Source organism: Molossus molossus, unplaced genomic scaffold (assembly GCF_014108415.1).
Source record: "Molossus molossus isolate mMolMol1 unplaced genomic scaffold, mMolMol1.p scaffold_m16_p_8, whole genome shotgun sequence".
In the NCBI taxonomy this organism is placed as follows: domain Eukaryota; kingdom Metazoa; phylum Chordata; class Mammalia; order Chiroptera; family Molossidae; genus Molossus; species Molossus molossus.
In genome coordinates, this window is record NW_023425402.1 from 1,508,798 (window position 1) to 1,579,151 (window position 70,354).

Genomic DNA, 70,354 nt, shown 5'->3' on the forward strand with positions numbered 1-70,354 from the left:
TATGGGGAAGTGGCCAGGCTCCATGGCTTTGTTTTTCTGACTTGCAATAGCAACCATCAGACAGCCAAGGCCCACCTCTGTGCTCCATCTTCACCCTGGTCACTGAATGCAGCCACAATACATATTGAGCACCCAGGTAGGAATACTCACTGTACCAGCTCCTCAAAGCTGCAGGTAGAAATAGGGTCCTTTCATGAAGTCTCAAGAAAAGCATTTTGGGGACCCATGTGTGGAAAAATGAGATGTAGTGGTAAGATTTATTGGAATAGAAATAAAGACTTCCCCCTGGTTCCCAGTGTCTCATCTTCATCCATCCCACTGTGAAAGTCCAGCCTTATCTTCATCAAGCCCAGAATAAAGGCCAGTGTCCAGAATTCTGTAATGTTGGCTCAGTCCATGTCAAAACTTAGTCCAGTTCAGTCCCTGGCCCCACCTGGCCCTGGATGCACTGCAGCCAGTGCTGCATTGATGCACCCAGTACCCAGGCTTACTCTTGGAGCCCACACTTGAGACCCATGCTTGGGGCCCACCCATGGAACCCACACTTAGAGCCCACATGGCTGCTGGGCCCCATGAAGTGGCTAGGCACACATGGCTGCTATGGAGAGAAAGTGCACAATCATGTGAACACACTAACAAATGGGAAAATGCATGTTACCGGGCCTGAGACCTCTGTTAAGCTTGGATTATATTATCTTGGGTTTGGAAAGGACCAGGCACTCTTTCAAATTAACCATTCATTTTCCCAATCTTTCATGGGCTGGCACTGGGTTCTCCCCTAACCAATCCACTTCCTAGATCTTCTGGGGTTCTGTGTCCCTTATCCAATCTGATTCTTTTCCCAGGCTAGATACTCCCCCTTATGGTTGCCATCTTGGTTTTTCCTGGGGGTACCCCCAGCAGAAGAATTCTCCCCCTTTTCCCCTGCTCTCTCTCACTCACCCACATTCAGATGTTTCAATGCATGAATCTCTCAGGTGTGTTTGTGTGTTGAGGGGCAATCCTTTGTTGAATTATAGCTGTTCAACTGCTGTTCAACTTATTGTAACTTCAAAGGGAGAGAGACAAAGAGAAACATCGATTTGTTGTTCCACTTATTTATGCATTCGTTGATTGATTTTTTTTTTTTTTTATCCTCACCCGAGGACTTTTTTCCATTTTTTGTTCAGATAGTGGGAGGGAAAGAGAGAAAAAGAAACATTGACGTGAAAGGGACACATCAAGTGGTTGCCACGCGCGATCCAACCAGGCCGGGGACAAACTGCAACCACGGTACATGCCCTTAGCAGGAACCAAACCCCGGTCTCTCTGGACCGCAGGCCGATGCTCTAACCGCTGAGCCAAACCAGCCAGGGCCATTGATTGCTTCTTGTATGTGCCCTAATCAGAGATTAAACCTGCAGCCTTGGCCCTCTAACAATATGAGCTACCTGGCCAGGGCTCCTTTTTCTTGATAGGTCTGGTTAAAGGTTTATTCGTTTGTTTATATTTTCAAAGAACCAACTCTTGGTTTCATTGATCTTTGGTATTTTTTTAGACTCTGTTTCACTATTTCAGCTCTAATGTTGTTGTTTTTTTCTTCTACTCACTTTGGGTTTTGTTCATTGTTCTTTATCTAGTCCCTTTAGGTGTGAGGTTAGATTGTTTATTTCAGGATTTTCTTGTTTCTTGAGGTAGGCCAGTATTATTATGAATTTCCCTCTTAGGACTGCTTTCACTGTGTCCCATAGATTTTGTTTGGGTCATTGTGTTATTTTCATTTATCTAAAAATATTTTTTATTTCTCCCTGAATTTTGTTAATTCATTGTTTAGTAGTGTGTTGTTTAGCCTTAATGTGTTTCTGTGTTTTTCAGTTGTTTTTTTTTTCTGGTAATTGATTTCATACCATTGTGGTCAGAGAATATGCTTGATATGATTTCAATCTTCTTAAATTTATTGAGATTTGTTTTATGTCCTAACATGTGGTCTATCCTAGGAAATGTTTCATGTGCACTTAAAAACATTGTTATTCTGTTGCTTTGGGGTGAAATACTCTGAAGATATAAGGCCTCTTTTTCCTTCTTGATTTTCTGTCTGGAAAATCTATCCAATGATGTCAATGAGGTGTTAAAATCCCCTACTATGACTATATTACTGTTGATCTCTTCCTTATGTCAATCCTGATTTGCTTTATATATTTAGGTGCTCCTGTGTTACATGCTTAAATGTTTACAAGGGTTATATCTTATTGAATTGATCCCTTTATCATTATGAAATGTTCTTCTTTGTCTCTTATTATAGCTTTTGTTTTAAAGTCTATTTTGTCTGATATAAATAATGCTACCCCAGTTGTTGTTTTTTTATCATTTCCATTTATTTGCACAGAGTATCTTTTTCTGGCCCTCTACTTTTATTTATTTATTTTTTCATGTGATATGGATTTGGCATCTTTATTAGTTTGCTAGGGCTGCCATAACAGAATACAATAGGCCAGGTGGCTTAAACAGCACAAATTTGTTTTCTCACAGTTCTAGAGGCTAAAAGTCTATGATCAGCAGGATTGGTTTCATTCTATAGCTTAAATTCTTGGCTTATAGGTGACCATCTCAGAGGGCTTCAGACTCATGAAGATCCTTTACATCAATTCAGGATGTTCTCAAATCATTTCTTGACTGCTTTCCCCAAATTTGGAAATCATTAATTTATAAATAAGAAATTAAAGTATTGTCAAGATAACTTTATCTGATAATTGAGCCCTCTTTTTTTATTTTTTTATTTTATTTTTTATTATTATTTTTTATCCTCACCCGAGGAAATTTTTCCATTTTTTGTTCAGATAGAGCGGGAGGGAGAGAGAGAGAGAGAGAGAGAGGAACATCGATGTGAAAGGCAGAACAGAAACATTCTCATAGATACAGAGAACATTTTGTTGCTTGCCAGATGGGAGGGGAGTTAGGGGAATGGGTGAAAAAGGTGAAGGGATTAAGAAATACAAATTGGTTGTTAGACTGACAAACCTCAAAGGGAAAGGGGGTGGGGGTAGGAAGAAATAAACCAAAGAACCTATATGTATATATGCATAACCAATGGACACAGACAACAGTGTGAGGAAAGGCAGGAGGAGGTCAATAGGAGAAAAATGAGAAACATCTATAGTACATTCAACAATAAAGATAAGTTTTAAAAAGGGAGGGGGACTGAATAACTGATTATTTTTAAAAATGGATAAGAGAGCCCCAGTGGTAAGCAAATGCAACAAATACTAGAACTATAGAGAGCAAATGGACGTTCCTGAGGTATGAAAGAGAGCAAAGGAAGCCCTCGGCCAAATGAAGGCTAGGTAGGGAGTAGTAGCCCAGAAAACCGCTACAGTAAATGCCCAGAAAGAAGCCTCCTCTTGGGCTTTCTCCGGGACAAACGTGTTGTCAGAGCCTTTGTTCCTTTGGTGAGCCCTTCCCTGGGGTGGCAGACAGCCCCCATATCCGGGACTCCAGCAACCTGGCTCACACTGGTAGCCCCGCCCTGGTGACTCCCTGAGGCCCCGCCCCGCCCCACCCAACTTTCAGGCCCACCCAAGCTGTTGGCACTTGCTTAACCATAGGATTGGCCTGACTTGGAACCTGCCTCAGGTTTTCCTAAATTTTTTTCAAACGAGCAGCATCTGGTCTCAGCTAGACCCATACCGCTCGTTAAGTAATAAACAGAAACAAACACAGGGAGGCAGCCAAAATGAGGAGACAAAGAAACAGGTCCCAAATAAAAGAACAGAACAAAACCCCAATAAAAGAACTAAGCGAAAGGGAGATAAGCAACCTAACAGATGCTGAGTTCAAAATACTGCTTATAAGGATGCTCAATGAATTCAGTGAGGGCCTCAAGAGCATAAAAAAGGACCAGTCAGAAATGATCGATGCACAGTTAGAAACGAAGGAGGCTTTAACTGAAATAAAGAATAATTTACACAGCTTCAATAATAGAGTACATAAATCCAAGGAGCAAACCATCGATTTGGAATATAAGGAAGCAAAAAATGCCCAATCAGAACAGCAAAAAGAAAAAAGAATCCAAAAAAATGAGGATAGTGTAAGGAGCCTTTGGGACAACTTCAAGCGTGCCAACATTCGCATCTTGGGGGTGCCGGAAGGAGAAGAGAGAGAACAAGAAATCGAAAACCTGTTTGAAACAATAATGGCAGAAAACTTTCCTAACTTGGTGAAGGAAACAGACATACAAGTCCAGGAAGCACAGAGAGTCCCAAACAAGATGAACCCCAAGAGGCCCACACCAAGACACATCATCATCAAAATGCAAAAGGTTCAAGACAAAGAGAGAATCTTAAAAGCAGCAAGAGAAAGGCAGCTAGTTACCTACAAGGGAGTTTCCATTAGGCTGTCAGCTGATTTCTCAAAAGAAACTTTGCAGGCCAGAAGGGAGTGGCAAGAAATATTCAGAGTGATGGAAAGCAAGAACCTACAACCAAGATTACTCTATCCTGCAAAGCTGACATTTAGAATCGATGGCCATATAAAGAGTTTCCCAGACAAGAAAAAGCTAAAGGAGTTCATCACCACCAAACTGTTATTATGTGAAATGATGAAGGGTCTTTTTGAAGAAAAAGATAAAATATATGAACAAACAAAATGGCAATGAAAACATATCTATCAACAATGGAATCTACAAACAAAATGAACAGGCAGAACAGAAACATTCTCATAGATACAGAGAACATTTTGTTGGTTGCCAGATGGGAGGGGGTTTGGGGAAATGGGTGAAAAAGGTGAAGGGATTAAGAAGTACAAATTGGTTGCTAAACTGACAAACCTCAAAGGGAAAGGGGCTGGGGGGGCGGTGGGAAGAAATAAACCAAAGAACTTATATGCATAACCAATGGACACAGACAATAGTGTAAGAAAAGGCAGGAGGGAGGCGGGAGTGGGGAGGAGGAGGTCAATGGGGGAAAAAATGTGGAACATCTGTCATACATTCTACATTCAACAATAAAGATTTTAAAATATATATATATATATATATAAAAAAAAAAGAAGAAGCCTCCTCTTCACCCTTCTACATGCGCCTGCATCCCCTGCCCCTCCACTCCTGTTCCTTCTTTGGGTGACTCCCCCCTTCACCTTCTCCCAAGAGGCCGATGTGGTCCAGGGTGGAATAGTGCAGCCCAGTCTCCCCAAGCCCCCAGGTCACAAATACCCCACCCAGGCTCACGCTCTGCCCCAGTGGCAATTTCTGGATCCCCTGTGCCCTTTCACGCTGATGTACTTTCCTTCCATGCCTTCAGCATCCAGGCGTCTGCGGTTCCCAGCTCTCTGTCCTGGGAAGGTCCCAGTTAACCACTCCCACCCACAGAGTGGATCGAAGCTGATCAAGGTCCATTGCAGTCACAATGTTTATGTTTTCCCATTTAAAATTCATTTATTATCAATGTATGGAAAATAATACATGAATTAAAAACAATATGCTCAAGACACAGATCTACTTACACAGAGCACATTTTATTTATTTATTTATTTATTTATTTATTTATTTAATCCTCATCCGATGACATTTTTCCATTTTTTGTTCAGATAGAGTGGGAGGGAGAGAGAGAGATTTATTTATTTATTTATTTTATCCTCACCCAAGGACATTTTTCCATTTTTTGTTCAGATAGAGTGAGAGGGAGAGAGAGAGAGAGAGAAACATTGACGTGTCCAGAGCCGGGGACAAACTGCAACCAAGGTACGAGCCCTTAGCGGGAACCGAACCCGGGTCTCTCTGGACCGCAGGCCAACGCTCTAACCACTGAGCCAAACCGGCCAAGGCCACAGAGCATATTTTAAAAAAGATATACTGCCACTGTGATGATTCTGTGAAAGTAAATAATTCGATGACAAATGGAACCACGCTCTCCCAGCCTGGTGTGAGCCTCCTCAGAGCACCAAGAGTCAATCTGGGAGTGTTGAGACATAGCACAATGCACATTTTCTGTATTATTGAAAATAAAAATAACCAAATAGCCCTGGCCGGTTTGGCTCAGCGGTTGGAGCATCGGCCTGCGGACCAGAGAGTCCCAGGTTCGGTTCCCACTAAGGGCATGTATCAAAAAATAAATGTATGTGGCATGATAGCTTTAAAAAAATAAATTAAATTAAATAACCAAATAAAAATTTACTACTATATTTTCAAGAACACTACCTAGCCATGATGTTTGCTGAGTGATATTTAGCAAAAATGCTGTAAGAAACTGTAAAATCAGCGGTGGATGTTCCATTGAAAAGTGTATATCTGGAATGCAGTCACCAAAACATGCTATGTGATATACAAATACAGCTGCTACGCACACACCGGGAACCACTTGCTGCTGCTGCTGACACCTTCGTAGAGGCCATGCTGAGGAGCTGCGTTCGTGCTGAAAGAGCAAACAAACTGGAGATCTGCAGCAGAAACCTGCTTATCGTAACCAGTGTGATATTTGTTTGCAACTTTTTTTTCAGTAACTACAGGAGAGAACTGCTTAATGGAAACAACCACCTTGAGTTAAAAAGCATTTCTTCTGTTCTGCCCCTTTGGCTCAGGTGGTTGGAGTGACATCCTGTGCACAGGGAGGTCATGGGTTTGATTCCCAGTCAGGACACACACCCAGGTTTCAAGTTCAATCTCTCATCAGGGTGCCTTCAGGTGGAAATCGATTGATGTCTTCTCTCTCTCCCTCTCTCTCTCAATCCCTTCCTACCTCTCTAAAAATCAATTAACACTTAACCTTCAAATATATTGGGCTCATTTTAAGCAATATGTCAAAACTCAAAATGCAGCAGACATTTTAATAATTTAAGAGCCGTTGCCCTGGCCAGAAGCACCAGAGACATACGGGGAAGAACTGTATATTTCGGCCTTGGGGCGAGAGCTGGGGTGGGGGGCAGCTTTCTCCTGGACAGAGGTGCTGGTGGAGGCAGTTGTTCCTTTGGTGAGCCCTTCCCCAACAGGATAGGCAGGCACCATATCTGGGACTCCAGCAACCTGGCTCACACTGGTAGGCCCGCCCTGGTGATTCCCTGAGGCCCTGCCCCACCCACCTTTCAGGCCCACCCAAGCTGTTTCCAATGGATTGGCCTGTCTTAGATCCTGCTTCATATTTTCCTAAATTCTCTCAAACAAGCAGCACCTGGTCTCAGTGAGCCCCATACCTCTTGTTAAGTAGCCCCAGGCCTGGCACTAGAAGCAGCCAGCCTTGGTTCACAACTTGGTTTTTCCAAGCCCAGCCCAGAAGCAGCCATCAGCAGTTCACTTTGTAGCTTATGCCGGGTGGCCCTGGGTAGAACACAGGCAGAGGCTGACCTTGACCCAGAGCCAGCACACCCAGTGGGCAGCTTCAGACCACATGGGAGCACCACCACCCAACCACCTCCACAAGTGACACACTCAAAGAGTGGACTCAGTGGGTACCAGAGCCCTGCTGAAGTAAGACTTGCTCTGTGTGGTAAGCCCCTGCACAGCTGATTCTTCAAGGGAGTCAGAGGTCAGTGGTCAGTGGGCACAGCCAGTCCTTGCAGCTGATCAGTCCGAATAAATCCCTCCCATTGATGTGCCAACAGCAATCAAGAATCAATTACAACAGAAGGGTGGACAATCTACACTAGGGGTGCACTTCGAGGGCCCAGCTAGGGTGATCAGAGAGGTTGTGCCACTGGTCCCTACAAGACACCTACAACAACAGGCCACCCTACAAAGCCTAGGAGACATAGCAACTCTACCTAATACATAGAAATAATCACAGGGAAGCAGCCAAAATGAGGAGACAAAGAAACATGTCCCAAATAAAAGAAAAGAACAAAACTTCAGGAAAAGAACTAAACAAAATGAAGATAAGCAATCAATCAGATGCAGAGTTCAAAACACTGGTTATAAGGATTCTCAAGGAACTTAGTGAGACCTTCAAGGAACTTAAGGAGAACTCCAAGAAACTTAGTGAGAACATCAACAATATAAAAAAGGACCAGTCAGAAATGAAGGATGCACTAACTGAAATAAAGAATAATTTACAGGGAATCAATAGTAGAGTATGTGAAGCCAAGAAGCAAACCATTGAATTGGAATATAAGGAAGCAAAAACACCCAATCAGAACAGAAAAAAAAAAATCCAAAAATATGAGGACAGGGTAAGGAGCCTCTGGGACAACTTCAAGCATGCCAATATTCCTATCATGGGCTGCCAGAAGGAGAAGAGAGTGAGCAAGAAATTGAAAACCCACTTGAAAAAATAATGACAGAAAACTTCCTTAACTTGGTGAAGAAAACAGACATACAAGTCCAGGTAGCACATAAAGTCCCAAACAAGATGAACCCAAAGAGGTCCACACCAAGACACATCATCATCAAAATGCCAAAGGTTAAAGACAAAGAGAGAATCTTAAAAGCAGCAAGAGAAAAGCAGTCCGTTACCTACAAAGGAGCTCCTGTAAGACAGCCGGCTTCTCAAAAGAAACTTTGCAGGCCAGAAAGGAGTGGCAAGAGATATTCTAGGTGATGAAAAGCAACGATCTATAACCAAACTACTCTATCCTGCAAAGCTATCATTTAGAATCAATGGACATATAAAGAGTTTCCCAGACAAGAAAGAGCTAAAGGAGTTTATCACAACCAAACCAGTATTATATGAAATGTTGAAGGGTCTTCTTGAAGGAGAAAAAGAACAAAAATGGCCCTGGCCAGTTTGGCTCAGCGGTTAGAGCGTCGGCCTGCGGTCCTGAGAGACCCAGGTTCGGTTCCCACTAAGGGTATGTACCTCGGTTGCAGTTTGTCCCCGGCCCTGGTTGGGTTGTGCGGGTGGCAGCCACTCGATGTGTTCCTTTCACATTGATGTTTCTCTCTCTCTCTGTTCCTCTCTCTCCCTCCCACTCTACCTGAACAAAAAATGGAAAAATGTCCTCGGGTGAGGATAAAATAAAAAAGAAAAAGAACAAAAATGTGAACAATAAAATGGCAATAAATATATATCTATCAACAATTGAATCTACAAACAAAATGAGCAAGCAGAACAGAAACAGACTCATAGATACAGAGAACTTTTTGTTGCTTGACAGATGGGTGGGGGTGGGTGGTGGGTGAAAAAGATGAAGGGATTAAGAAGTACAAAGTGGTTGTTAGACTGATGTACCTCAAAGGGAAGGTGGGGAGGGAGGGCCTGAAGAGATAAACCAAAGAACTTATGTGCTTATTTGCATAACCAATGAACACAAACAACAGTGTAGGAAAGGCAGGAGTGGGGCTGGATTGTGGAGGAGGGAGTCAGTGGAGGAAAAAAGCGGAGACATCTGTGATACATTCAACAATAAAGATAAATTTTGTTTGGGGTTTTAAAATTTTTTTTATTGATTGATTTTAGAGAGAGAAGAAGGGAGAGGGAGAGAGAGATAGAAACATTGATGAGACAGAACATCGATTGGCCACCTCCTGCATGCCCCCACTGGGGATCAGGCCCACAACCTAGGTATGTACCTTGACTGGGAATCAAATCAGCGACCTCTTGGTGCATGGGTCAACACCCAACCACTGAGCCACACCAGCCAGGCTAAAAGTAAGTTTTTTTTTAAAATACATTTTTTTTCAAGAAGAAAAGCTGGTAGCATATTGAGTACTAAGTAACCCCAACTCCTGCTCTCAGAACTTGCTAGTTTGCTTCCAATTTTAAGAGCCCAATTGTGTGGTAAGCTGACACATTGCTGCTGAATCTGACTTCCAAAATTTGTAGGTGCTGTGGGTTTGCTCCATCCAACAGGAATCTCAGCATTTGCTGAGCAATTTGTTCCCGTGGTGCCTGATGAGGGACTTGTGCACTTTGACCAACTACTGATAGTTGGGTAGCAGAGCCTCAGTGTCCCAGTTCATTCCCCAGGCCCCACCCCCAGCAAGGAGTAAACTTTGAGATGAACCTAGGAGCTCCTGTGGCTAGGGGCAGCAAACTTCACCGACCCTGAAACAAAACCTGTGCTGCTCCTCAAAGTGTGCCAGGGTTGAGAGCATGCTAGAACCCTGTGAAGGTGCCACAAGGGCAGGATTCTTCCCTCAGTACCTACTCTGTGGCTTTTCAGTGATGCATTGCAAGTTAACCTTTATTCTTTCCACCCACGTCATTCATTTGGTGCAGTAAAAACTGCTGGTGTCTGGGAACATTGCTACGAGGGCCCCTTATCCTGAGCTCTAGGGTCCGGCTGTGGGGTCAGGAGTGGGTGATGAGCCTCTAGGTTCTATATGGGACAGCTGCACCCCAGCAGTCAGGGCACAGGAAGGAAGCAGATTGGTCAGCCCCAATCTGCCCTTGTGAAGGCCTTCCTCTTAGTTCCAGATGGTCAGTCGGTGTTTAGGTCTCTTAAAACAACTGTCCATATGGGAAGCACTCAAGAGTTGTTCAAATTTCTGTCATAATCATAATTTTTTCGTCTTTTTTTGTGTTTGTGTGTCATTGCTATTTTCCTGACATGTTTTTGTACTTGCCTCGTTATGTCTAGATTACTAAGCATGTGACTGACTGGTGATTGGATTTCTCTGTCTCAGACTGCCTGTCTTACTACTGTCGACCAGTGGTTGTTGACACCAGTTCAATGCCAACAGGAATCCCCAGTTTGGGGTTCAATGAAGGATACTTTATTCAGTGCAAAACAGTTCAATGTCACATAGCACAGCAGTGTTGTGAGGCAGCCCCGGGGCCAAGCCCCTCTCCAGCTCTGCTCTATACTGGTGTGCTCCACTCCAGAGAGACACGTTTCATCTCAGCCAGGGACACTTAGTCTTAGGTGGAAGGGAAAGAGGCTCAGAAAGCTGGAGAGGAGCTGACTTGGATGGACAGAAGTCCCTCTCCTGTCCCTGATTGGTCTGCCCTCAAGCAAATGAAAACTCCAAATCCTCACAGCTTGATTGGTCCAAGGCACTGTCCTGATTGATCAGAATAGTCACTCTTGTTTGAAGGCGCTGCACAGCTTCAGTTGGATAGGGAAGCCTCAATCCTATTGGTTGAAATAGGAGTCCGGGAAGTGCTTTATAAGGGTTGCTCAGATGTCAAAACACAGTGTAGGTGGGCAGTTCAGTGCCTATGTTTCAAGTAAAGTGTATTTTTCCTGAGAAGTCCCTGTGCAGAAATGACTGCTAGGCTCTGTTGTTGTTGCTTTTTCAATTTGAGCCCAGTGAGCCTCATTCTTAGTTATGTGCCTTCTTTCTCAGGGTTTACACTACACAAGGCTTAGGGAGCATTCCCTGAACAGAGGAATTCCCATCATCTCAAGATTGAACATGAATTTCTCTTGAACCCAAATTTTTGTTTACAGAAGCTGGGTGTGCTTTCCAAGGCCATCTAACCCCAGGGTTGATTTTCCTCCAACCAGCGTGAAGTTCATTTGAGGAGTTGCTGATGTTGTAACACACTCCCAGAGGTGTGTTTTTGCTCAAGTGAATGACCCTGAAGTTCTCGGGTTGGGATGAGGCTATAAGGAGGGTGAATTCCATAGCGGCTCTAGGAATCCTGATCTTCTAACATTCCCCCAGTAAAAATCACCAGGAGCTGGGAAGCGTTTTCAGACATTTTTCTTGGGCAGCTGGGCATGTCTAGTAAGACACAGCAAATTCCTTTCTTCTTCGGGGCTTCTCTGCGTCTTGAGTCTTGAGCCTGGCAGAGCCTGTGCCCAACAGCACAGTGGCAGGGCGGGCAGTCCCTCTCTCAGCTGGTGGCCCCGCCTGGGGGCGCTGCGGCAGGGGGCGGGCGGCCTCGAGCGGCTGGATGGGCCTCCCGCAGAGCCCCTTGATTTGTGCAGCGCAGTCCGGAGTGGGGTGGGGACACGATACGAACGCCGGGTGATGCAGGCAATGAGCCCTGACCATTGGAACCGCAGACGCCAGGGGTCACCCCTGCGTCTTGCTGTCCGGCTGCTGAGCCGCTGGCTCCCCTTTCCTCCCGCTTCTCCACTCCCGGGCCTCCCGCTATGCTTCCCACCGGGAGTGCCCCCGGTCTCGCCCAGTGGTCCAGGCCTGCTTCACGGAGCCCCCATCCCGCCACGCTGGGTGGGCGTGGGACCGTGGGTCTCGGGGTTCTCTGCTGCCCCGCCGTCTTCCCCTCGCTTCCCTGAGCTGAGGGGGGGCGCACCTGGACGCGGCCCGTGCGGCTATGTGGCCCAGAAGAGCGGGGGTGGCACCGAAGGGACAGTGTTCACGAGGTTTGGGACAGTTGCAATTCTCGGGAGGAGGATTTTTCCTCAACAGGAGGGATAAAACAGTCAAACCAAAGAAAAGGGGAGAAGAAAGGACAATGGGCTCCGGTGCTTTAAAAACAGAAAGTTTATGACCAGATACCGTGGGAAAGCTGTCCCCCCGCACCAGAAAGGTGACGGATCGGATTCCCAGTCGGCGCACATGCCCAGGCTGCATGGATCCCAGCTTGGGGTGTGCAGGGGGAACCGATTAATGTTTCTCTCACGTCGATGTCTCTCCCTTCCTCTCTTTCTAAAAACCAATAAAAACTGTATATCTTCGGGTGAGGATTAAAAAGGAAGGGGGGGGGGGGGAGAAAGAACGAACGAAAAGTTAAAATAGAAAAGCAGAGGAAACGTGGCCTTGCTCAAGGTCCTGGCTGCAGGCAGGTCACTGGGCCCCGAGCCTCGCCTCGCCTGGAGTCCACTTCTTTGGCGCCACCCTGTGGCCGCTTCCCCCACTGAGTGGCCCCCGTTCTCGGCTGGCTCCAAGGAGTCCCTGCTGCGCCCAGCGCTCCTTACTCTGAATTTGCTCGTTGCAGGTCCACCAATACTTGGCACTCAATCCCGGCAGACTCGGTTTGCGGAGCGGCCCTCTCCCTGGACCTCTGACTCCCATCCGCAGTGCGCGGCGTCTCCTCTGCGCAGGGTCTGCTTCAGCCTTCTCCCGCCCAGGCCGGATGGCAGCTCTGTTTCCCCGCGGCTGCCCCCGCCGGGGATGACTTTGGATTTGTTAATGATTGCTTGGATAGGACACCAAAAATTCAGGCAATAATAGATAACTTGGATTTCATCAAAATTTTAAATTGCTCTGCATCAAAGAACATTATGAACACAGTGAAAAAGGCAACCTCATGAAATGGGAGAAAACATCTGCAATCATACATCTGATAAGAAATTATTATCTGAATAAAATAAAAAACTACAACTGAACAACAGAAATCCAATTAACAAATGGGCAAAGTACTTGAATAGACATTTCTCCAAAGAAAGTGTACAGCTGCCCAATACACACATGAAAAAATATTCAACAGCATAATCATTAGGGAAATGCATATCAAAGCCATGATCAGATACACCTCACACCCTTTAGTATGGCATATCTATATTATTTTTTAACAGAAAAGAACAAGTGTTGGCCAGGATGTGAAGAAATGGGAACTTTTGTGCAAGTCTTGTGGGAATGTAAAAATGGTGCAGCCGCTGTGGAAAAGGTATGGGGATTCTCTAAAAAATTACAATGATCATTGATCTGGCAGTTTCACCTCTGGGTATATATCCAAACTCTGTTAAAGTGAGAACTCAGCCTGCCTGGTGTGGCTCAGTGGTTGAGCACAGACCCCTGCACCAAGAGGTTGCCGGTTTGATTCCCAGTCAGGGCACATGCCCAGGTTGTGGGCCCCATCCCCAGTGTGGGGCATGCAGGAGGCAGCCAATTAATGTTTTCTCTCATCTATGTTTCTATCTCTCCATCTTCCTTCCTCTCTCTCTAAAATCAATAAAGGAAAAAAAAATTTTTTAAGTGGGGACTCAGACAGATATCTGCGCATCCATGTTCACAGTAGTGTTTTTCAGAGTGGCCATCCATGGATGAACAATAAGCAAAATGTGGTCTATGCCCACAACAGACAACCACTCAGCCTTTGAACAGGAAGGACACTCTGACACATGCCACAACAAGGATGAAACTTGAAGACATTTTTCCAAGAGAAATAAGCAATCACAAAAGGACAGATACTGTCTGTTTCCCCTTATGTGATGGATCTAAGTTAATCAGATTCGTAGCAAAGCGAAGCCCAGCAGTGCTTGGGGGCTGGGGAAGCGGGGCAGTTCCACGCCACAGTTCCAACAGGGGAAGATGACAATTCCCTAACAGCATGGATACCTAACAACATCAGTGTACTTAATGCCACAAAACTGCACATTTAAAAATGATTAAAATGCCCTAGCCGACGTGACTCAGCTGGTTGGGCATTGTCCTGTACACCATAAAGGTGGCACATTTGATTCCCAGTCAGGGCACATACCCAGGTTTCAGGTTTGATCGCCGGTTGGGGTGCATAGGGGAGGCAACCAATTGATGTTTTTCTCTCACATCAATGTTTCTCTCTTTCTGTCCCTTCCTCTCTCTAAAAAAAGTATTAAAATGGTAAATTTTATGTTGTGTTTATATTACCACAATAAAAAGACACCTTCCCAAAAAATTAAGGATAGAAGTAGTTTATTTCAACATGTTCCTAAGTAACATGTCTCCATGTTACATGCCATAGATATCTGACCACCCATCTTGCTCTCCACCCTACTTCATAAAGCAGAGAGAGTCACTAACTGCAGTGCCGTGCAGGAGACCCAGCAAAGGGGTCCCTATTGCTTGCAGACAGCTAAGAGACCTGCTCCAAAATCGCAGCCTGGAGCCTTCCTGTCCCAGCACCACCCACGGTGCAGTGTGTTCACCTGGATCCTTCAATGCACAGAGCCTGAGTCAGGGATTTAAGATGCTAACAATCATTTATGAAGCACAAGCCCAGGCCTGGAAAGGTTAAGAGAAAAGGGAATTCGCCAGCTTATTGTGTTCATTAGATTCTACAAATAAGTGAGATCATGTGATATTTGTCTTCTTCTGATTGGTTTATTTTGCTTTGCATAACTAAATAGACCCAGAGACATGGAATTAGGGAACAGATTGACAAACCTCAGAGTGAAGTGGGGTGTGGGGGGAGGAAGAGATAAACCAAAGAATTTCCATGCACATATGCACAACCAGTGGACACCGACCTGTGTGATGGAAGGGAGCAGGAGGAGCACGGAGGCGGGGGTCAAAGTGGGGACATCTGTAATAAAAAATATATTAATAAATTAAGTATTTAAAAAAAAAAGAGAAAAGGGAATTTGATCCAGGGGAAGCTGACTCAGTGCACAGTGACACGGTGATGTGCCAGTGTGCCTCAAAACAGCCCCGGGGACGCCGTGTGCCTGCATTGTTGTGACATCAGTGAGGTGACCAGAGATGCACAGCCAGTTGTGAAGGAGCGCTTCATTACATGGGCCGGCTGGGGGTACAGCTTCCCCAGACCCTCAGCCCTGATTCTTTTTGCTCCTCCGGTTGTAAAGACAGAAGCCCCATCCCCCGTGAGGCCCCCTCAGGGGACCAGTACAACAGTGGGTGTGACAGCCATTAGGGAAATCAAAATTGGAAAAAATCCCAAAGTGGCGGCGGAGTGAACGGAGCTACACAGACCGTCTCCCAGGACCAAACTGGAATTACAACTAAAGTAAAGACAAATCGTCGATAAAAAGCAACTTGGAGGACCATATAACGAGGGACACTGAACCAATCCTGGTAGGATTGCAGAGGCGTGAGAGGGGACCGGGAGCCCACAGACAGCAGCGGCCTTAGCTGGGAGCGGCGCCCTCGGGTCACACTCCCAGGCGGCTCCACAGCGCAGCCGGGACAGAGGCTAAAACAGCCACAGCCACTCACCTTGGGCTCCGGCAGAGGGAGGGCGGACTGGACTGGAACTGTGTGGGGACACTCGGGATTTGGAGGGCACTCAGAGCTTTTGCTGAGTTGCAGCCATACAGGACAGTGGCCATATAGCTCCTTCCCAGGGCTCTGGGGAGAGGCAGCAGCCCTTCCCTCGGAGATCCAACCCCACCCAGGGTGTGATCTGTGCAGCTCCCCTAATTTTTATCATTCCATCAGCATGTTACCTGAAGCTGTCTGAAGAACCCAGGACACTCTTCGATACGATCATGTCCTGTATCATGCTTCCCATCAGTGCTCTGGTGATGGTTGTTGGGTTTGTCATGGCCATGGCTAACCCTCAAGACTGCACACATGGGCGGGAAATGTTCTACTGCTTCCCCGACAATGTGTCTCTCACGAACATCTCGGTTTCTCACTTTCAACTGACAACTCAACTTTCAATTCTAAAAATCAGCATCTTTCAATGAGTTGACTGCTTTAAAAAGTATGTACATTTTCATAGACTTCTAAACCACATAATAACATTCACACTTGTTTTAGTGTCTATATTATAAAAGTATTACCTTGGCACTTATTTTTTTTAAAAGTCAAAATTAGCATTATCACTTGGCTCATGATCTGCAGTTTCCAAGAAGTATGAAAACTGCAAATACCTCCCCACACGTGGGCAACTATAATCTTAGGCAAAATTCCTTTACTTCTAGGGGTAACTAACCTACTATTGGAAAGATACCAAGGAAGGTCCCCTGATGATAAAAATGGAGTCATTTAGTCGCCTCCGCCTCAGGGCCCAGGTCATTCCCTACTGGTTTTCCTGACAACTCAAATCATTGACTCAACTTAATTTAAAAAATTTTTTTTATCCTCACCTGAGGACATCTTTCCATTTTTTTTATTTTTTATTATTATTCAGATAGAATGGGAGGGGGAGAGAGAGATAAATATTGACACAAAAGGAACACATCGAGTGGCTGCCACCCTCACGACCCAACCAGGACCGGGGACAAACTGCAACCGAGGTACATGCCCTTAGCGGGAACTGAAGCTGGGTCTCTCTAGACCGCAGACCAACGCTTTAACCGCTGAGCCAAAGCGGCCAGGGCTCGACTTAGTTTTTTATGAGGCCATTTATTAGACATGACCCAAAGGTTAGGAATAAACATAATGTAGCAAGAGGGCCAGCAATGGTGGATAATAGAGTTGTAAACCAATTTTCAGATTGTCACCTTCTTCTTTCTTGTTCCTCAATATTTTTCCTAACTCGTGATAAACTTTCTTGAATAATCCCTGAATTATTCACATAAAAACAGCATTTTTCTCCCAGTGCAACAGATAATCCTCTTCCTTAAGAATTAAGAGGTCTCCCTCAGCTCCAGCACTGGATTTAATGGACAGTGCTTAAAAGAAAAAAAAAAAAAAAGAATTAAGAGGTCTAATCCTCTCCTGTTCTGTAGGACCATTTCTAAGTTCCCAGTTCCACTGGGGCCCAGGTCTATAAGGATTCCCCTGTACAGTCATAACCAGAAAAATCAAAGTCCTGATAAATGCAAGAGTCTTATCTGGTGAGGCCTGACCGTCTATTTTGCTTTTTCCCCCTCAGCCGGGAATGGTGCAGCCAGACCGGGGTGCCGTTGACCTTGACAGCCGTTGGTGCAGCCAGGATGACAGTGTATAGTCCCTTCCTTAGTTTTTTATGAGGCCATTTATTAGACATGACCCAAAGGTTAGGAATAAACATAATGTAGCAAGAGGGCCAGCAATGGTGGATAATAGAGGCTGGAGTCAGTCCCTGGGTGGTGAACTTTTTGACCCACATCAAGTCCCGGGGCTGGAAAGAGTGCACAGGGTCCGAGGTGGGCACAGGCAGGGCGTCGCAGACATGTTTATGGACGGCCTTCTGGGCTGGCTGCAGGGCCTGCAAGAACTGTAAGAGGGCGAGGGGAGCAGAGTGGTCCAGTTTTCACTGGTTCCTAAAGTAAATTTGGTTAAGGTTTCCTTTAAGGTCCTGTTCATGCGCTCTACCTGCCTGGAACTCTGTGGGTGGTAAGCACAATTGAATTTCTAATTTATATCTAACCCCTTAGAGATATCCTGTGATCTCTTTGCTATAAAGATGGGGCATTGTCTGATCCAAGGGTCAGGAGTAGCCTAAACCTGTTACTTCCTTTACTACATCCCAGACTGTTATTCCATTACCAGGGGCAAACTCTCCCTCTACACAATTCTTCTTTAACTTGCATAGACCCTCTGCGACTTTCCTAGTCCTTCTCCTGACATTAACCTGAGAGTTTGCTCAATCTATATACAGTCTGCACATTCCCCAGTTTTTCTTCTCCTCACACATTCCTGCTTCCCTTTGCCTTCTCCCTCTCCCTGTGACCTTACTGGACATTACCTGCCTCTCAGGAGTTCAGTAAAGTTGGTGTAACTTAAGTGGTTAGTTTGGTGCAGCTGGTTGACTAAAGTCCGACCTAGAGCCTCTGGACCAACAGCCTCCCATCAAGCAGTGTCCACTATCCATTGATTTCTTTTATGGCTGGTTTCTGCTTGGCGAAGTCATTTTCTGACCTAGTGTATCTGGAGAGGCCCCACTGGTTTTAGGGCTGCCTCCCAAGCTTTCTGATCTGCAGCACATTTCCCTTGTCCCATTGGAGAGCCTGGATTAGGGCTATGAGTTCAGCCCATTGGGTTGAAGTTCCCCTATTCAAGGACTGTGACAATACAACACAGTCTAGAGTTACTACTGCTGCCCCGGCATACCTGCTTTCTTCCTGGACACAGCTGCTCCCGTTCGCGAACAATACCTCATCTGGTGGTGGCAGTGGGGCATCCCTGAGGCCTGGGTGGGCCGTCTGCACTATGTTAATTACCTCCAGGCAGTCCTGTAGAGGTTTCTCTGGGTCATCGTGCAGGAGGCAGCCTGGCAGGATTGATGGCCAACATCTTGTGGAACTTGAGGTGGGGCTGGCCTGGAGTGGCAGTGGCCAGCAGTTGAACAATCATTGGAGAAGATCACGTCCGAGTAGAAGGTAAGGGCACTCCGGCATGGCCAGAAACAAATGAGTCACAGTGTTCTTCCCAAGGTCTATAGTCCTCTTTGAAGTCCAGGGGTAGGTTAGGGGCCCATTGGCCTGGTCAGGACTGAGTCTGCTGGACCAGTACCTACCAGGAAACTAACTAGTGTGTCCCCTATTGTCTTGTTATTCTTGGCTCCCGAGGGCTCAGTTGGAAGGAGCCCTGGCCCTGTCATTTCTCCAAGTTAAAAATTTTACTTTGTTCCTCTGCACCTGACTTTGCTCTTGTCTTTTCTATCCCTAATTGGGCCCTAGGCCTGCCATTCTGACCTTTCCTAGGGTGATCCTTCTCCATGGGCCCTGTTTCCCTTAAGGCTGCCTTTATTACCTTTGCTATTCTTTTATCTTATTTTTCCCCAGGGGTGTCAATCACTTTATTATATACCTTTTGAGCTATTTCAACCAATTGGGCCTTTAGGCCTAACAAGAGAACACAGTGAAAAGTGTCCAAGGAAACCCTCCTCCCAGCAGTATTTGGGTCCCACAGCAGGTGGAGGGATAAGAAAATCTCCTCTGAACCCAAGTTTTCAAAAGGACACAGGAAAGGGGAGTGTCATCCTAGCACATGTGTTTACAAGGGGCAGAGTGTTTTTCAACTCTCCAAGAGCACTTTGTGCCCACATCTGGGATTCCTGTTTTCAACTCCCCAAAGTTCAGAGAAGCCTGTTGGAAACTTGCTGCCGCCAAATCTGGGGTGGCGGACAGACGAGCCGCCAGGGCTGGCACCAAAGGAACACGCCCCTTCCATGGCCTGACCACCCTCCCCGAGGAACCCTGTGGCCCCTGGATGAGTGCCCGTGTGCCCGCCTGCCACTCCTGCTTCCCAGGACGAGGGGCTCTCCACACCAGACTCAGTCCCAATGTGCAGCGCCATGCAGGACGCACAGGGCGGCCCACCAGCAGGGACGGCCCCTGAATCACTTCTCACTCTGTCGTCTGCCTGTAGCAACTGAGCTACAAAATCTTGATAAGGCTCTTCAGGTCCTTGTCTGATGGATGTAAGATCTAGCGAAAGAGTTCCCTTTTGTTAGGAGCTCTTTCCAGGCCTTCATAGTACAAATATTAATCACAGCTATAGCAGAAGCTGGTGGGGGAGTCTTTAAGGACTCAGAGCCTTTCTCAGCTTTCCATGAGTCTTTCACTGCACCCTGTTTCCCTAACTTATTAGCCTCCTGCACAGGATCAAGGCATCTCCAGTTAGGGCCCACAGAATAAATGTTTGCACCAGAAACTTGTTTGGGCCTTTTGCTGTATCTGCCTCACAGGCACCTCCCTACCTCTGCCCAGGTTTCTCTCGGGGCCCAGTTTGGGGCCCACTCCCAGTATTTGTGTCCTAATCAGAACCTTCCTCAAACCCTTCTCTAAGAATGTTTACTATGCAACCCAGTGAGGTCTCCTGGGCACCAGGGCTGCTGTCCATGATTAGACTAATCGTAACAAAGTTGAGGGAGACACAGCTGGGAAGCAGACGAGGACAAAAACAAGGGAAGACACACACAACAGAAACGTTCGCTTTGTCTGTCTGGCTGCTCCCCTTACAGGTTAGGACTCACACAGGCTCCATAGCAAGCCTTGGTGGAGCACGGTCACTCACACACAATTACATTCACATGGTTACATTCACTCACCACTGGAATTTTCTTCCAGAAATTCCCTATCCTGAGCGGCGCCTATGCTGCTTGGGAGGTGATCAGTCTCCCCTTCCCCCGCAGAGGTGGGTCTGAATGAATAGAATTTGCCAGATTTGAACCCCACCTAATGTCAGGGGGATTCCCAGAAGAGCAGAGGCTGTGCTGCGTCCGGCCCTCTCACTCTCCTGCAGATAGACTGGTCACCCAGACTCCCCTCCAGAGGCTTCTACCAGGTCTCCTTTAATCTTTTTGTTTAATTTTATTTTTGTTACAGATGTTTCTCCTTTTTTACCCCATTGACACCCTCCTCCCCATCCCCCCCCCCCGCCCCGTCCTAGTCTTTTTGGGGACGTCTTGGCATCTCCCAGCCACTTGTTGAAAACCCAAGTAGGATCTTCAGGGCTCTGGAACTCAGGGGGCGCCTCCCTCAGATTTATAGGGGTCCAATGGCTGGATTGGGAGAGGCTCCTCGTCCTAGGCGTCTAGCCCTTGGTGTAGCAAAACACCAGGGATCTCAATGGGGCCTCCAAATGTTATAACGTGTCAGTGAAATAACCAGAGACGCACAGTCAAATTGTAAAGGAGCACTTCATTACACCGGCGGGCTGGGGGTACAGCTTCCCCAGATCCTCAGCCCTGATTCTTCTTGCTCCTCAGATTGTAAAGACAGAAGCCTCACCCCCTTTTGCTCCCCACCTCAGGGGACCGGTACAATAGTGGGTATGACAGCGATTACAGAAGTCAAAATTAGCATTCATCACTGGGGTCATGATTTGCAGTTTCTGAGGAGTATTGGAAACTGCAAATACCTCCCAACATGTGGGGCAACTATAACCTTAGGCAAATTCCTTTACTTCTAGGGGTAATTAACCTATTATTGAAAAAATATAGAGGAAGATCCATTGATGATAAAAATGGGGCCAAGGCCTACATAAGAATGGAATCCAGCCGCCTGGGGCGCAGGGCAGCAGGTCCGCTGGGCCTGGGGCGCAGGGCAGCAGGTCCGCTGGGCCGCACACAGACCCATTTGGAGAGCTGCAGGGAGGAAGAGCAGCTCCTGGAGGGAAAGGAGGAGGGATTTATCTGCCTAGCTCCCTTCCAGAGCCCATCCCAATGTGCCCCTCACCCCTTAGTGACCACTCAGGAAGACTGATTCCACTCCCAGACCTTCAGTGGCTGGGCAGGAAGCCAAACAGTGCGCCTTGCTATTCAGTGTTCCCTCCAGTTCTGGGGACAGGTTGATTCTGCGTAGTAGAGAGAAGGAAGGAAGCAACTGAAAGAATTTGAGAAGACAGAGCGATTGTAAATCCCAGTGTGTTAGATTAAGGAAACGCACTTTCCCATTATAACACAGTGCTCCTCCACTCAGCCTACGGATGAGGTATTTTCACTCATTTTGTGAATATTTTGAGAAAGTCACAATGTATATTTTCTTTATAATTTAATGAATCCTGTAAGAGAGAACCAAAATCAAATTTTCTATTGCATTTTCAAGGAACGTGTTTTACCAGCATGTTGGACTTTGAATGAGTTGTAAGATATACTTTGAAAACCTAGAAAATTAATGGATTCTAGCTTTCATTTCATTTTCTTATTTTCTTTATCTCTTTAGCTACATGAGTTCTGCTCACTCAATTACTATGTATGTTTCTAGAAAACACAGCCCCAAATTGCATATTATGTTGAATAATATTAAAGCAAAAGCTATCGCCCTGGCTGGTTTGGCTCAGCAGTTAACGTTGGCCTGCGGACCAGAGAGTCCCAGGTTTGGTTCCCACTAAGGGCACGTACCTCAGTTGCAGTTTGTCCCTGGCCCTGGTTGGGGTCGTGTGGGTGGCAACCACTCGATATGTCTCCCTCACATCGATGTTTCTCTCTTTCTTCCTCCCTCCTGCTCTATCTGAAGATAAATGCAAAAATGTCCTCAGGTGAGGGGGAAAAAAAAAATAAAGCAAAAGCTATTAATATGTAATAGACCTCTTTAAAGTATTTTAATTGCAGAAAATGCATGCAAAGTCAAAATAAATAACATTGCATTGCAAACTATAGGATATAAATAATTTGCTTCTCTTTAATAATTTTACTTACAAATTACTACCAGTATTAGACTGGATAATGGCCTCTAATCACCTAATCCCTAGAAACTGTGAATGTTGCCTTATATGGCACAAGAGGCTTTGCAATGTGAAGTTAAGGATCTTGAGGTGGAGAGACTATCCGGATTTTCTGGGTGGGCCTCAAGTAAACAGACTAGTCCTCATTGGAGAAGGTAGGAGGAGTAGGAGCCAGAAGAGAAGGCAACAAGATGATGGAAGCAGAGCCTGAAGGGAAGCACTTCGAGGTGAGGAAGGGTTACAAGCCAAGGACCACAGGCAGCTCTTAGCGGCTGGGAAGGGTGCGGGAAAGAGCTCTCCCTTCGAGCCTCAGAAGGAACCCGCCCAGCTGGCACCTTGGTTTTAGTTTCACCAAAACTAATGTTGGACTTCTGGCCTCAACACCTGTAAGATAACATATCTGTTTTGTTTTGTTTTGTTTTGTTTTGTTTTGTTTTGTTTTGTTTTGTTTTGTTAAGCCACCAAATTTGAGATCACAGCAGCCATTGGGAATCAATACACTACCTCGATGAGCTGAAAGATGGCCACCCGAAGACAACCACGTCAAATCCCCAGAACCGATGACTAGGACTTTTTATGATAAAAGAGTGAATATCACTATGTATGGCAAAATAGGTGGTTATGTTAAGGATATTGAGTTATCCTGGATTGTCTGGGTGGGCCCTGGACACCCCACGAGTACTCTTACAAGCGAGAGGCAGAGGGGCTCCGAAGCGCAGACGGGAGGCGTGATGTGGAGGCGGCGGCGGGGATAGGAGAGACGCAGCCACAGGAGCATGACGGGACACAGGACGGCTTCTCCCCTAGAGCCCTTGAAGGGAGGGTGGCCCTGCCAACACCTTGACTTGGACTTCCAGCCTCCAGACGGTGTGAGAATAGATTTCTGCTATTTTAAGTCATCGGGTTTTTGGCAATTTGTTACAGCAACCCAAGGAAACTTATGTAACTACCATAATCTAATGCTTAAAAACATTCAGTTGTGTAGCTGCAGGGCAAAATCAATTCACTCAAATGTGAATGTTGATATCTATCTGCAGGAATATCAGTAAGGCCCAGCTGCTGTGGCTCAGTGGATTCAGCGTTGTCCCGTGGACTGAGAGGTCCTGGTTCAATTCCTGGTCAGGGCACATGCCCGGGTTGTGGGCTTGATCTCTGTGGGGGGGTGTGCGGGAGGCAGCCAATTGATATATTTCTCTCATGGATGTTTCTATCTCTCCTTTCCTCTCTCTCTAAAAAAATTTTAAAAAACATTTTTAAAAATTAAAAACAGAAACATTTCTATGGTGCCATGCATTCAATAACTTCCAGAGACTTCACTGACCCACTTACATTGTTATTAGATATCATAAGTTTGTTTTATGATTCAAAAACCCCATGATAGCCTTGGCCAGTTTTGCTTAGTGGTTAGAGCGTCGGCCTGTGGACCAGAGAGTCCCAGGTTCAGTTCCCGCTAAGGGCATGTACCTCGGTTGCAGTTTGTCCCCGGCCCTGGTTGGGGTCGTGTGGGTGGCGACCAGTCTATGTGTTTCTCTCTCACTCTCTTCCTCCCTCTCTCCCTTCCGCTCTATCTGAAGATAAATGCAAAAAAATGTCCTCTGGTGAGGATAAAAAAAAAACTCCATGGTAATAAATGATCCATTTGTTGCTGAAAACTAACTCTGGAGTTCGTAGCTGCTGAGAAGTTTCTTTTTCAGGAGCCTGCAGTATGTGTTGAAAATATCAGGTCCCTAATGCCTGATCTGAGACTTCTGTTTCTACCAGGGGGGCAGGTGGGGCTCTTGAGTCCTCTTGACCTGCAATCACTTCAGGACCAAAGTCAACCCTGAGAACCTGGGTTGTTGAGGCTGCTGTCTGTGCAGAGTGCCGAATCTGTGACAAAGCCTCCACCATTCTCGAGAAGTGGATGAGGCCTGTGGATTAGTGACTCCGCATATGCATGGAAGGCCAGACTGCGTGCCGGGCTCCCTGCAGGCCTACCTTGGTGCGCACTGCGGGGCCGGTGTGGGGCAGGGGCCCGTGTTACCCGCAGTGCTCAGTGGTTGTGCAGGTCTGGTTCCTGCACTGGGAGGCTGATCGCCTTTACCCCAGGAAACAGATGATCCCCCCGAGCTGCTCTCAGCGTTGGCCCTGAATGTCAGCCTTCATGCACAGCAGAGCCATGTCCCGTAGTGTGTCATCATATCATCTGTTATTGCTGCATGCATGGCAAGTTTCAGCAGCTGTCATGTTATACCCAGATTACAACATCGAATCGAATCTCTAGATTTCTCTGTACCAGCTACTGATGTTTGGAAACTGACCATAATTCAGAACGTCATCAGGTCAGGACTTTGAAGCATGCTTTGAAGTAGATTTTTCATAGTCCAAAACATGATCTCTGGCTGGCTATGAACTGCCAATCATCTGACTTTATGCACTGAAGGTGCACAGAGGTCCCTCCACAGCCGCCTAGTGCGCAGGACTCCTCTGGGCACAACTGGGTGTGTGGTTTCTACAGAGGTGGTGATATAAGCGACATACTTTCTTTCCCAAGCGTGCACGTGCTGAGTTACCTGCTCTTAAAGGCTGTTTTCTCTTGTGGCAATAAGGAGACTGCACCGTGGAGCCGTAATTCTTCCAGACCCAGCAGGTCAGCAGCCCTGCGGGTCCTCGTGGTCCTTCTCCCTGGCACAGCCGATGAAGCTGCTCTGGGCACAATGGGCACCCCTTTTCTAGGCTCCACCACACTTTTTGATACTGAGCTCTACAAAGTGGCACCATGGGGCGGAGCTGCCAGGACGTCAGGCTAGCCAGCTGGAAGGCACTGCGAGTGAGGGGAGGCCCCTCGGCCCAGCACCGCGCACTGCGCCCTGGGGGGCTGGCTGCAGGCCCTGGCCACGGCCCATCCGGTTAGAAGATGGGTCTCCCTGACTAGGCCAAAGTCTCTTTGAGCACTATATTGTCAGAGTCTATTATTCTGTCTAGAGAAAATTAAATGAATGCTTTTGTATTTTACTTACAGTTGATGAATTAACAATGATTTTTAAGAATAAATTATGGAAACCTTAAAAATGTCCCAAACTATTTCTATTTCTCATGCTAGTAGCTAGCACTTGTCTCTTCTCATTTTTCTGTTCTGTCAGGATGTTTCTGGGCTCTTGTGTGGGAATTATCAACTCTAAGTTTTTATCTTCTTCGCCACAGGGAACGCAACCCTGGCCCAAACTTTGCCGTCACACACACACACACACACACACACACACACACACACGTCCAAAGACCTTCTCTTTTCTCCAGGTTTCTGGGTCACATCACACATCCCCACACCTGTCCCTTCGAGGTTTCGAAGTGTTATTCCCTCTTGGTTCCCTAAGGAGAAGGAATGTAGCAAATGAACTTGGCCCCTCCAAGCTTCTTTCAAGCCCTTGTAGCCTGGGAAGAAAGGACAGCACAGGCCAGTGGTTATGGGAGAGCCCCGAAGTGGTGGACAGGGCGAAAGGGTCAGCCTGCAGAAGGGGCGGGGAGGCAGAAGCAGAGGGAAGACCAGTGACAGAGCAAACCAAACGCCTGCAGATATGCAGAGGTTCTGAGACAGGGGTTATTCTCTTGTAAGGCGACCAGCTACAGTGCTCCCCCCTTACCCGTGGTATTGCTTTTCATGGTTTCAGTTACCTGCGGTCTTAAAATATTAAATGGGAACTTCCAGAAATAAGCAATTCACTACCTTTAAATTGAATGCTGCTCTCAGTCATGTGATGCAATCGCGTACCGCCCTCCTCTTTTCTGCCCTGGACTTGATTCATCCTTCATCCCTTTTCCAGCAGCTCCAGGCTGTAGACACTACCCACCTGTTACTCACTTAGTAGCCATCTGAGCTTCAGATTGACCCTCCTGATAGCACAGTGCTTGTGTTCATGTCACCCTTAACTTACCTACTAAGGGCCCAGAGGTCAGGAGTATGCCGCAGAGAAGCCAAGAGACTGCTGTGCTGACAGCTCGGGGCTACCCAGCATCACCACAGCCACCTCCAGGCATTCACTCAACGAAGCTCTCACCCACTGGCAGCCACTCTCCATCCCCCACAACCTCAACCCTAAGCAACTACCAACCTATAGTCCATCTCTACAGATTGTCCTATTCTGGATATTTTGTGGAAATTATAAAATATGTGGCTTTTTGTATCTGGCTTATTTTACTTAGGATAATGTTTTATTTTTATTTTTTTAAATATGTTTTTATTGATTTTTTAGAGACAGGAAGGGAGAGAGGAAGAGAAACATCGATGTGAGAGAGACACATTGACAGGCTGTCTCCTGCATGCCCCCTACTGGGGATCAGGCCCGCAACCGGGGCACGTGCCCTGATCAGGAATGGAACCGGGACCTCAGTCCACAGGACGCCACTCAATTCACTGAGCCACACTGGCCAGGCTTAGGATAATGTTTTAATGGTTTATTCATGCTGTATATTTGTTAGTACTTAATTTATGTCTACATTTTGCCAAATAATATTCTACTCTATAATATGCCACGTTTTGTGTATTTGTTTTTATTTGATGAATGTTTGGATTGTTTCCATTTTGGCTATTATGAATAGTGCTGCTATCAACACTTGTGTAAAAGCTTTGGTTTAACTGTCTGAGCAACTGCTGTGCTGTTTTCCAAAGGGACTGCACCATTTTACATTCCCACCTATAACTGTTCCATTTTCTCTACATTCTTGCCAGCACCTTTTTTATTAGAGCCGTTCTGCTAGGTGGGGAGTAGTGTCTCGTTGCAGGTTTATTTGCATTTCCCAAATAGATAATGATGTCAAACCTCTTTTTATATGATTGTTGGACTTTTGTTTGGTTTCATGCAGGCCCTCCCTTACCAGATACACTATTTGCAAAAAAAAAAAAAGCCCTGGCTGGTTTGGCTCAGCGGTTAGCGCGTCAGCTGGTGGACCAATGAGTCGCAGGTTTGATTCTGGTCAAAGGGCATGGAATCTCAATTGCGATATGTCCCCAGCCCTGGTTGGGGTCCTGCAGGCAGCAGCCACTCTATGTGTCCCTTTCACATCAATATCTCTCCCTCTCTCCCTACCACTCTGTGTGAACAAAAATGGAAAAATGTCCTCAGGTGAGGATTAAAAAAAAAAAGTTCTTCCATGGGTCATCTTTTTGCTTTCTTTCTTTCTTTCTTTCTTTTTTTAATATTTTATTTTTTATTCATTTATTTATTTTGGGGGGGTACATGCCCCTAATGGGAACTGAACCCGGACACTCTGTTCTGCAGGCCAACGCTCCAACCGCTGAGCCAAACCAGCCAGGGCTCTTTTTGCTTTCTTGATGGTGTCCTTGGAAGCACAAGTTTTAAATTTTTTTTTATCCTCACCCGGGGACATTTTTCCATTTTTTGTTCAGACAGAGTGGAAGGGAAAGAGGAAGAGAGAGAGAGAGAAACATCGACGTGAAAGGGACCCATTGAGTGGCTGCCACCTACACGACCAACCAGGGCCGGGGATAAACTGCAACCGAGGTACATGCCCTTAGCGGGAACCGAACCTGGGTCTCTCCGGATCACAGGCCGATGCTCTAACTGCTGAGCCAAACCAGCCAGGGCAAGTTTTAAATTTTGATGATATCCAATTTATCTATTTTTTCTTTTTTTGTTTATGCCTTTAATGTTATGGTTAAGAAACCAATACCCAGTACAATGTCATGAAGATTTGCACCCATGTTTTTTCCTAAGAGTTTTATAATGTTAGCTCTCACATTTAGTCTTTGGTCCATTTTGAATTTTTTTTTTTTCCTCACCTGAGGACATTTTTCCATTTTTGTCCAGGTAGAGTGGGAGGAAGAGAGAGACAGAAACATCGAAGTAAAAGGGACACATTGAGTGGCTGCCTCCCACACGACCCCAACTAGGGCCGGGACAAACTGCAACCAAGGTACGTGCTCTTAGCGGGAACCAAACCCAGGTCTCTCTGGACTGCAGGCCAACGCTCTAACCGTGGAGCCAAACTGGCCAGGGCTGAATTACTTTTTTTGTGTGGTGTGAGGTAGGGGTCCAACTTCATTTTCTGCATGTGAATTTGGTTGTCCCAGCATCATTTGATGAAAACACTATTCTTTCCCCCATTTAAATGTCCTAGCACTGTCTTTGCAAATCAATTGATCATAAATGTGACAGCTATTTTTGAACTCTCATTTCTATTCCTATTTAATTCTTTGCTATTTATTTATTTAATTTAATTTATTTATTTATTTTTCTTACAGATGTTTCTCCTTTCTCCCCCACTGATACCCTCCTCCCCCTCCCTCCCCGCCCTGTCCCCAGCTTTGTTGTCCATGTCCATTGTTCATGCATACATGCATATAAGTTCTGTGATTTATCTCTCCTCCACGACCCCCTCTTCAGGGGATTGTCAGTCTGTACCCCATCTCTGGGTCTACCCCATTCCTCAGACTGTTATGTTTATTATATTCCACAAATAAGTAAAATCATGTGATATTTGTCTTTCTCTGCTAGGCTTGTTTCACTTAAGATAATACTCTCCAGGTTCCTCCATGTTGTCCCAAAGGATAAGAGATCTTTCTTTCTTACAGCTGCATAGTACTCTATTGTGTACATGTACCATGGCTTTTTTATCCACTCATCTACTGATGGACACTTGGACTGTTTCCAGATCTTAGCTATTGTAAATAGTGCTGCTATGAACATGGGGGTTCATATATTCTTTCTTTTTTTTTAATCCTCACCCAAAGACATTTTTTCCATTTTTTGTTCAGATAGAGTGGGAGGGAGAGAGAGGAAGAGAGAGAGAGAAACATCGATGTGAAAGGGACACATCGAGTGGCTGCCACCCACACAACCAATCAGGGCCAGGGACAAAGTGCAACCGAGGTACATGCCCTTAGCGGGAACCGAACCCGGGTCTCTCTGGACCGCAGGCCGATGCTCTAACCGCTGAGCCAAACCGGCCAGGGCCATATATTCTTTCTGACTGGTGTTTCAGGCTTCTTAGGGTATATTCCTAAAAGTGCGATCACTGGGTCAAATGGCAGTTCAATTTTTAATTTTTTGAAGTAGCATCATATTGTTTTCCACAGTGGCTGCACCAGCAGTGTACTAGAGTCCCCTTTTCTCCACACTCTCGCCAACACTTGTTGTTTGATGATTTGTTGATGGCGGCCATTCTGACAGGTGTGAGGTGATACCTCCTTGTTGTTTTAATTTGCATCTCTCTGATGATTAGTGATGTTGAGCATTTCTTCATATGTCTCTTGGCCATTTGTATGTCCTGTTTGGAGAGGTGTCCATTTAGTTCCTCTGCCCATTTTTTAATTGGGTTCTTTGTCTTCCTTTTGTTGAGCTGTATGAGCACTCTATATATATTTGAAATTAACTCCTTATCTGAGGTATCATTGGCAATTATGCTCTCCCATAGAGTGGGTTGCCTTTCCATTTTGGTGGTTGTTTCTTTTGCTGTGCAGAAGCTTTTTAGTTTGATGTAGTCCCATGTGTTCATTTTCTCCTTTGTTTCTGTTGCCTTAGGTGATGTATCAGTGAAAATTCTGTTGTGTATGATGTCTGAAATTTTGTTGCCTACATTTTCTTCTAGGATTTTTATGGATTCATGAGTCACATTTAAGTCTTTTATCCATTTTGAGTTGATTCTGGTGTAGGGTGTAAGTTGATGGTCTAGTTTCATATTTTTGCATGTAGCTGTACAATTTTCCCAGCACCATTTATTAAAGAGGCTGTCCTTACTCCACTGTATGCCCCTGCCACCTTTGTCAAATATTAATTGAGCATAATGTCTTTGGTCCATTTCTGGATTCTCTATTCTGTTCCATCCTATTTAATTCTTTTTGGTGCTACTATAAATTGAATTGCTTTCATAATATGATTTTTGGTTTATTCATTAATACTATATGGATTTGTGGAGGTTGGTCTTGTATCATGCCAATTTTCTGAATTTATTTATTCCAATTTTTTTTTTAGTATATTCCTTTGAATTGTTATGCGTGAGATCATATAAACTGCATAGAGAGATAATATTACTTCTTTCAAATATAAAAGGTCTTTATTTCACCTTTCTGTTCATTGTAGCTTTTTTAAAATGAAATTATTCTATTTAAAGTGCCCTATTTGCTGTTTTATGTATGTAATGTCATGAACATCCTTCCAGTTTCACAAAATACACTTTAACTCATCATATTTTAATATGGTTTTTTATTAATTTTAGAGAGAAAGGAAGGAGAGGGGGAGAGAGACACATCCATTGGCTGCCTCCTGCACCCTGCCCAGGAACTGAGCCCATAGCCTGGGCATGTGCCCTGACCAGGAATCCAGCCAAGAACCTTTCAGTGCATGGACAGCACTCAACCAGCTGAGCCACATCACCAGAACCAACTCATCGTTCTTAATCCTCCTCCTTAGTATTATATATGCAACTACTCCCTACTGATATTTGAGTGGTTTCTTTTACTTATTACTACAGTAAATGCCCTGTGCATATATTTTACAAATATAGTCTTACACAGCTTTCCCAAAGTCCTCTGACTCCACATGACACTAGACCATGGCAGCTGAAATGATGGTCTGACTGGTGAGCTGGATGGACTGACTGAATGACTAGAATCCTATTTCTACTGTGTATAATTTAAAACAATAACTACAGCCCTGGCCGGTTTGGCTCAGCAGTTGAAGCGTCAGCCTGCGGTCCAGAGAGACCCGGGTTCAGTTCCTGCTAAGGGCACGTACCTTGGTTGCAGTTTGTCCCCGGCCCTGGTTGGGTCATGTGGGTGGCAGCCACTCGATGTGTCCCTTTCACATCGATGTTCTCTCTCTCTCTCTCTCTCTCTCTCTCTCTCTCTCTCTCCCACTCTGAAGAAGAAAAATGTACTCAGGTGAGGATTAAAAAAAATAAAAATTATAAATAAGTAAATAAAACAATGACTACATTTGAACTTGGATTTTCCAGGCCCACCCATGCTTAGTTTCTCTCAGTCTCAGAGGTTCCCTTTCTCTGTCCCTGAAACCACCCTTGTCCTCCAGTCCAAGAAGTGGTCCAGCTCTACACTCGTCCTCTGGCCCTAGCTCCACACTTGCCGACTGTGACACCTGGAGAAGGTAGTAAGGGGTTTGCTTCCATTTAGGCAGGTTGCATTGATGACAAGTTTGTGTTTCATCTTTCTAGCCACTGTACCACCATCACAGCATTTTTTAAATATCATAGTTCTTCTTAAAGATGTAAGTGCCCACTGTCCAGATAGGATAAATTCTTGAGCTCCTCACGCCCTGCAGATCCAGAGCATCTCCCACCTGTGGAACATGCTTCTGCCCGTGTCTCCTCATTCTCCTCTGCTCAGGTCATAGCTCTCTCTGCTTCTGTGCTCTGTTCATTCTGGCCCTCTGTCAACTGTCCGGGGCAACAGCGACCTCTCGTTTTAAATGCAATGGACTTTCTTATCTTCATTTCCCTCAACCTCTCTAGAGCTTTCTCCAGGCTAAAGTCCTCTTTTTTGAAGTGCTGACTTTGGCCTGGGTACTATTACCCTGTAGGTAGGCTGCCTGGTGGGAGAGAGGCTAGGTTGAGTTATTGCCTCTGTGATTCAGTTCCTCTTCTGCCTGAACGGGTCTTTCTATTATAGTAATATCATGGTCAGTGGAGTATTGAAACTGGGGAGATTCCATAGTTGAGACTGTGCCTGATGATTGTATTTCAGGTCACAATTGCGTGACCATTGGGGTTTATCCTAAACTTCCCTCTCTGGCGTCTCACTGTACCCAGTTGAGAGAGAACTCGGGCTCCCTACACACAGGAAAGCGTGGCTCTGTCCATGGTGCTGAACGACTTAAACTGGCAAATTCCACAAACTTGATGAATGGCATCCTTATTGTGGAAAAATACTCACTAATACAAATTCTACAGTTGAATTTTTATAGTCATTATTTATTTATTAAATATTTATCTTTATTGATTTTAAAGAGAGAAGAAGGGGGGCAGAGAGAGAGAGAGAAACATCAATGAGAGAGAACATTGATTGGCCACCTCCTGCATGTCCCCCACTGGGAATTCAGCCTGCAACCTGGGCATGTCCCCTGACCGGGAATTGAACCAGTAACCTTTTGGTTCATGGGTTGATGCTCAACCACTGAGCCACACTGGCCAGGCTACAGTCATTATTTATAAGCTTAGAGCATCTGTGTTACTGAACAAACTAGCAATAAGTCAGAAATATAACATATAGGAAGACCCACAAAATATTATCTTTATATGCCCTATACTGAAATGTACAAAACAAAACTAAAATAGGCTACAAGGTAAGTGAGAAGTTTATTTTCAACTTTTTATCAGAATATGAAAAAAATTAATCCAGTATTATTGTAAAAAAAGAATCTGAATTTCAATTGACTCTATCTTCTCCCAACTTATGTACTATCCTTTTTGTTTTGTTTTGTTTTTTTGTTTTATCCTCACCTGAGGACATTTTTCCATTTTTTGTTCAGATAGAGTGGGAGGGAGGGAGAGAAAGAAAGAGAGAAACATTAACGTGAAAGGGACACATCGAGTGGCTGCCACCCGCACAACCCAACCAGGGCCGGGGACAAACTGCAACCGAGGCACATGTCCTTAGCGGGAACTGAACCAGGGTCTCTCTGGACCACAGGCCGAAGCTCTAACCACTGAGCAAAACTGGCCAGGGCTGTACTATCCTTTTTAACCTCACCAGACATTTTTTCCATGATCTTTATTCAATTTCACCCACACATTTACCCTTTAAAAATTGTTTATTTAAGTATATTTGGTATACAATATTATATTAGTTATATTAGTTTGGGGTGTGCAATATGATGAGTCAACATTTTTTATGCCTTATGTGTAGTCACCCCACTAATCCTAATCATCATCTGTAGCCATACAAACTTACCACAATATTATTGACTATATTCCCCTTTTCACTTCTCACCCACCCTTCCTTCTGTTAACCATCTCTTTGGTCTTTGTTCCTATGAGTCTGTTTTTGTTTTGTTTGTTTTAGGTTCCACATATAAGTGAAACCATACAGTATTTGTCTTTCTCTCCCTGATATCTCACTTAGCATAATACCCTCTAGATCCATCTACATTGTCGCAAATGGCAAGATTTTATTCTTTCATTTTTTTTAAATCCTCATCTGAGGACATACATGCTTAGAAAGAGGAAGGAGAGAGAGAGAAAAAACATCCATGTGAGAGAGAGACATTGATTGGTTGCCTTCTGTATGTGCCCTGACTGGGGACTGAACCCACAACCCAGGTACGTGCCCTGACAGAGACTCAAACCAGCAACCTTTTGGTGCACAGGATGATGCTCAACCAACTGAGTCACTCCAGCCAGGCAAGATCTCATCCATTCATCTATCGACAGACACCTAGGTTGCTTCCATATCTTGGCTATTGTAAATACTGCTGCAATGAACATAGGGGTACATTTATCTTTTCAAATTAGTGTTTTTGTTTGCTTTGGATAAATACCCAGAAGTGGGATTGCTGGGTCATATGGTAGTTCTATTTTTAGTTTTTTTAAAAACATCTCCACACTGTTTTCCACAGTGGCTACACCAGATTGTAGTCCCACCAACAGTGCACAAGGTTCCCTTTTCTCCTCATTCTCACCAGCACTTATCTGATGACTTTTTTATTTTAATCCTCACCCAAGGATATTTTTCCATTGATTTTCAGATAGAGTGGAAGGGAGGGAGGGAGGGAGGGAGGGAGAGAGAGAGAGAGAGAGAGAGAGAAACATTAATGTGAGAGACACATGACTGGGTGCCTCCCACACAACCCCAACCAGGGCCGGAATCGAATCACAACCGAAGTGCATGCCCTTGACCGGATTCAAACCCATGACTCCCTGGTCCATGGGCCGATGCTGTAATTATTCAGCCAAACTGGCCAGGGCTCTGTTGACTTTTTTAAAAATACATTTTTATTGATTTTTTTTTCTTTATTGATTTTAGAGAGAGAGGGAGAGAGATAGAAACATTGATTGGCCACCTCCTGCATGTTTCCCACTAGGGATTTGGCCCACAACCTGGGCATGTGCACTGACCAGGAATCAAACTGGGACCTCTCAGTCAATGGGATGATGCTCAACCACTGAGCCACACTGGCTGGGCTTGTTTTTATTGATTTTTTTAGAGAGAGAGGAAAGGAGAGAGAGAGAGAAACATCGATGTGAGAGAGAAACATCTATCGGCTGCCTCCTGCACACCTCCCACTGGGGATCGGGCCCACAACCTGGGCATGTACCCTGAATGGGAATCAAACTGGGACCTCTCAGTCCATGGGATGATGCTCAATCTACTGAGCCACACTGGCCAGGCTTAACTTTTTGATAATAGTCATTCTGACTTGTGTGAGGTGGTATTGTATTGTGTTTTTTAATGCATTGCCCTGATAATTAGTGATGTTGAGCATCTTTTCTATGGTAATATGTTTGTCTTCTTTGAATAAATGTCTTTTCATGGCCTCTGTAAATTTTTTTATTGAATTGTTTATTTTATTGTTAGTGAGTTGTGTGAGTTTCTTATATATTTTAGACATCAACCCTTTATCAGATATATCATTTGCAAATATATTCTCCCATTCAGTAGGTTGTCTTCTGTTTTGTTGATTTCATTTACCGTGCAGAAGCTTTTTAGTTTGATGAAGTTCCATGTTTATTTTTGCTTTTGTTTCCCTAGCTCAAGGGCTCCTATCCAAAAAGTTATACTTAGAATGATGTCAAGTAACTTACTTCCTATGTTTTCTTGAGTTTTATGGTTTCAGGACTCACATGTAAGTTTCTACCCATTTTGAGTTTATTTTTGTATATGGTGTAAAAGAGTAGCCCTGGCCAGTTTGGTCCAGCGGTTAGAGCGTCGGCCTGCGGTCCAGAGAGACCCGGGTTCGGTTCCCGCTAAGGGCACGTACTTCGGTTGCAGTTTGTCCCCGGCCCTGGTTGGTCGTGCGGGTGGCAGCCACTCGATGTGTCCCTTCACGTCGATGTTTCTCTCTCTCTCTCCCTTCCTCTCTCTCCCTCCCACTCTATCTGTACAAAAAATGGAAAAATATCCTCGGGTGAGGATAAAAAAAAAAAAAAAAAAAAGAGTAGACCAGTTCTTTCTTTCTTTCTTTCTTTCTTTCTTTCTTTCTTTCTTTCTTTCTTTCTTTCTTTCTTTTCTTTGCATGTGTCTGTACAGTTTTCCAAGCACTACTTGTTGAAGAGACTGTCATTCCTCCATTGTATATTTTTACCTCCTTTGTCATAGATTAGCTGGCCATACAGGTGTGGGTTTGTTTCTGAGCTCTCTATTCTGTTCTACTGATTTATGTGTCTGTTTTTATGCCAGTACCATGCTGTTTTGAATTCTGTAGGCTTGTAGTATGGTTTAACTTCAGGGAGCATGATGCCTCCAACTTTGTTGCTTCTCAAGATTGCTTTGGCTATTCAGGAACTTTTGTGGTTCCAAGTAAATTTTAGGGTTATTTGTTCTACTTCTGAGAACAATGTCATTGGTATTTTGATAGGAATTGCATTTGTTCTGTACATTCTTTGGGTAGCATGGTCATTTTAACAATATTAATCCTTCCAACCCATTTTTTTTTTATCATAAGTGGATGTTAAATTTTGTCAAATGCTTTTTTTTTTTTTGCCTCTATTGAGATAATCATATCAATTTTATTCTTGGTTTTGTTGATCAGATGAATCACATTGTTATACAAATGTTGAACCACCCTTGCATCCCTGGTATAAATTCCATTTGATCATGGTGTTTAATCCTTTCAATGTGTTGTTGAATTTGGTTTGCTAGTATTTTGTTGAGAATTTTATTTTATTTTATTGCTTGTTTGTTTTTGAGAGGGAGAGAGAGAAACATCAATGTGAGAGAGACACACCAATTGGTTGCCTCCTGCATGACCCCATCCAGGGCCGGAAAACGAACTGCAACTGAGGTACGTGACCTTGACCAGAATTGGACCTGTGACTCTCTGGTCTGTGGGCCCATGCTCTAACCACTAGACAAAACCAGCCAGGGCTGGTTGAGAATTTTAGCATCTATGTTCATTGGAAATATTGGCCTGTACTTTGGTATCAGAGTAATGTTGGCCACAGAGAATGAGTTTTGAAGCATGCTTTCCTCTTCAACTTTCTGGAATAGTTCATGAAAAATAGGTACTAATTTTTTCAATGTTTGGTAGAATTTATCTGTGAAGCTGTCTGGTCCTGGGCTTTTGTTTGTGGGAAGTTTGTTAAAATGCTCAAAACTTTATACATAGAAAAAATAAGTTAGTCAATTCCGTATATGTTCTCCTCCGTTTTTTTGTTGCAAACACAGCCAAACTTGAAAATTATAACATTTCCTCCTCTATTTCCACTTCCTTTCTCCATACTCCTCAATCCCTTGACATCTAGGGGTTCTGATATCACCTGTGCAGCAGAATTGCTCTCCCCAAGGTCAGGACGGCTCACTGTTCCCCACCCGGTGGACATCTTCATGCTTCATGTCGTTACTGCCCAGCAGCATTTCACACTGCACCCTTCCTTCTTCTCCTGGCTCTCATCCTGTCTGCCGGCTCCTCCTCCCCTGCCCTTCTGGGTTCTCCACTTTCTCCCTCAGCTCTCACCTCTTCTCACGTTCCACACTTTCCATGGATGATGTTTCTCTCCTCCTACCTACACATTAATGACAGTCAGATCTGTCTGCAGCCACCTCCTCTCTTCCCCCAACCTCTGCTCATATAAACTGTCTTAGGAAATGGTCCCACCACCCACCCTGCTGCCTAGTCAGAAACATGGGGTGCACTCTTGACTTGTCCCTCACCCACACAGCAAAGCAATGTCCAAGACCTGTAAACTCTACCTCCTAACTACCCTACAAAACTACCTGTTTCTCTTCTCTCCATCTACCATGGCCTTAATTCTGGTTTCTAATCTTTCCCTGGAATTGCTGCAAAAACTTCTGGTCTGTTCCCTTTCCAAACCCATCTCTACACTGCAACCAGAGTGATCTAAGGCATAAGTCTCTTCTTAGGCTTAGGCTTAAGCTTCTCCAGTATTCCTCTGGATGAAGTCTACATCTTTAGCAGGGCTGACAAGGCCCAGCAAGAGCTGGCCCAAGCCTGACCCTCTAGCTCCACCTTTCCCAACATCTCCCTTGGATCGTTTGCCCAGCCATGCCCAACAAGTTAGTCTGCTGTTCCCTCTGGAACACTATTCTCGATGCTCGGCTAATTCTGCCTCCCCCTTCAGGCCTCAGCTTGGACCTCTTTTCCTCTAGTTTTCCTGACTCACCAAGACTGGCTTAGATGCCCATTGGGTGTTCCCATAGCAAGTCCTAACCACAGACTACTGATGTTTTTTAGCCACACATAACTTGCTAAACAAACACAGCTTCCAGCCTCCTCTGTTCCCTGTTGATCAGCATCCCAAGGCCCCTCCTTCATGGAGCCTGCGCTGCCCCACAGAACCCTGCACCATCCTCCTCAGGGCACTTATCCCCTGTGGTAACTGGCTATCCAATTGTGAGCTCCACAAATGACCACTTCTGCACCACTTACACTTAGCAGAGAATGGCAGATAGAAATTGCTCGAAAAATGTTCAGTGGCTAAATGAATCCGCAGGATTATGTTCTATCTACCTCACTTAGCACGACAGTTCAGTGGATACATGTAAAATATTTTTCTAACTTTCATAGTACTATAGAATTATTGCATTATTATATTATCATTATTAGTGTCTGGCTGTTCCACTTCTTGAAGTCTATGCCTTATTCAGTTTTGTCCCAGAGCTCGGCATGTCTGGCACATACTGTTTTCAACCAATTTTTGTTGGTTATATCAGTGACATAAGAAGTGAAGCAAGAGCTGGAGGTCAGAAAGCCATGCCGCGGGTGGCACCGAGCTGGCCTGGATCGGAGGCGGAAGTTAGGGCAACAATCCTGGATCATGACTCAGCAGCCACTTCGCGGTCGCCTGCGTTTCAACCAAGACCAGAACTGCTGTTGCTGTGCCACGGAGACAGGCGTGTGCATCCACAACGTGGAGCCGTTGATGGAGGAGGGGCCTCTGGACCTGGGCAGGTGCGCAGCATGGGCCTGGTGGAAATGCTGTACCCTCCAACCCGCTGGCCCTGGTGGGCGGTGGTAGTAGCCCCAAGTTCTCAGAGATCTCAAGGGCGGGTCTCGTGTCAGCAGGGCTGCCCCTCACCTTAAACCTTGGCCCCGACCATACACCCACCTGCCCAGCAGTGCTAATCTGGGACGCTGCTCGATGCTCGGGAAGGCAGACTCCCAGACAAGCTGGCGCTGGAGTTCACCTTCACCAAGCCAGTGCTGGCTGTGCGCAAGCGCCATGGTGAAATCGCGACTGTGCCGAAGGGCCGCATCGATGTGTACTCCACCGACAATCCGCGAACGCTGTTTGAGTTCGGCACCCGGGACAACCCAAAGGGGCTCTGTGACCTCTGCCCCAGCTGGAGAAACAGCGGCTAGTGTTCCCAGGACACGCCTGCGGGAGTCTGCAGCCTGGGGACCCAGCGAGCACAAAGCCGGCGCTCCATGCTCCGTTCACCACCGTGCACATCAGAGCGCGGTGTCCGTGTGTCCCTACACCAGCCAGGCACTGTAGTGGCCTTGGCCTCCCAGAAGGGCACCCTTACTCGCCTTTTTGATACACAAAGGAGAAACTGGTGAACAGCGAGGAGGCACTGACCCTGCCACCCGCAACTGCATCGGCTTCGGCCATGACCTCCTTCCCGTGCGCTTCCAGCGATGCGGGCCCCACGCAGGGCCGGTGCGGCCGGCCTATCTCGGCTCTCAAGGATACCGCCTCAGCCACGCTCTGCGCTGGCTGCGTGGGCAAGGCCGGGCCTGTGATTGGACAGTCCCGGACTCTCGGCAGAGCCTGGCGAGCTTCCCTGTGCCTGCGGAGTCAGCTTGCATCTGCGCCTTTGGTCGAAATACTTCCAAGAATGTCAACTCTGTCATTGCCATCTGTGTAGATGGGACTTTCCACAAACGTCTTCACTCCTGATAGAAACTGCAACAGAGAGGCTTTCAATGTGTACCTTGCCATCCGCCGTGATGGTTTTTAAGGAGCCTGTGGGCTGTGCTAGGGACCTGCAGTGGCAAAGTGCAAAACATTTATGCGGGTGGGAGTGCTGGAAGCCACCGGCCAGCAAGAACCAACGGGGCAGGTGCCCACTTGCCACTCCGCAGAGCCATGCCTAAACAGCTCATTTCTCCCAAGCACTTAAGGACTGTGTGCCCACAGGACTGGACCAGGGACCCAGAGGGGCAGCAGATGCCCTGGGGCTCCCAATTTAGAGAAGAGTACTAAGGGCCCAGAGGGAGTGCCTTAATCCAACCTCGGGATAAAAACCTCAGAAAGAGCCGATCTCGCCCTGGCCGGTTTGGGTCAGTGGTTAGAGCATCGGCCCATGGTCCAGACACCGGGGTTTGGTTCCCACTAAGGGCATGTACCTTGGTTGCAGTTTGTCCCCGGCCCTGGTTGGGGTAGTGTAGGTGGCAACCAGTTGATGTGTCTCTTTCACATTGATGTTTCTCTCTCTCTTCCTCCCTCTCCCTCCTGCTCTATCTGAAGATGAATGCAAAAATGTCCTCGGGTGAGGATTAAAAAAAAAAAAAAAAGCCAATCTGTGATATGGTGAATTTGAATAAAAAGCCCTTAATAGTGGGGGGGGGGGGAGGAGGAGGAGGAGGAGGAGGAGGAGGAGGAGGAGGAGGAGAAGAAGAAGAAGAAGAAGAAGAAGAAGAAGAAGAAGAAGAAGAAGAAGAAGAAGAAGAAGAAGAAATAATAATAATGAAGAAACAGAGACCCAGGTAATCGAGCTACCCTGGACTACACACGGTTGTCTCAGATGTAAACTAGAGCTGTCCAAGAAGCTTGGAAGGAACTCAGTCGATGTTCAAACCAACTTGCAGCATAAATGAGAGGACTGGTCTCTCTCCACCAAGTGGCCAGTGCTGTGGGAACTACTGGAGCCTCAGATCTCCCTGGCCAAGCACCACATATGGACATGACCCACGCAAGGGTGTGAGGGGTCCTGGGTATTTCAGCATGAAGAGCTAGGCCCCTGATTCCCTCTGTCCCTTTTGGCAAGTTTCAACCTCAGCCCCAGACCCTGGTGTTGGGGGACTATTTATCCATCTCCTGCCAAAACTATTTGTTGCTAAAAGAGTTCTTTTCCTTTCCTACAGTCAGTGTGTCATTGGCAGGGGTCCGGGATGAATCATTTCATTTAGCCCCTTAGGGATGTTAGAGTTTCCTGCTTCTAAGTTTTTAGCATAAAAATGCCCCCTCCTCAGCTTTCTCTCCAGCTCCAGGTCTCAAATCTTCATCCCCACCCCAGAGTCTCCCCAATGTGTTCCTATTGACACTCATGAGATAGCAAAAGACAAAACCAAGAGAAACTCCCCTTTTCTCCCTTTCCCACATTATGAGATGCCTTCCAGCAGCAGAGGAGTCTGCAAACTTCCCCAAACATCAGAAACCCTTAGAGGAAACTGAGCTGGGCCCCTTCCATGAGAAGACCCCGCCCTGAGGCTAAAGAGCCCCAAATGGAAGGCAGGCAGGTTTCCTCTCAACCTAGACTCTTCCCTCTTGCAGCATATTTTGGGCAAACTTCAAGCACATGTACACATTGATGGTACTTAAACTTAGCACAGGAGTGAAATTCCAGGATGTATGCCCTCACTGGGACCAACGGAGGGTGGAGCTTGAGGGAAGGTGTGGCCCCAATGCCTCAGCCTCTTTTGCTCCTGGGTTGATAGGGTCTTTGTGGGCATTACTGGACCTGAATGGGATGCGTGGGCAAGAGAAGGAATCTGGTACTGTCCCTTATCCTCACCCAATGGTTAACCTGTCCAACAACACTTTTGCTACCACCCAACCTAGACAACACAGTGGCAGCCAATAAAACAACCCATTGTCCTTTTTCCCCAACAATTAAGTCTGGGAGTCCAGCTGTGTGCTCGACAAGGGAGACACCCAGCAAAGCCTCGTGCCCTGAACCGCGAGAGAGCTGACCACTGCCGACAGGCACGGCGCCTAAGGCCGCTCGGGCCACACACTGTCACCGTGGCTCCAGCTCCAACCAGGGAAAATGGGGTTCAGAAGGCAGGTTCTGTGCCTTGCCCTTTGAACCTCCTACATCCTTAGTACATACGGGTTTTTAACTAATGAAACTTAACACTGTACTTAAAAGGCTGGTCGGCTTGAGTCGTAAACATGCTACTTGTTTGCCAGGGATCAAGGCTCTCTACCTGGACATGTTCAATTGACATTTTCACAAGCATTTAGTCTTAACTAGTTTCATCAACAGGAAGCTCTAAAATTATATTGTATGAGCCCCAGGGATTTGTATTACATTAAAGACCCTTCTCAAGCCAGAGTCGTGGGTGCCCGGTAGGGTCTTGGCCACGGCCAGGCCACAGGTGTGAGCCAGGCCACCGCCTGCACCATAACATGCTCGGTGCTTACAGCGCAGTCTAGACACAGTCAGCTCTCACAAATACTTGCTCAATCAGAATAAATCCTGCAAAACTCTCACTTGGAGACATCAGGTTATGACACCTCTTCCTGCTTCTCCTCCCAGAAGTTCCTGGTAAAACCCAGGTCTGGCAGCAGGGGGCACACAGCCTGCAGCTCAAACCTGAGAGGGAATGGCACAAACTCCTACAGGGGTGGATTTAGACCAGGCCTCAAAAGCCTGAACTGCTCTGTGCTCCCCATGGTGATGGTGATGATGGCACCCCTAAGGCATGTGGCAGCAGGCAGAGGAAGCAGGTTTCGGGGCCTCAGAACCCACTGACTGAGTGCCTGAGAACTCCCTTGGGCGGAGGGGTGCACAGACACAGAAGAGAAGCCTCCCACAGCTGTCAGTCTCAAATGCTGCCCTCACCTCCGGCGTCTGGGGAAAGGGCTACAAAGCAGACAATCTTTATTCACAATTGGGATGGCAGAGGGGACATACCCCAGTCAGTCCAAAAGCAGACAGCACAGAGTATGGCCTAGCACTCATCCTCACCCAGCATGGTGTAAGGGTTTCTCGAGGCCAGGCTGGACCTGGGAGCTGAGGTGGGGGTGTCCTCATCCCCTTCCCCCTCCTCATCTGCGTCCCGGTCCTCCTCTCCCTCCTCCTCACAGGAGCTGCTCAGCTCTTCTTCTTCCTCCTCCTCCTCCTCATCACCTGCTGGCCCCACCCTGCCCTGCAAAGCCACCAGCTCCATGGTCTCTGGATGAGACTCCCAGGTGCCTGTAGAACCAAAACAAGAAAAAGATCAGAGAAGAGTTTTGAATAAAGGACTAAAGCTGGAGAAAGGTGGGGAAGAAGCAAAGACTAAGAAGAGCAACAGTTTGAAGCGTCATGCATCCTTCATCCCTTCCCGTGTGCTGGGCACTGACGCTCTGCACACGTTCACTCCGACTTCAGTCACCACCTTGCAGGGGCGACTAGCACCCTGGTTCTGCAGATGAGAACGGCCTCCGAGACATTTAGGAAAATAGAGCTGGCCGACGAGTGCAGAATCCAGGTTTGCCCTCGGCTCTGTGGCCACAAGCCCACCCCCTGGGCCCACACTGCAGGGGGGGAAGGCACACTGGCGGGCCGACCTTTCTGCTGGGCGTAGCCGGGCGGGTGGAAGCACAGGCTGAGGCGGCCGTCCAGCGCCAGCCGCAGGAGGCTGTTGGCCGCTCTGTACACGTCATTCCGCGCAGCCCTGGCCGTCTTGTAGCCACGTTTCTCTGCCCAGGCTGAAGGCAGAAAGAACCATGTTTAGGGAAGCTGTGAACCCCACTGCCCTAAAACAGTCTTTCCAGTTTTCCCCAGAACATTCCAAGCCAGAGATTTTACTGCCCCTAAGACAGAAATCTAGGGTGGATGGCAGAACCTCTGAGGAGAGGAGGGGCCAGGGCAAGGTAAAGGGCAAGGGGAGGAGCCAGGCACAAGAGCCCACCTTCACAGATGTCCCAGGCACACCAGGGGTGTTCTGCTGAGGGGTGCTCAGCCTCTGGGTGGCGCAGGTGGAGCAGGACCTGCACAGGTATTCGGGAGGCCAGGTAGCCCACAGCGGTGTAGGGCTCCTGGATCTGAGCAATGGGGTAGATCCCTGCCAGCACCTGAGGGGAAAGGAGCCCTCAGCACCTTCCTTGATCTCCTGCCTCCGCCCTCCTGCCTCCGCCCTCCGCCCTCCGCCCTCCGCCCTCATACCTGCAACTGCTTGGGCAGAAGGGAGGGGAATATGAGGCCCGGGCAGTCACAGAGCTTCACAGAGGGGGTCAGAAAGTAGGTCTGGAAGTAGCGGGTGTGGCCCGGGGTTCTGGAGACACTCACGACCTTCCGCCCCACCAGCCCATTGATCAGTGAGGACTTGCCCACATTGGGGAAACCTGAGAAAAGCAAGGAAAGTTAACACCTGGCAGATCTCACTCTGTGATGGGAAGGACGTGGTGCCTGCCGTAGCTAGAGATAAAAGAGGAGCTCAGGCTCAGAAATCAAGGAAGTGGCTTCACACTGCAATTATAAACCAGGCTCTGCACTGCTGGGGCTGAATCCTGCCCTCCCTCTTACCAGCTTGTGACCTCCAGAGAACTGAAAACGGTCTGAGCCTGTTCCCTCATTTCACAGCACAGATACCTCCAGCCCCAGAGCGGCCAAGGCTGGCTGAGACAGACACCGCTGCGTGGGGTCGGTGCCTGCAGGGGCTCAGCGCCCCCTCCTAGTGAGACACGACCTCATGGCTAACCCAAATTCTCCAAGGAGGGGCCTGCAGCCCTGACTCACTGCCCCTCATCATGGCCATGCCTTCCCTCCGACTTCAGGGTCTTCACAGGTCAGCACCCTGGCCTCACGGTGCCAGGATGTCCTTTCCGAAGGTTATTTCCTCCACCCGACCTGACTCCGGGGCTCCTGACTCTGTGATCATGGCCTGGGCCAGTCACTTCACACTCCAAAGTCTCAGCTGTAAGCATCCCTCTCTGGCCTGACAGCCACCTTCCCAGGCCATTCATTCTCATCCTGACTTGAGCACAGGAACACTAGTCAACACCCAGCTCATGTCCTCACTTCCCTCTTTCCCAACTTTGACTCCATGGTCCCATTCTACAGCCTTCAAGTCCCCAGCACAGACCCTGAACTCCCTGGACCCGCCTCTCTCCACCTGACTCACCTGGCAATATCCCACCATGTAAAATGCAGCTCTGTCCACCCAGCACATCTCCCACAGCCGACCGCAGCTCGGAAGACACGGCGCCACGCTGACTTCAAGCCACAGACAAGCACAGTGGGGAGGCAGGGACAAGTGACCTTCCACTTACAACACCCACCAGCCCCATTTCCTGTCCCCTTTACAGTGAAACTCCTTCAAACACTTGTCTGGCCCAGTGGATTGAGCATCGTCCCATGGACTGAGAGGTCCTGGTTCGATTCCTGGTCAGGGCACATGCCGGGATTGAGGGCTTGATCCCCAGTAGGGGCATGCAGGAGGCAGCTGATTGGTGTGTCTCTCTCACATTAATGTTTCTCTCTCTCCCAAAAAATTGATAAAAATGTATTTTAAAAAAACCACTTGTTTATTTTTGGTCACCACTCGGTGCCATCTTCTTTATGACTATAAACAGCACACTCTCCTCCCTGTCTCCTCTCAAGGTGCACATGTACACGTATGTCTCTCTCCCTCTCTCAAACTCTCGGCCCTTCTTTTGCTTCTTTTTTTTTTTTTTTTGTACATGCCCCTAGCGGGAACTGAACCCAGGACTCTGGTCCGCAGGTCGATGCTCCAACCGCTGAGTCAAACCGGCCAGGGCTCTTCTTTTGTTTCTATAATTTGTTTCCTGGGCCCATTTCTTCTACAGCTCACTTCTAACTCTGTGACTTTCTAAATTTTCTTTTATGGTTTGAGGAAAAAAAAACTGTAACATACACAAAAATGGGTAGAATGTAAATAAGTCCCGTATCACCCACTCCTGGGCCCAGTGTGATGCACACCCTCAGAGGCCCCATTTCCCTTTCTTTTTTTGTTAATCCTCACCCAAGGATATTTTTCCACTGATTTTTTAAAAATAATGTGGATGGTGGGGAGGGAGAAAAAGAGAAACATCCGCATGAGAGAGACAGATCAATTGGTTGCCTCTCACACAACCCTGACCGGGGCTGGGGATGGAACCCGCAGTCAGGTGCATGCCCTTGACCAGGAGTGGAACCAGCAACCCTTCAGTGGTCAGGCTGATGCTCTAACCTCTGAGCAAAACCGGCCAGGGTGCATTGTCCCTTCTGGATCATAACCCTCTTGCCCTGTGTGAACCTTACCTTGAGTTGTAAGGGGTTCCATTGCTTACGTTTCCTTTTAGTTTTATGACCTATGTATTCCTGAACCACGCAGTCTAATTTTGCAGCTTTTGAAGTTTACACAAATGGACTTGTGAACATGAAAACGCTGTCTAGCTCCCGTCTCAACACTATGCGAGGCTCCGCCACACTGCCCACGCCCACTGGCCCACCCCATCTGGTTCCTGTCCTCCCTCCACAGAAGCCACTGCTGCTCGCGCCCCGAGCCCACTGATCAAGACTCTGCTCGCCTCACTCGACCGGTCAGGACATCTGACACAGCTGAGCCCTCCGCTCCTCTCCAAACACTGTTCTCCCGTGCCATCCAGCACACCGTCTCCTCCTCCTCGCCCACGCTGTAAATGCAGGTTTGGCCTCCTCTTTCCACCTACCTCCTCTCCCACATCTCATTCAATCCATGACTTTAAGGACCATTTACACCCACCAGTGGCTCCCCAAATTCAAATCTCTAGTTCTCTGCCCTAAATTCCAGGCTCATATATCCACTACCTACCTACTCAGTGTCTCCACTAAGGATGTCAATTTTTTTATCTCAAAACTAAATTCTGAATCCCCGCCCCACCCCTCTGGCGGGCTCCGCTCCACCTTCCTGCCTCGGCTCCGCCTTCCTGCCTCGGCTCCGCCTTCCTGTCTGGCATCACAGCAGCTCAAGGCAGACCTGGAGCGCGCAGCCACCCTCATGTGCTCTCTGCTCCACTCTCGCCTGCCCCCAACATCTATTGTCCAAGCCCCTGCTCAAAGCCCACCTCTGGTTTCCCATCAGACTTAGAATAAACCCAAAATGCCTTCTCTCAGCCACGGGACCTTACATAATGTGACCCCTGGCGACCTTTCTAGCCTCATCCCCAATTCTCTTCTCTGACTCCAATACTCCGGTCCCCCTGGCTGGTCCCACAGTCGACAAGCTCAGTCCCACCTCTAGACCGGCTCTCTTACTGACCCCCTGGGCCTAGAGGCCCTTTCCGCTCGCCTCCAACAGCCACTTCTCTTCATCATCCTGGAGTCTTCCCGGGAGTCTTTCCCAGAGGACCCCTCCTCTTTAAGCTGCTCTATCCTCTTTCATTGTCCGCAAATAATATCATTTCAAATGATAGCTCAATTTATTCACAAGAAAACCAGTTCCATGAAGGTAGGGGCTTTTCTGCCATTTTCACGGCAGCACCCCCTGCACCAGGCCCTGGCACCCCGTGCTCAGGAGGAATGAATGAATGGAGCTGGACGGAAATCCACGCTCAGGGCTGCCTGCGCCACAGCAGATGCTCACCGTCACCCCCGGAACACGAACAAGTCAGTGCACAGGCCCAGGGGAGGGCACAGGGCCTCCTAGGAGGGAGGGCTGGGCTCAAAGGCAGGAAAGGGACATGAATGGAAAAGAGAGCAATCTGTCAGCAATCAGGAAAGTTTTTCCCTAGACAAAAAGGAGACTGAAAGATAAATCAGTAGCATTTCCAAGGTGCTAACCACTCAACTTCTCTGCTGTCCCTGATTTCTTCTAGGCTGGGCCCTTTCTGGTTCCAATAACACCTCAGTACCACAACTTTGCCAAAGTCACTTCTCACCTCTCCCACCAGAAGTGAAAAGGGGCCTTGGGCCTACTCAAGACTCTCTTTTCTCCCCCACCACAAACAGACAAATCTCTGGACTAAGGGGAGAGTCTTGCCAACAACAGACTTAAAGGGTTAAGATGCACAAAGAAACTAACATTTGCTAAGCTCCCACTATGGACTAATCACTACAAACGGAACAGAAAACACATGTAAGTCATTTAGAACAGTGCCTGGCACCTATTGTCAAATTTTAACAACTATTACTCTTATTGTCACCATTAGTCAGGCTTTGATAGGTTCTCTCTATACTCTTCCCATCATTCCTCACGTCTGTTCTTTTACGTGGGTATCACTGTCCTCATTTCAAAATTCAAGTACCTAAGACTCAGGGTGAGTCAATACTTGCTCAAGATCAATAACAACTGAGAAGATGTGGACTTGAACTCAGGCCATGATCCTACTACAGTGGAGAGACTGCAGGGACTGGAGCCCAGTGAGACCTGGTCAGTTTCTCTCCTTTCAAATGTCGAGGCTGCCCTGCACGCGCCACCACTTCCTTACCCACACAGCCGATGGTCACCACCCCGTCCTTGTAGCGCTCTTGGGTTGGGCCGGCTGGCTCCATGGTCGAGTCAGTCTGCTGCTCCACCAGGACTGCTGGCCCGTCATCCTCTTCCTCCTCCTCACCAGAGCCATTGCCCCAGGTGGCCCCAGCCACATCCCGGGCAATCTTCTCCTGCCAGCTGCTCAAATCCACTGCTCGGGAAAGGAGAAGACGAACAGGGCTCTCCCAGGGCCACCACACGTTATGGCATGACCAGGATGGCCCAGCTAGTGCGGCTGATGCCCTCTGGAGGTGGACAGTGACAAGCTGCACAGCTGGTGACTCTCCCTAGCCTTCACTGACCCCACCCTAGAATCACGCGCATTTCTCTGTCTGAGTTTCCCAAAAAGTTCTGGGAACCCTGAAGGCAGCTACTCTAGGGCCTCTGCCTACCTGTTGCCTCTCCAGTCCCAACAAGTCAGTCTTCCATCCCTCCCCTGGGCCTCTTGCCTGTGTCCATAACAGAGGGGTTGACTTCAAGGAAGGTGAGCAAAACCACTCTGGACCTTGGGCCTCCCCCATGGTCTGCCACATCTCCCGCTAAGGGGCACAAACCTTTCCCCGAAGTGATGGCTTCACAGGCTCTCAGCAGCTGCTCTGGCCCCAGGGCCCGACCCCATCCTCTCCCCCGCCTCCGACTCTTCTTCAAGACTGAGATCCAAGGGTACAAAACGGTTAGCACATCCCATCTCTGCCACCACCCTCAGGTCCAAAGTCAGCTACCCCCTTATCAGCAAGCCTTTCTGTTCTCCCCTTTGTCCCCTGACACCCCACCTTCCCCTGCTGTCCTCCTCATTGCCCACTCACCACCACTCCGGTCTTGTGGGATGCGGGGGTCCCGAGGAAAAGAGGTAAAAAGGACAATATGGAGCTGGGGAAAGTGTTGGTGGAAATAATGCTTCCAGGCAACCACGAGAGCCGGCGGGGCCAGATCCACCTTGTTCAGGACCAGCACCAGGGCCAGCCCAAGTTCTCCAGTCACGTACTCATAAAGTGCTGGTGGGAAATTCACAACCTGGGACAGGGCGGTAAAGGGATGAGCAATAAGAGGTCAACTCAGAGTTCTCTGCCTCTAGCTCCCCACTCAGCAGGCACAGCTTGGAGGCAAGATACTGGTGGTAGCAAATTCTGGGGCAAATAGGATAAATAAGCCAAACTGAATTATAAAGACAAAACAGAGGTAAGTTATACCTGTGCACTTGTGTAGGAGGGTGTGCACAGGTTGCTGAGGACCTCCACCCTAAACGTACCCCACAGACCCCCATCTCCCCCTGGAGGACAACAGTAAAGAGGCAGAGGAAGCTCACACAAGGTCATCCAGAAGCAGAGTCTAGAGCAGTGGTTCTCAACCTTCCTGATGCCGCGACCCTTTCATACAGATCCTCATGTTGTGGTGACCCCCAACCATAAAATTATTTTCATTGCTATTTCATAACTGTAATTTTGCTACCGTTATGTCTTAGGTGACCCCTGTGAAAGGGTAGTTTGACCTCCAAAGGGGTCGCGACCCACAGGTTGAGAACCGCTGGTCTAGAGCCTTAGCTGCCACCCGGCGTTCCAGGTGAGTCCTGTGCTCACTGATGGGGCAGAGCAGAGGGCAGAGCTCCACTCTGGGACTTTCTACTGGTTTAGCTATGCTGAGCTGAGAAACAGGATATGCAGATTTTCATCAAAGAAATAACGGAGAGAAGGCCAGGGGAGGACTGACAAGCTATGACCCTAATGAATAAAGAACTGCATCCCTGACTGCAGACATCAGCACAGGGTAGAGGACATTGAAAAGGAAGGAGAATACCTCTGTCTCCCAGCTCCTGCCTCTGCTCTTGACCCCCCAAAAACTCTTCCTCCCTCCTCCTGCTTGCCCAGCCTTATCCCAGTACTCACTGGATGTCGGACATCAGTGATAAGCAGGACAATGTCAGACATCTCTAACACTCGCCACAGTTGCCTCCATGTCTGAAAAGACAAAGTCAATGGAAGAGAATCTGAGCTTAGAGTCCCTTTCCTGCCTGACCACAGACCAACTGGACCTTGGGTCACTATGCCCCACTCCTGTCCCCATTCCATTCTCACCTCCAGATTGTGCTCAAAGTAGCTAAGCTTCTCTGAGGTGAAAGCCCCATGAATCTTCCCAAGATACTCCTGAAAGCTCCGTTCCTCCTGGCTCATTAGTTGCTCCTTAGACATCTCATAGCTCCAAGGGGGACGCCGTGGAAAGTCCAGCACTGCAAAATCAAGAAAAATCCAAGTAAGTCTGACTCCAGGGTGCACCCCAGAGCCCTCCTTCCTCAGTCAGCTCTCGCTCTTCCACACTCCTTCCCTCAGGCAGTACCTGTGCGAAACTGCCGAGTGCTGAGCTCTCGCTCACCTGAACCAGGCTGGTAGACCTCCTGGATGTCCAGCTCCAGCATTTCAGTACTGACCGGCTGTAGCACTTGCTCCCGGGCTGCTCTCTTTCTCTTCTCCACCTCCTCCCGGCTGTCCCGTTCAAAATGCAGCCGGTATCTATCGGACAGGGACCATGGCATCCACCGCAATCATATGGCCACAAACTTCCCTCTTACGCAGACAACTTCGCTAAGCTTTCGCTGAGTCGGCCCTCCCCCCATGTCCCTCTTTCACGCAATACTGGCCCTTCTAAAGCCAAACTCTCCACCCCTCGGGCAGAGAAGATTGTGCTCGGCTCCCATGAGCCCAGCGGCCTGCGGAGAACCGTGGCATCCTAGCCCGACCACCCGCCAGAGCAAGCGGCTTTCCCGCAACGCGCTGACTTCCTGGTAGGCGGGGAAGGCCCACTCTCACCGATTTGGGTCAAAGCCTCGCGGGCCCAGCCCCTGGGAAGGCTGCTGGTTGAGCCTGCGGATGTGATGGGTCACAGACTCCCCGTCCGAGGTGTCGGTCTGCTCCTCCCGCCGCTCCCGGCTCCCGCTGCGGCTGTTGGAACTGGATCGCAGCCCATCTTGAAGCCCTGCGGGGAGGAGCCGGTGACGCCAGGGCTGGCCTGCTCTCGGGGGCCGAACGATCCCCTCCCGGGTCGGCCCTGGCTCCCCCTCACGCCACCCCACTTCTTCTGAGGCCCGATCTTGCCAGCCACCCCGCTCAGGACCCTCTTGGATGAGCACAGGGGCAGCCAGTCCTCCTCCAGGGATCTGCGGGGATGGCGCCCGTCGGAGCAGGAGGGATTCCCTTCCCCCAACTCTCCATTCTTCCCACCCCTTTCATGAGGGGTGCAGGGGTGAGAGAGCCCCTCCACGGTCGCCCTCGCGCACGGGCGCGCGGCCACCTCCCCTCCCATGCCCCCCAGAGGTGCGGCGGGCACACCCCTCCTTCCAGATGTGCCGGAGCTCGAGCCCCGCCCCCTCCTCTCGCTCCCGCACTTACCTCGCTTCCGCTCCCGCTTGTCCTGCAACTGCTTCTTCTTCTGCTTCACGCTGAAGGGCTTCTTCCTCGGCATGGCCCGGACCAGTCACCTGGCCCGCCCTCCGCCGAGCTCCGTTCGCTTCAACTGACTCCCCCTCCCGGGGCCGCCGGGCCGCCGGGGCCCGGACCCTCCAGGGGCGGGGCTGGCCGGTGACGTCAGCGGGCGGGCCGGCCGACTCGCCCCAGTAGCCGGGCTGGGAGGCGGACGAGTGGGAGGAATAGTCACTGCCCCCCGGGAGCGAGGCGAGACGCTGTGGGGCGGGCTCCCTGCACGTGAGAGCCAGTGGCACCGAGAGGGCGCAGGGCGGCGAGGGAGACGCGCGTGGGAGGACCGGGCTCGCTTCGTCACGGACGCTACCACCTCGCGCTCGGAAGAGGGGGACGCGTGTCATCACTACCCTGCGCGGCTGGGAGGAGCGAGCCCTCACCTGGAGGGCGGCGGAGCGCGAGGCGGGCCCACCCCCCGGAGAGAGGGGCGTGCGCGCGCGGCTGCCCCCGCCCGGCTGCGCCGAGTGGGCCGAGGCGGCGCGGGCGGGGCCCGGTAGCTGCGTTACGCTGTGGGTGGGGCCAGGCGTCTGAAGCGTCCTGGGCGCCGCCCCGCCGGGACCCCAATTCCCGGGAGGAAGGATGAGAAGGAGCAGGTTTACCACCCAAAGAGCCAGCGCGGGCGAGGATGGAAACCCAGCTATGACCAGGGATTTGGGAGGGAGGTCAGAGGTCACGAAGTGGTGCCTGCGGCTGTTACCATAGTAACCGGGACCGGATGTGGCGATCCTAGGGCGCGACAGCCCTCTTCCCAGACCTTCTAGCCCGAGCCTGACGACTCTATTGCACCCTGAGCGGCGGGTCTGGAGCCTTCTCCGCCGAGGGGAGAAGCGCGCGGTTGGGGAGCACTCATGGAAACGCCGCGAAGGCAGGCTGCAGATTGCCGCTGTGCCTGGCAGAGACGGAGGAAGTAGCTGACGTAAGGAAAAGCCGCACAAAGCCCCCACAGCCTCCTGAAAGTTAAATGGGGGGCCTCAGCCTCCCGGGCCACCGCCCCCCGGAAGCGGAAACAGAATCAAGCGTGCCCCTTCCTCACTGCCCTCCAAATCCCGCTGCAGCCATAGCCGCAACCACGATGCCCAAACGGAAGAAGCAGAACCAGCAACAGCCGCCGCCGCCGCCGCAGTCCCCAGTGCCAACGCGGGAAGAGACGGGAGACGGAGACGACGGGAGTCCTCTCGGTGAGGAGCCGGGAGGCGTGTGCACCTGCCGCCAGCCGGTGGGGGCGAGCGCTTGGGGGCCGAAGGGCGCGGGGAAGGGGCTCCGACGGAAGGAGGAAGGGCGCACGCGCTCGGACGGGTGGGGGCGTGGACGGCCTTTCCCGGATGGAGCTCTGAAGGAGTTCTCTCACTTAAACCCTCAGCCTCAGCCCGGCCCCGAAGCCTTTCTAGAGAAGGCTGGGGAGGAGAGGCCAAGGAGCTCGTGTGCGCAGCCACAGACTGTCAGGGGCGAGGGGCCCCAGAGAGATGGCAGGTCGCAGTGACTGGGATGAGAACTTGTGGCCGCACGTTCACAGGAAATGTGGAAGTGTATCCTTCTCAACCCCTGGGGGTAGGGGCGGCTATCTGAGCTGCCAGCAGTTACAGAGAGGGGTTGGATTCTCAATGGATGTTTTGGATAGCAACAGGGCCAGGGGAAGAGAAAATTGTAGGTGTTCTTCGCGCATTATCCCCTTTGACCGAGTCTCTACATTTTGCGAATCCTGAAAACTTTTGCAGATGAATGGGCTGAAAATTCCTAACACTGCTAAGAATATACCTGGTTTTAGTGGTTGGATTGAGAAATGAGTAGTACAACCAAAATATAAGGAAAGGATCATCAGTCCCTTAGTTCATTTTAATGACCATATATTTGTGTCTACTCTTAGGACCACCCAGTCTTCTGGGCCCTCCCCCAATGGCCAATGGAAAACCTGGTGACCCCATGTCAGGTGAGGAGGAAGGGGCCCTAGTCCTTTGATTAGGTCCTGGAGAAGGGAACAAGGGAGGGACTAAAACCCAGGAATGACTTAAAATCAGAAGATCAGGAAATCAGTACCTAAATGGAGAGATGCTGTGTATTCACAGATTGAAAACTCTGTGTTGTAGATTCAATGCATTCCCAGTTTTAATTGCTCTTTTTTTGTGGAAATAAACATTCTGCATTATTCTATGGAAACACAGAGGATCAGGGTAAGAGTGCAAAGACAGTCTTGAAGTGGGAGGGTTATTGTAAAGCTAAGTTATAATGATGTGGTGTTGGCAGAAGGGTAGACGTGTCAGAACTGCATAAAGGGTCCGATAACAAGCCCACACATATTTGGACACTTCATTTATGGTTAAGATGGGACTGAAATAGTGGTCTTTGCAGTAAATGATGCTAGATATTCATGCGGGGGAATGAAATTTGACCTCCTATTCATACCATATGCAAGCATCAATTCCAAGTGGACTCTATATCTAAGTGTAAAAACTAAAATAATTCTACAAAATATATTTCGTGGTCTTGGAGTAGAAAGAGTTCTTACACAGGAAACACATGCTAACTGTAAAAGAAAGATCTGTAAACTGAACTATGTTAGAAAATATAAACTCCTATTAATCAAATGACACCATTAAGAAATTAAGAAAGTAGAAGATACTTGTAGCAAATGTAACCAGTAGAGAGCTCATATCTAGACTACATAAAGAACTCTTCTGGACAACCTGTTAGAAAAATGGGCAAAAGATCAGAATAGCCACCTCATAAAAACCAAAACCTAAATGACCAAAAACATGTGAACAAGAACATTATTAGTCTACAAATAAATGCAAGATAAAAACACACCACTTTGAAATTGAAATTCTTTTGTACTGTTGGTGGGATTGTAAAATGGTATAATCACTCTGGAAAACAGTATGGAGATTGCTCAAAAAATTAAAAATAGAACTACTGTATGACCCAGCAGTTCCACTTCTGGGTATATATCCAAAAGAATAGAAAGTAGGATTTTGAAGAGATATTTGCACATCTATATTCATAGCAGCACTATTCACATTAGCCAAGAGATGGAAGCAACCCAAATGTCTGCTGACAGATGAGTAAACAAAATATGGTATGTTCATACAGTGGAATATTATTCAGCCCCCCCCAAAGTAAGAAAATCCTGTCACATGCTATAGTATGGATGAATCTTGAGGTCATTACGCTAAATGACATAAACTAGTCACGAAAAGACAAATACTATATGATTCCACTTATATGAGGTATCTAAAGTAGTTAAATTCATAGACGCAAAGTAAAATGGTGGTTGCCGGGGGCTGGGTGGAGGGGGGAAAGGACAGTTGTTTTGTAGCTGTAGAGTTTCAGTTTTGCAAGATGGAAAAAAAAAAGGTTTTGGAGATCTGTTTCACAACAATGTGAATATACTTAACACTTAAAAATGGTTAAGATGGTGCCCTGGTCAGTGTGGCTCAGTTGGCTGGGCATTGCCCTGTGCACGCAGAGGTTGTCAAGGTACATTCCCAAGTTGCAGGCCTGGTGGGGTCATTTGGGAGGCACTCAATCGATGTCTCTCTCTCCCTTCTCTCTCTAAAAAATCAATAAACTATTCCTTTTTTTTTTTTTATCCTCACTCGAGGACATTTTTTCATTTTTTGTTCAGATAGAGTGGGGAGGGAGGGAGGGAGAGAGAGAGAGAGAGAGAAACATCCACGTGAAAGGGACACATCAAGTGGCTGCTACCCGCACGACCCAACCAGGACCTGAGACAAACTGCAACCGAGGTACGTGCCCTTAGCGGGAACCAAACCCGGGTCTCTCTGGACCACAGGCTGACGCTCTACCGCTGAGCCAAACCGGCCAGGGCATAAACTATTCCTTTTTTTAAAAAAGTAGTTAAGATGGCAAGCTTTACGTTACATGTTTTACCACAAGTTTGATAAAAAACAAACTTTTCACACTCAGCAGAATGCTAAAAATGAAGATTGACAATACCCAATGTTGTCAATACTAGGGGACAAATGCTGGTGGGGATATAAATTGGTACAAGCACTTTGGGAAAAGTTTGATTTTATCTATTAAACTTGAGCATACATATATACTCTAGGACCCAATAATACCTCTGTTAGGTATAGACTCAACAGAAATGCATACATATGTTAACAAAGACTTGTATAAAAATGTTCATAGCAGCATTTCTCGTTATAGCCCCAAACTGGAATCCACCCACATGTCCACCATCAGTAGAATGGATAAATAAGTTGTTGTGTGTGCATGCAATGGGACACTACACTGCAATGAAAACGAACGAACTGCTGCTACAGGCAACCTGGATGAATCTCACAAACATGATGTTGAGCGAAAGGAGCCAGACACAAAAGAATGCAGACTGTATGATTCCACTTATGCAAAGTTCAAAAACAGGCAAAAACTAACCTATGGTGCTAGAAGTCAGGACAGTGGTTACCTTTGGGGAGGAGGGTGGAATAGTGGGGGGCACGGGGGGGTGACTTCTGAAGTGTTAATGAAGTCCTATCCCTTCACCTGGGTGGTGGAAACACAAATGTGTTTACTTCAGTGATAACTGAGTTGTGCGCTTGAAGTTGGTCTGTTTTTTTGTATGTACAACGTACTTCCAAAAAAAAAAAAAATCAGGGCTTCTTCAGTAGGATTAAGTTGGCCATTGATCACCTGTCCATGGTTCTCTCTCTCTCTAGCTCTTCACAGAGGTCCTCCAGGATCGAGGGGACTGATGATTCCACCGCTGCTGAGTCTCCCACCTCCTCCCCGGGGCAGAGGCCCAGTTTGGGGAGGCTTAGGCCCCAGGTTTGGCCCATATGGTCGTGGTTGGTGGGGGGTCAATGCTGAGCCTCCTTTTCCTGGGCCAGGACATAGTAGTCCCTCTAGGGGAGGTTTTCTCAAAGAACAGAGACATCCTCGAAGGCTCAAAAGCTGGTCGCTCATCAAGAATACCTGCTCCCCCAAGGATGAACCCCAGATTATGGAAGGTGGGCCCATTTTTTTATGCCTGTATACATTTAATACCCATCAGTCTCAGAGTGACCATGACTCTTCTCTTTTGGATTGTCCTTTGTCCTCCTGAAGTGGTAGTAGCCCTGAATGTGTTTTTTCCCGTGAGAGAGACTGCCATTCCAGAGTATCTGAAATGGTATGGAGGAGGAAGTCTGACTGCCCTCTCGGTCTTTTCTTTTTTTCTTCCTTACTCACATTTTATTTATTTATTTGTTTGTTTTTATTGAGGGGGGCCCTGAGGCCCCCCCTCCCTGCTCCACCCCTCCTCCCACTGGCTACTCCCCACCCCAAACTCGCTGGGGCCGCTGCTCCCTCTGCCCCAGTCCCCGCCTCCCAGCTCCTCCCGGGGTTCACCTTGACCCTGAAGGGAGACGTGGGGTACCAGCTGGGCCGCCCACAGGAGACCCCGACCCCCAGCAGCGGAGAAAATGGAGTCGGAGAGAGAGGTGGGGGATGAGAGGGAGGGAGGAGGGAGCCTCACTCACATTTTAAATCGCCCTGTTTTCACTTGTTCACAGACAAATCTGACCGCCCTGTCTGCCGACACTTTGCCAAAAAGGGCCACTGTCGATATGAGGACCTCTGTGCCTTCTACCACCCGGGCGTCAACGGACCGCCCCTGTGAGACCATGCCTTCCTGTCCGGGCGGGAGGCGCCCTCTGTGGCCTGGCGGCTGTGTTCCCTGCGGCCCTCTGGCAGCTGCTGTGGGGCTGCTCCACCACCCCTGTCCACCACCTCCCCCATTTGAGGTCCAGAGTTGTGTTTCATCCTGGTGCGCACTGTCCACTCTTTCTGCTAATTCAGCCTCCAGAGACTGGCCTTCAGGAGCCCATCTTTGCTCTCTCACTGCCTCCTGGATCCTCACCCCCTGGCCAGTTGCTAAGCAGGAAACTTACTTGGTGCTGTTTCTTGTGCACCTGTCCACCGACACCCAGTATTGCCTCGAATCCTGAGCCCTGGAGCAGCTCCCACCGTTCCCTCTGGCTGCTTGTTCTAAGTCTTCTCTGTGATAACCCTGACCCCCGATGTTGGCAGCTGCTCTGGGAGACTCACCAGGTTGTCTGACCTGGGTCAGGTTTGGATGACTCTACAGACTTCCTTCCTGAAAGGCCAGTCTCCCTGCTTTTGGATTTTGTAGTGTCGCTGTCAGTAGCCTGGCCCACTGCCATGGTCTGTGATCACTGTGCTTTGTGAGCGTGCGTCCCCTGTGGCCTTTCTCAGTGTCCGTGGCATTCTGTGGCTCCCCCACACTAGGGTATTTCTGCCAAAATGAGTGAGGCTCTTGGTGCCCTCTAGGCTTTCCCCATTTCCCAACACGGAGAATTGTGAAACTTTCCACAAAACTGCCTCCCTGGCCGCCCCTCCCTTCTGGTGTCACATCCCAGGTTTGACACAGGTCCCTGGAATGTGCTCTGAGGCCTCTGGTGGGCCTGCCCTCTTTCCTCTGCAGCCCATTTTGGTTAGACTGCGTCATTGTGAGGCCACCAGCCCTCTCGTTTGAATTCTGTGGCTCTCCACCTGGCCTGTCTTTGGGTGGAACCTGGACAGTCCGTCGTCCTCTCCCGACCTCCGTCCCTGGTTGTTTTCTGTGAAAACGGCAGTGAGCAGGCTCAGCCCTGAACTGGCCCTGAGGAAATGGGTCAGGAGTTGTGTGGGCAAGAGGGAGGGACAAGAGCTGTTGGAGAACTGAAAATGAATTTTTCTTCTTTTTAACATTTTTTATATTAGTAATAAATGCAGTGGAAACAAGCATTTTCTTTACTCCCCGTGTTCCAGTCATCTCTGGAGGGCAGATGAAGCTGTTCTTGGAGTCCTGTGTTCCTCACCAGTTCATACGCAGTGGTGACGGAGAGGGCCGAGGCTTGGGCTTCTCCCGGGCTGAAGGGACAGTAAGGTCCCATGAACCGGACCAGGCTGCATTATGTTCAGGGGTGAACTTTTGTGGGCAAAAAGCAAAACCAGGTATCCATGGAGTAATTTTTATTATCATTATTATTATTTTCTTTATTGATTTTAGAGGAAGAGAGAAACACCAATGAGAGGGAACATCGATTGGCCACCTCCTGCATGCACCTCACTGGGGATTGGGCTCACAACCTGGGCATGTGCCCTCACCGGGAATCGAACCAGCAACTTCTTGGTGTATGGGTCGATGCTCAACCACACTGGCCGGGCATGGAGGAATTTACTTATTTATTTTCTTTAAATGTTTACTTCTTTTTTTTTTCTTTTTTTTTTAAATCCTCACTCGAGGACATTTTTCCATATTTTGGTCAGATAGAGTGGGAGGGAGAGAGAGAGAAACATCGACGTGAAAGGGTTACATCGAGGGGTTGCCATCCGCATGATCCAACCAGGACCGGGGACAAACTGCAACCGAGGTACATGCCCTTATCAGAAACCGAACCCAGGTCTCTCTGGACCGCAGGCTATGCTCTAACCACTGACCCAAACCAGCCAGGGCTCTTTTTTTCTTTATTAATCTTGAAGGGAGAGGAAGAGAGAAACATCAATGAGAAAGAACATCAGTTGGCCTCCTGCATGACCCCCACTGGGAATCGGGCCCACAACCTGGGCATGTTCCCTGACCGGGAATCGAACCAGTGACCTCTTGGTGCATGGGTCAACACAACCACTGAGCCACACCAGCCGAGTCATGGAGTAATTTTTAAACATTTCTCTGTGTGTAGGTTTGGTGTTTGTGGAGTGGTAATGACAGAGCCGTCTTTCAATAAATGTCGAGTGCCTGTGGGCCAGGTAATATTCTAGGCACTAGAGGTGACTGAGAGCCTAAACCAGTGAATTGAAAATGCACAGGGGGAGCCGTGTTCATCAAAAAATGACAAATATGTGTCAAGTTAGACCTGTCCGTAGTGCTGTAAAGGGGAGGCGTGAAGAAAGGGGTAGTATGCGTTGAGGGGAACCTCAGAAGATGACAACAGGCAAGCTTGAAGGACAAGCCTGCGGTGCTGTGGGGGAGGAGTCCAGGCGGAGTAGGAGGGGAGGCAGAAGAAAGCAGCTGGGCCACAGGGCCTTGCAGAACAAGGGTTAGGGTCTTCTTAAGAAAGAAGCCTTAGAAGAGTTTCAGGCAGGTTCACAGATTGTATTGGTTTTTTAAAAAGAACTCAACGTGGAGACCTGTCCAAGCTTGGGGGTTAGGTTGGAAAGTTCCTTCAGTAATCCAGTGGTTTGCAGTGGTCGCGTCGCCGTGTATAGTGGAGTCGGAGGAGAGTGGGTTCTGGAAACGAGGTCAGAATGAAAAGTATTTTAGGGTTCTTGTAGTTCTGGCTCACATACCTAAGTGCCATTTTAAAAAGAAAGGTATTGAGAAAAAACTAACTTCCTTTTGAAATGGTTGTGTCTGAGCTGCCTTTTTTTTTTTTAATCCTCACCTGAGGACATTTTTCCATTTTCTGTTTAGATAGAGTGGGAGGGAGAGAGAGAGAGAAACGTCGACATGAAACAGACACATCGAGTGGCTGCCACCCGCACAACCCAACCAGGGCCAGGGACAAACTGAAACCAAGGTACATGCCCTTAGCGGGAACCGAACCCAGGTCTCTCTGGACTACAGGTTGACGCTCTAACCGCTGAGCCAAACCAGCCAGGGCTGAGCTGCCTTTTTAAAGACATCCAAGGAGAGGTACCAAGTAGATAGTCGAATATACAGGTTTGGTATTCAGAGTAAAACGAAGCATAGATCTGAGTTTTCTACATATAGGTAGTGGTTGAAGCCATGAGCATGGATACATTTATTTACTCTGTAAATATTAAACACCTACTATGGCCCAGTTTATCAGCTTTAAGTTCAGTTGTAACGGAAACCAACATTAGCCTTAAAGCAAGATAGAATTTTGTTTCTCAGAAGTCAAGAATTAGACAGTCAAAAAGATGTATGACAATCATGCCACCACAAGATCCCTGGTTATTACCTCCCCCCAGATTTCAGCTCTTCAGTTCCTGGGGTCAGACCCTCCTGTTCAGTCCAGAGCAAATCGCGTTTGCTAATGCATGCTCCAAGCCTCAGGATGGAGTAAGGGCGGAGCATGCCAGCTGCCTTGGAGGAAATTCCCCAAGCTGACATATAGCTCCTTAATTTATATGCTGTGGGCTGTGACAGTCCAGTGGTGGGGACTTTAGGCAGCCGAGTGCTGAGCATGGTGTTGGGCTTCCAGCTGTGAAAAAAGCTAGGACAGACACCCTCTGTCAGCCACTTCCCGCTAAAATTTTGGGATACAGTAGAAAGGAAGATAGTAAAATTGGCAATGCCTTTCTAGCCAAGACCACCAGAAACCTCCTATAGTCAAAGCTGGGTTTAACTAAAGTGATCTCATAAGAGGGTCAGGAATGACGGATGTAGGGTCTGTGTTAAGTGATGGGGAAAGAGTCGAGGAAGCGAGGATTTGTTCTGAATTGGGAGCTGTTGGGAAGTAGGGGCAATTCTGCGATTGCACATCTTAATAAATCTCATCTTGGAAGGAGGAATAAAACGTGGCTAAAGCTGTTACTTGGTAAAAAATAAAAAGAAATAGCTGTCACTCATGTAGCCAGTAGTTTAGCCAATACTGTTCAGCATTTTTCGGCATTTATGGCTTACAAAGTGACTGTTTCTGTTTGTGCTCAGACAAAGTTACAAACTTTGTTTACACCACTATCACAGAATGACCTCGTCTGCTGTTGGTGTTCTGCGAGTTTTACAATGAATGTGAGCACCACGGCCTGGCTGTGAGTGTCAGGTCATTTCCCAGTTGTCAGGGCCTGTTTTTCTCAAAAATAAATAATGATTACAGATTGTGATTAAATGGGGTGTTACACAGAGAAGAACAGTTGGGGGTTGCTTGAGACATAATGGACAATAAAAACCTGGCTGGAGTCACCTAGGAGGAGAATGTCAGGTTAAAAGAAGAGAGGCCCAGAACTCAGCCTTGAGGAAAGCTGAGATTAGTGGCCAAGTCAGGACAGATGAGGCTGGGCCAGACAAGGAAACAGGAAGGATGGCCAGAGAGGCAGGGAGGGAGCCCAAAGTACAGCATCTTCTGGTTGCTTGCTCTGTGCCAGGCACCATGCTAAGTCCTTTATATGTATTGTTATGTTTATGCCTCACCTTTATTCAATGAATACCATAGTGCCTTCTCTGAGCCTGGCACTGTTTTAGGAGCTGGTGGGTGTATCAGTGAAAAAGATAAAACCCTTCCGTTGCTTACAGTCTATTAAGGATGATCGACAATAATGGAACGTGTAATATAATCCTAAGTAATACATGCTTGAAGAAAAATAAAGTGAAGGAAGAGGCTGAAGAGTGACAGGTCAATACTACAACACATGGGGCTTCTTTGAGGAGGTAACATGCAAATAGAGGAATAGAGCCCAAAACTAAATAAGAAGGCAACCATATGAATATCTGGGGGACATGTATTCCAGGCATAGGAAACAGCAAGGGCAAAGGCCCTGAGGCAGAAATGAGTCTCAGTGTTTGAAGTAAAAATAGAAGACCAGTGTGGCTAGACTGGGAGATGAGATCAGGAAGTTTAACAGGGGCCAGATCATACAGAGCCTTGTAAGCCAAAGCAAAGCATTTGGCTTTTATTGTGAGTGAACTGAGCAAGTAATTTACATTTTAAAACACTGCCCCTGACTGGTGTGGCTCAGTTAGTAGAAGCAACATTCCGTACACCAAAAGGTCACAGGTTCAATTCCCAATGAGGGCACATACCCAGGTTTTGGATTTAATCCCTCATCAGGGTACGTATGGGAGGCAGCCAATTGATATTTCTCTCTGTCTCTTTCCATCTCCCTCTCTCTCTAAAGTCAATTAAAAACAAAACAAAAATAAATAAATAAAACTTACACTGACTGAAGGATAAACTCAAGAATGAGAATCACAGCAGGGAGACCAGCTAGGCCACTCCTACCTATAGTCCATGGGAAAGATGGTGGCTCGTTCTTGGGTAGAGATGGAGAGAAGTGGGCAGATTTAGGATGTGTTTTAAGGTCTCAGTTGATGGCAACTCATCTTTCTAGTTGCTCAGTTTAGAAACCTTGCAGTATCCTTAATTTGTTATATCTGACATCCAATTCATTAACCAAACCACTGGCTTTTTTTTTTTTTTTTTTTTCCAAACATATCCAGAAGTCAGTCCTGTCACCACCCCACTACTATCACCTGGTCCAAGTCACTGTCACCTCCTAACTGGTCTCCCTCCTTCTGCCACTCTGCCCTACTCCAGGCCCCTCAGTCTTCTCAGCATAGCACCCAAAGTCATCCTTTTAAAATGTAGGCCAGGTCAGGTGACTTCTCTGCTCATAACCTTGTAATGACTTCCATTTTCGTCAAGAGTAGAAACCAGTTTCTTCAGATGACCTAAAGGGCCCTTCCCAATCCAGACCCTGCTGTACTTCTCTGTTCAGCTCCGCAGCACCTCTGGCTCTTGCATGCCGCTGCAGCCACACTGACTCCTGTGTGCCAAGTACACCTGCTACAGAGTCACTCTACCTGTCCTCTGCCAGAGATGCTTTTCTGGAAATCCAGGGGCCAAAACTTGCACTTCTTCAAGGATTTGCTCTATTTCACCTCACAGGCCTCATGAACAGCCTATTTAGAACTGCAACCTGCCCTCCTGATACTTTTTTTTTTTTAATCCCTACCCGAGGACATTTTTCCATATTTTGTTCAGATAGAGTGGGAGGGAGAGAGAGAAACATCGACGTGAAAGGGACACATCAAATGGTTGCCACCCACACGACCCAAACAGAGCCGGGGACAAACTGCAACCAAGGTACGTGCCCTTAGTGGAAACCGAACCCGGGTCTCTCTGGACCACAGGCCGATGCTCTAACCGCTGAGCCAAACCTGCCAGGGCTCCTGATGCTTTTTAAAGTTTTTTTTTTTTTTTTTTGCTTTATTGATTTGAGAGAGAGGAAAGGAGAGGGAGAGAGAGATAGAAACATGGATGAGAGAGAACATCAATTGGCCACCACCTGCACGCCCCCCACTGGGGATCAGGCCCACAACCTGGGCATGTGCCCTGACCGGGAATCAAACTAGTGACCTCTTGGTGCAGGGTCGCCGCTCAACCACTGAGCCACACCAGCTGTGCCCTCCTGATACTTTTGACCTTGATCTATATTTCTTTTTTCCATAGCATTATCTCCCCTGCTACAAATATATTTTACTTGGTGATATCCCAAGAACCACCGTACAAGAGTACCTGGCACATCCTGTGCACGCAATGAGTACATTTCCCAGTTGAAGGAGTGAAGCAGGTGTGGCTGCTGATGAGAACAGGGGTGGAGAAAGGATCTTTCCCTTTTGGCCTAAGAATTTCTTTCCATTTTAGCTATTATTTTTTATTTATTTTAAATTATAGTCGACATACAATTTTAGTTTCAAGTGTACAACATAGTGATTAGACATTTTATATACCTCACTGCAATAAGTCTAGCACTCACCTGACACCATACATATTAACAGATGACTATGTTCCCCATGCTGTACTTTACATCCCCCGTGGCTATTTTTGTAACTAGAAGTTTGTCTTTATTTTTTAATTTAAAAAAATTTTTTTTTATTTTTTTATTTTTATCCCCACCCAAGGACATTTTTGCATTTATCTTCAAATAGAGCAGGAGGGAGAGAGGAATGAAGAGAGAGAGAGAGAAACATCGATGTGAGAGAGACACATCAAGTGGTTGCCACCCACACAACCCCAACCTGGGCAGGGGACAAACTGCAACCAAGGTACATGCCCTTAGCAGGAACTGAACCCGGGACTCTCTGGTTTGCAGGCCGAAGCTCTAACCGCTGAGCCAAACTGGCCAAGGCTCTTCATTTATTTATTTTCTTATAGGGAGAGAGAAATTTCCAGCTGCCTCCTGCACACCCCATAGAAGATCGAACCCAAAACCCAGGCATGTGCCCTAACTGGGAACTGGCAACCTTTCGGTGCATGGGACACCAAAGCAACTGAGCCACGCTGGTCAGGGCTGGAAGTTTGTATTGCCTAATCCCTTCCCCTTTTGCATCCATCCCCTCAACCCCTCTCCCTTCTGGCAACCATCAGTTTGTTCTCTAAATCTATGAGTTTGTTTCTATTTTTTACTTATTTATTTTTCCTAATTGATTTTAGAGAAAGAGGAAGGGAGAGGGAGAGAGAGAGAGAAACATCAATGAAAGAGAACAACAACTGGCCACTTCCTGCATGCTTCTCCCTCCCCCAGGGTATGGCCCACAACCTGGGCATATGCCCTGACTGGGAATCGAACCTGCGACCTGTTGGTGTATGGATCTACGCTCAACCAGTAAGCCACACCAGCCGGGCTCTATTTTGTTTTTTAGATTCCATGTATAAGTGAAATCATACATTATTTGTCTTTCTGTGTTTGGCTTATTTCACGTAACATAATACTCTAGCTTCGGTTGCAGTTTGTCCCCGGCCCTGGTTGGTCGTACGGGTGGCAGCCACTCGATGTGTCCCTTCACATCGATGTTTCTCTCTCTTCCTCCCGCTCTATCAGAACAAAGGATGGAAAAATGTCCTCGGGTGAGGATAAAAAAAACGAAAAAACAAAAACATAATATTCTAGCTTCATCCATATTGTCACAAATAGCAAGATTTCTTTTTTTAATCCTCACCGGAGGATCTTTTTCTATTTATCTTCAGACAGAGTGAGAGGGAGAGAGAGAGACATATCGAATGGTTGCCTCCCGCATGACCCCCACCAGGGCTGGGGACCAAACTGCAACCCAGGAATGTGCCCTTGACTGGAATCGAACCTGAGACTCTGGTCCATGGGCCAATGCTCTAACCATTGGGAAAACCAGTTAGGGCTGATTTTGGTTTTTTGCTGGTTTTTTTTTTTTTTTTATCCTCACCTGAGGACATTTTTTCTATTTTTTGTTCAGGTAGAGTGGGAGGGAGAGAGAGGAACAGAGAGAGAAAAACATCGATATGAAAGGAACACATCGAGTGGCTGCCACCCACACAACCGACCAGGGCCGGGGACAAACTGTAACCGAGGTACATGCCCTTAGCAGGAACCGAACCCGGGTCTCTCCGGACCACAGGCCGACGCTCTAACCGCTGAGCCAAACTGGCCAGGGCTTTTTGTTGTTTTTTAATGGCTAAGTGATATTCCATTGTGCCACATATTCTTTAACCATTCGTCCATCGATGGACACCCAGGTTGCTTCCATATCTTGGCTTTTGTAAACAATGCTGCAATGAACATGAATGGCGTAGATAAATCTTTTTGAATTACCGTTTTTGTTTTCTTCAGATAAATACCCAGAAATAGACTTACTGGGTTGTATGGTAGTTCTAGTTTTAATTTTTTTTTTTATCCTCACTCGAGGACATTTTTGCATTTATCCTCAGATAGAGCGGGAGGGAGAGAGGGAAGTAGAGAGAGAGAGAAACATCGATATGAGAGAGACACATCGAGTGGCTGCCACCACATGACCCTAACCAAGGCCGGGGACAAACTGCAACCAAGGTACATACCCTTAGCAGGTACCGAACCCAGGACTCTCTGGTCCGTGGGCCGGTGCTCTAACCACTGAGCAAAACCGGCCAGGGCTCTAGTTTTAATTTTTTGAGGAATCTTTATACTGTTTTCCATTGTGGCTGCACCAATTTACAATTCCACCAACAGTGCACTAAGGCTCCCTTTCCTCCGCATCATCACCAACATGTGTTTATTGATTTATTGATGGCAGCCATTCTGACAGATGTGAGGTAATATCTCATTGTGGTTTTAATTTGCATTTCTCTGATAATTAGTGACATTGGGCATCTTTTCATATGTCTATTGGCCATCTGTATGTCCTCTTTGGAGAAGTGTCTATTCATGTCCTCTGCCCAGTTTTTTTTTTTTTAAATATGTTTTTATTGATTTTTTAGAGAAAGAGGAAGGGAGAGAGAGAGAAACATTGATGTGAGAGAGATACATCAACTGGCTGCCTCCTGATCACCCCCTACTGAGGACTGAGCTTGCAACCTGGGCATGTGCCCAGACTGGGAATCGAACCAGGATCTCTCAGTCCATGGGCCAATGCTCAATTCACTGAGCTACATCGACCAGGCTCTGCCCAGTTTTTGTTTTGTTTTTTTAAATCCTCACCTGAAGATATTTTTCTATTTATCTTCCGATAGAGCAAGAGGGAGGGAGGAAGAGAGAGAGAGAGAAACATCGACTGGTTGTCACCTACATAACCCCAACCAGGACTGGGGACGAACTGCAACTGAGGTATGTGCCCTTGGCTGGAATCAAACCCTCAGCTCTTTGTTCTGCAGGCCAATGCTCTAACCTCTGAGCCAAACTGGCCAGGGTTTTGCCCAATGGTTTGTTTTTTATCCTCACCCAAGGACATTTTTTTTTTGGTTGTTGTTGCATTTATCCCCAGATAGAGCAGGAGGGAGAGAGGGGTGAAGAGAGAGAGAGAGAAACATCAATGTGAGAGAGACACATCAACTGGCCGCCACCCACACGACCCCAACCGGGGCTGGGGACAAACTACAACCAATATACATGCCCTCCGCAGGAACTGAACCCGGGACTCTCTGGTCCTCGGGCTGATACTCTAACCACTGAGCCAAATTGGCCAGGGCTCTGCCCAGGTTTTAATTGGATTGTTTTTGTTTTCTTTTTGGTGTTAAGTTGTGAGCACTCCTAATATATTTTGGATATTAATCCACTATTGAATATATCAATTGCAAATACCTTCTCCCTTTCATTTTTTATGGTTTTCTTTACTGTAAAAAAGCTTTTCATTTTGATGTTGTCCCATTTGTTTATTTTTGCTTTTGCTTCCTTTGGGGAGAAAAAACTTTTGTGTGTGTGTGTGTGTGTGTGTGTGTGTGTATAACTAAAAACAAGATCAAAGAGTTTACTGTGTATTTTTTATTTTTTGAGGTTTATGGTTTGAGGTTTACATTTAAGTCAATCCATTTTGAGTTTATTTTTGATATGGTATAAGAAAGTGGTTGTTTCATTTTTTTAAAATGGGTCTATCTAGTTTCCCCAGCACCATTTATTAAAGAAACTGTCTTCTCCATTGTATATTCTTGCCTCCTTTGTCATATATTAATTGACCATATAAGCATGGATTTATTTCTAGGCTCTCTGTTCTGTTACATTGTTCTATGTCTGTTTTTGTGCCAGTACCATACTGTTTTGATTACTATAGCCTTACAGTATAGTTTGAAACCAGGTAACATAATACAACTTTTTCTTCTTTCTCAAGATTGCTTTGACTATTTGGGGGTTTTGGTGATTCATATAAATTTTAGAACTATTTGTTATAGTTCTGTGAAAAATTTCATTGTTTTTTAAGTTCTTTTCAAAAATATATGTTTTTATTATTTTTCTTTCTTTTGTTCTTTTAAGAGAGGAGAGGAAGGGAGAGGGAGAGAGAGGAAAAAAAACACTGATGAAAGAGAAACATCCTGCATGCCCCCTACTTGGGGTGGAGCCTGAAACCCCAAACATTTTCCCTGACTGGGAATGAACTTGCCACCTCATGGTACATGGCACGTTGCCCAACCAAATGAGCCACACCGGCAAGGGCTCATTGGTGTTTTTATAGAGATTGCATTGAGTTTTTAGATTGCTTTGGGTATTATGGACATTTTAATGATATTAATTTTTTATATCCATGAGCATGGTATATCCTCTCATTTATTTGTGTCCTTTTTTATTTCTTTCATCAATGTCTTAGAGTATAGGTCTCATACTTATTTGTTTCTCAGTATTTTATTCTTTTTGGTACAATTGTAAATGAGATTGTTATCTTTCTGATAGTTTGTTATTAGTGTGTATAAATGCAACAGATTTTTGTATATTTATTTTGAATCCTTACACTTTGCTGAATCTACTTATTCTAATATTTTTTGGTGCATTCTTTAGGGTTTCCTGTATATAATATGTCATTTGCAAATAGAGACCGGTTTACTTTTGTCTTTTCAATTTGGATGCCTTTTATTTCTTTTTCTTGCCTAATTGCTCTGGGTAGGTCTTCCAGTACTATGTTCAATGAAAGTGGCAAGAGTGGGCATCCTTGTGTTGTTTCTGATTTTAGAGAAAAAGCTTCAGCTTTTCACCATTGAGTATGATCTTATCTGTAGGTTTGTCTCATATGGCCTTTATTATGTTGAGCTATGTCCCCTCTATAGGTGGTGCAATTTCTTGATGTGGGGAAACCTGGAAGAGACAAAGGTTTGAGAAGTAACAATAAGAGGTCAGTTTTTGTACATATTAATTTGAGATATCAGAGAACATGTTCAATAAGCAATTGGATTCCTGAGCCTGAAGCTTAAAGCAGAAGTTGAGGGCAGCAAGAGACATGTTGGGGGTCTTCATCAGTTATGGATGGCTTTTTTTTTTTTCTTTACTGATTTTAGGGAGAGGGAGAGAGAGATAGAAACATGGATGAGAGAACATCGATTGGCCGCCTCCTACACGCCCCCCACTGGGGATTGGGCCCACAACCTGGGCATGTACCCTGAGGGGGAATTGAATACGTGACCTCTTGGTGCATGGGTCGACGCTCAACCACTGAACCACACCATCCAGGCTATGGATGACATTTAAAGTCATGAGAAATAGCTAATAGATCAAGATAAAGAAGAGTGTCAAATAATGGGCCCCAAAATACTTCAACATCTAGACTTCAGGAGGAGATACCGGGAAGAGAGTGAAAAGGGAGCAGCCACTGAGATGGAAAGGAAACCTGGAGAGAGCAAAGGAAAGAGGGCGAGGACGTTTGTATTACATGCTGCCGGGAGAGTGAATAGGATAAGGACAGAACTGACCCTAATCTGTTGACCCTTGGCAAGAGTGAATTCAGGCCATGGCAGGGACAAAGGCAAAAACGTAGTGGTTTAAGGAGAGAAGGGGAGCTGACAGGGCTGACAGGCACGTGCTCCCACACCTACTAAGTGGTAGTGTTAGAAGTGAACCCAAAAAAAAAAAAAAAAAAGCCCTGGCCGGTTTGGCTCAGCGGTTAGAGCGTTGGCCTGCGGCCCGGAGAAGTGAACCCAAATCTTGATTGTGATGGTGGTTTCAATGGGTGTATGTATATATGTCAGAACTTATCAAAGTGTACACGTTGCAGTTTCACTGTCAATTTCCTGTAAGTGCATTTTATTATATATTATACCTCAGTAAAGCTTTTATCATAAAAGTTGGGGGGGGGGATCTAAGCTCCACCGCACCATTAGGCTAGAGTACCTCCTCCTTTACCACTCTAAACTTCGGGGTTTGGGGACACACCTCAACACCAGACCGCCAGGTCCTTAGAAGACGGCCTGTGCCTTTCTGCTTGAAACCAGGCGTAAGGGGATGGTAGAAGGGAGTAACCACTTAAAAAAAGAAAAGCATGCGAAAAAAAAAAAAGAAAAGCATGCGTCCAGTCCTTCCTACTAGACGGAAATTAACAACTGGCAATTGGCGTCGGGCGGTCACTGAGTGGGGCTTCCCCGAAGGTCATAAACGCTCCGCCTGCGCCTGGAGCGGGCACACGCCCGCCCCGCCCTTCTATGACAGGCCCCGCCCCCACCAGCCGCAGGCCCGCCCCCGAGATGACAGTGAGGCGTGCACGTGCGCCGCCTGGGGGCGGGGCCGACCGCGCCGGCGTGGAGGTGCTGTCTTGTCCGAGCCCCCACGCTACCGGAAGCGGAAATAGCTCCCGGCGCCGCCAGAGTAGCTGTAACTGCCTCCGCAATGCCGAAAGGTCCCAAGCAGCAGCCGCCGGAGCCGGAGTGGATCGGGGACGGAGAGAGCACGAGCCCCGCAGGTGAGGCTCGTGGGCAGGGAGGGAACGGCAGAGGGAAGGGGAGAGAAGAGCGCTCCTGTTTCAGGAGAGGTGACGGCAC

At 47.4% G+C, this 70,354-nt stretch overlaps 3 protein-coding genes and 1 pseudogene across 6 annotated transcripts in view; 3 read left to right on the forward strand and 1 right to left on the reverse strand.

Annotated features, from left to right (window-relative positions):
* The first annotated feature begins 38,455 nt into the window (after positions 1-38,455).
* On the forward strand, positions 38,456-39,602 carry LOC118621294 (annotated as a pseudogene).
* Positions 39,603-42,453: 2,851 nt separating this feature from the next.
* GNL1 (G protein nucleolar 1 (putative)) lies at positions 42,454-51,602 on the reverse strand. Its single transcript, XM_036249284.1, has 12 exons — positions 51,408-51,602; positions 50,829-50,994; positions 50,395-50,531; positions 50,100-50,251; positions 49,911-49,982; positions 48,834-49,041; positions 48,582-48,677; positions 47,984-48,178; positions 43,740-43,918; positions 43,486-43,648; positions 43,142-43,282; positions 42,454-42,785 (listed from the first exon to the last, which is right to left on the reverse strand). Exons 1-12 carry the CDS (start codon positions 51,478-51,480, stop codon positions 42,541-42,543), a joined length of 1,827 nt encoding a protein of 608 aa, XP_036105177.1. The 5' UTR covers positions 51,481-51,602; the 3' UTR covers positions 42,454-42,540.
* A 417-nt stretch (positions 51,603-52,019) lies between these two features.
* Positions 52,020-58,214, forward strand: PRR3 (proline rich 3). 3 transcript variants are annotated; one of them, XM_036249485.1, is made up of 6 exons: positions 52,020-52,410; positions 52,550-52,672; positions 53,359-53,421; positions 55,659-55,841; positions 56,168-56,458; positions 57,002-58,214. In XM_036249485.1, the coding sequence occupies exons 2-6, from the start codon at positions 52,567-52,569 to the stop codon at positions 57,106-57,108; spliced, it is 750 nt and encodes a 249-aa protein (XP_036105378.1). In that variant the 5' UTR covers positions 52,020-52,410; positions 52,550-52,566; the 3' UTR covers positions 57,109-58,214. The 3 variants fall into 3 exon arrangements, with proteins under 3 accessions (XP_036105378.1, XP_036105377.1, XP_036105379.1); XM_036249484.1 differs by having other exon boundaries at positions 52,020-52,672; XM_036249486.1 differs by lacking the exon at positions 55,659-55,841 and having other exon boundaries at positions 52,020-52,672.
* Positions 58,215-70,164: 11,950 nt separating this feature from the next.
* ABCF1 (ATP binding cassette subfamily F member 1) overlaps positions 70,165-70,354 on the forward strand; it is a 14,023-nt gene continuing 13,833 nt past the window's right edge. For both annotated transcript variants that reach the window (XM_036249043.1, XM_036249044.1), the window contains exon 1: positions 70,165-70,275. In XM_036249043.1, the coding sequence (XP_036104936.1) occupies positions 70,203-70,275 (73 nt within the window). In that variant the 5' untranslated portion in view covers positions 70,165-70,202. The remainder of the gene's footprint in view (positions 70,276-70,354) is intronic.

What these genes read in the sequence shown, in the direction of transcription:
- GNL1 (XM_036249284.1), bottom strand. Translation starts at nt 51,480, where the DNA reads ATGCCGAGGAAGAAGCCCTTCAGCGTGAAGCAGAAGAAGAAGCAGTTG. An exon ending in CGAGGCTTTGACCCAAATCG is followed by an intron (nt 50,532 to 50,828) that starts GTGAGAGTGGGC and finishes CCTGTCCGATAG; the next exon opens with ATACCGGCTGCATTTTGAAC. An exon ending in GGTGACCATCGGCTGTGTGG is followed by an intron (nt 43,919 to 47,983) that starts GTAAGGAAGTGG and finishes TGCTTTTCTCAG; the next exon opens with GTTTCCCCAATGTGGGCAAG.
- PRR3 (XM_036249484.1), top strand. Translation starts at nt 52,456, where the DNA reads ATGGGGGGCCTCAGCCTCCCGGGCCACCGCCCCCCGGAAGCGGAAACA. An exon ending in AGACGACGGGAGTCCTCTCG is followed by an intron (nt 52,673 to 53,358) that starts GTGAGGAGCCGG and finishes GTCTACTCTTAG; the next exon opens with GACCACCCAGTCTTCTGGGC. An exon ending in GACACAAAAGAATGCAGACT is followed by an intron (nt 55,842 to 56,167) that starts GTATGATTCCAC and finishes CTCTCTCTCTAG; the next exon opens with CTCTTCACAGAGGTCCTCCA.